This window comes from Lepisma saccharinum, chromosome 10 (genome assembly GCF_977018435.1).
Source record: "Lepisma saccharinum chromosome 10, izLepSacc3.1, whole genome shotgun sequence".
Lineage (NCBI taxonomy): Eukaryota > Metazoa > Arthropoda > Insecta > Zygentoma > Lepismatidae > Lepisma > Lepisma saccharinum.
The window spans coordinates 67,599,337-67,671,425 of NC_139238.1; the positions used below are offsets into that span (position 1 = coordinate 67,599,337).

The 72,089-nt window shown below is 38.4% G+C and overlaps 1 protein-coding gene across 1 annotated transcript; it reads right to left on the bottom strand.

The window, feature by feature from the left end:
- Nucleotides 1-10,413: 10,413 nt before the first annotated feature.
- kune (claudin) lies at nt 10,414-34,175 on the bottom strand. The gene is made up of 4 exons (XM_083129878.1): nt 33,925-34,175; nt 22,829-22,951; nt 16,594-16,746; nt 10,414-11,785 (listed from the first exon to the last, which is right to left on the bottom strand). The coding sequence occupies exons 1-4, from the start codon at nt 34,058-34,060 to the stop codon at nt 11,550-11,552; spliced, it is 648 nt and encodes a 215-aa protein (XP_082986004.1). The 5' UTR covers nt 34,061-34,175; the 3' UTR covers nt 10,414-11,549.
- Nucleotides 34,176-72,089: the final 37,914 nt, after the last annotated feature.

Below are 72,089 nucleotides of genomic sequence, written 5' to 3' on the forward strand. Positions count from 1 at the left end.
ATCTATCACTGTGGTAACTTCTAGGTCATTTTGATATGTCCAAAGTAGTTATTGATGAGTATTGCTAATATTATCAGTTTCCATGGTTGAATGAACAATTCTATAGTGCTTGCCATTGTTTAAGGTTTTTATATTGATATTAACAGATGATATGGAAACATATCATAGTAACTCTGGCAGCTTTACGTTATTATTGGATGAAATGAATACTATTCGTGCATATTAATTATTCTTAAACACCCTTGATGTGAAGCCTGGTACACTTTTCAATGTATTTACCATCACTACTGAATTGTAAATAATACACTGAATCTGAAATCTGGATCTCGAAGAGCCACTGCACAAATTAAGGTTTTTGCTTTAGGGGTCGCCTACTGAATAGTATATTTGTGATTTCATTCTGGGAAGTAGATATTTTGGGACGCTTATATTTCTCGGTTTTCATCTTTTCTTTCATAGACAGATTATTTTCCGTTCAACCTCTTTTCTTCTGCTTCATACGATTCGAAGTTGACAAAACTGCTACATTGTTAGAAGTTAAAAAACTGTAAGTCACATTATTTAGTTTCAGTTACTTTAATTTTCAAGTTTAATGGTCGGCTGGCCGACACTAGCAAAGCCGTTTACGAAATTTCCTCTCCTTTCGAAAAATCGCTATAATATTCCAAATTCTGAAAAATAACATCTGTTTAGAATTACTTCTTGACTACAGCATTCAAATGAATCCTTGTGTGGTTTGCTTTCATTGTTGCCTAGATATCCATAATAGTTTTGTGACTACGTAAGCCTATTGAACATGTATTATTTTCTTAGAGGTTTGGCAATGCGCTGACTTTTTCTTACAATCTTCTATCATGTTCAAGTATAAGCTTCAATCTTGCAATGCCCGACACAAAAGCAGTTAAAAAATGTAGCACCATTACTTTGGGAAAAAAAGAAGTTGTTTCTACAATAAATAAATAATAAAAAAGAAATTACAGTGGAACCCCGATTTTACGTTTTCAGATTTAATTTACATTTTCCCGCAACATACATTCAACCTTGATGGTCCCAACATATCATATAGTTAAGAAATTTTCCTCGGTTTTCCATTTCCTTGCATTTTAAGTTTTTTCAGCTTAGTACCCTGAAAAACTTAAAATCGAGGTTCCACGGTATTTGGAATTGTTGCAGTACATCTACAAGAGATATCCAATATGTCCAGATCAGATAAATGGATATTGTAGATATCTGTCAGACACCTACGGAAATTCTAGTTCTGGATATCAATTAGACATCCATGGTATACAAGGTGCGGCAGAATGGAGTCCCACATTTCACAAGGTCACTGACCATGCCGAGGCGTAGGTAGAGGGTGGCGGAAGGTCTCATTCGTTCCGGCGGGCAATAAGGTTTGCCAGTAGACACCATGCCTTGGTCAGATGAACAAGGTGGATACGTAATCGAAGCATATTTTAAAAATGCCGAATCCGTAACCGCGACACAAAGAGTACACGCTTCCGTCTAAATCCAAACGTGGCTGTTCCAGCTTGGAAAACGATACTGAAATGGATCGCAAATTTAAGGGCAACTGGATCTGCATTACTGAGATAACCCGTTTGGCCGTCCAAGGAGCATTAGAACGCCTGAAAATGTAGCTGCCGTCAGAGCGTCTATAGAACAGTCTCCAAGGCGTTTGGCTCGAAAACATGCTGATGATCTCTGGATTTCTGATCGTTCTGTGAGGCGAATTTTGCACTCGGACCTGCATTTCCACCCGTACAAAATGATGCTTGTACAGGAAATAAGTCAGCAGGACTGGGAAAGGCGGAGAACCTTGTATCGGGCAATTCTTGCAGCTGTGCCTCCCGACACTATTGTGTGGATAAACGACGAAGCCCATTTCCATCTTTCTGGAACAGTCAACAAGCAGAATTTTCGTTACTGGGCTCCACAAAACCCCCGAGAGCGCCACCAAAGACCTCTTCACAACCCGAAAGTGACCGTGTGGTGTGCGGTTTCCAGTTTGGGTATTGTGGGGCCCTATTTTTTGGAGAGGGTGACGTCACCGTAACTGTGACTTCCGACCGCTATTGTGGCATGTTGCAGAACTTTTTCCAGTCCCAATTGGCAGAATTTCAAGAACATGCTCCAGAGCACTTCTGGTTTCAGCAGGATGGGGCTACGTCCCAGACCACTCGTTGCTCCAGTGTTTCCTGAACATCTGATTTTGTTACGGTGCAAAATTGAGTGGCCGCCTCGCTCCCCTGATCTGAACCCCTGCGATTTCCTTTTGTGGGGCTACCTCAAAGCTCAGGTCTACAAACATCGGCCTCATACTCTCGAACAACTTAAGGAGGCGATAAGAGAAGAAACCACCGCTATTCCTCGAGATATGCTGGAGAAGGTGATGCAGAACTACAAGGAACGACTTCGGATGTGTATAGCCCACAGCGGCCGCCATTTGGACGACATAATTTTTAAAACCTAAGGAAATGTAACCTTATTACATGTACTAGCTATTCATAAATAAAAGTGTGCTTTTGTAACCTTTACCCTTTCTTTTTTATTCACCTTTCAAATGTGGGACTCCATTCTGCTGCACCCGGTATCTCCAATACTGAATATCCATGGAAAATCCGGTGTATATATCCGTACATAATTCAAAAATTGACATGTTTTGATATCTGTGAAAAAGATTCATTCAGTATCATTAGGCCACCCGCCTAATTTCATAGCCGTGCGTTTAGTTGGTTAGTTATATTTAATAGGATTTAGTTTACTACGAATAGATCAGGGTGGCTACAAAGAAGCAGAAATGAAATTCTCTGACTTTTCCAGGTTTTCCAGGACAATATTTACATTTCCCCCCGACAATTACAAACTAAACTAAATCGATGTTTTTGCAAATGGAAATAATAAACTCATACAGATCCAGGTATGGATTTGTTAAGTACCAATATTATTTTCTATGAAATTGATTTCATTTCTCTATTCTCTATGGTTTGAATTCAAACTGCAAAATAGTGAATTTGGAAAATTATTACAATCCACAAGCTAGGGAAGGATTATGGAATTTTATCATACGCAGTAAGTCTAAAATAAAAAAACTTGATTATTTTTAAAGTTATGATTAAATTAGATTAGAGTGAAGAGTGATTGACTAAGAAATACATTTTGTAACTTATCAGTCTCCTTATCCATTCTCGGTATTATATGTTGATATTTCCACTGAGGTTTGGAACCCTCTGCTTGCAAGAACCATGAGTGCAGACTCATTTTTCGATGCATAAAGCTACTTCTCTCTTCTCTGTAAAGCAAACAACTTAAGGCGAGGAGGGACAATTTCCCCTAGGTCTTTCTCGCTGGGGCAGCAACCGATCATTGTTGCCAACTTCGCTCTTTTGGAGCCAGATTTGGTTCTTTTGTGCACTCGTTTGACTGTGAACTGTGGCACCCGCCCTCTACCCCACCATGATACCACCACTGTCTCCTGCCCATTAAGACCAACCTTTGCCATGAGTGTACATTTTGCACGTGACGTGATATTCATATATAGGCTGCGTCACCCACCCCCTCTTTCTTCCCCAGGTATTTTTATATACAGGGTGTCGCAAAACTCTTTCAACAACACTTGGGTGCTGGTAGATATCATAAGAACAAGTAACTTTTCCCTATAAAGTTTACCTCGAAAGCGCTTAGTTTCTGCGCTATAAGTGCTTAAAATATATCCTGTACGTATGCAACCCAACACAGCAAATGCTTGCTCTGACATAACTACCAAGGGCGCGTGGCAGGGTTGCCACTAGAGACGACTTGAAAACAACAACTTGGGAGTCTTGCCTGAGCAAAATGCAAAACATTAATGGTACTTGCGATGTTGTAAGAAGCATTAACAGTATTTATAAACTGACCAAGACAAATAATGGACAGACTGAAATTCAAGATTACTCATTCTAAAATATCTCCATAACTGATTGATTGATTTGGTTTATTTTAATTCGCTTTTCTGCCACTTTTGGCTAATCGCGAAGATGAGGATGATATGATGAAATAACAAATGACACCAATGTCTAGGCCAGGATTTAAACCCGAGATACCTGGCGCCGTAGCGAGCTGTGCTAACCACATCACTACGGAGTATTTCGTGTATCATGCGATATCAACAATTGCAAGGGAGACATGAGATATGGGGAATCCACGAACGAACAAATGTAAACATGATGTGTTTGCTGCCTCGTTTCGAACACGCAGAGCCGCCTCCCGTGCCGGAGTGGTTAGCACATCCCGCTACGACGCCAAGGGTTCCGGGTTCGAATCCTGGCCTGGGCATGGATGTTTGTGAGTGTCCATTCATCAAATTTCATCATATCACAACTCAGCCCCATCTTTGCAAATTAGCCAAAAGTGGCACAAAAAGCGAAGTAAAATAAAGCAAATCAATCAATGAATCAATCATTAAAAGAGCATTGCAATTATTTCCTTATGAGACGAACACGATTAGCAATAACGCTAGCACAGATAAGAATAATTTTCTAATAAATAAATTGTAATAACATTACAGTCTGCGTGTTCGAGACGAGGCAGCAAACACATCATTAGTGTTGGCCACGGGACGAGACGGAACAGGCTTTTAAAAATTCGAGACGAGACGAGATTGATCATGTGTCCCGAGACAAACGAATATTTTCGAGACGAGACAGCATTTCACAGCATTTCCACGAGACGAGACAGGCCAAAGTCTCGTCTCGTGGGCAACACTATACATCATGTTTACATTTGTTCGTTCGTGGATTTCCCATATCTCACGTCTCTCTTGCAATTGTTGATATAGCATGATACACGAAACACTCCGTGGTGATGTGGTTAGCACAGCTCGCTACGGCACCAGGTATCTCGGGTTTAAATCCTGGCCTAGACATTGGTGTCATTTGTTATTTCATCATATCATCCTCATCTTCACGATTAGCTAAAGGTTGCAGAAAAGTGAATTAAAATAAACCAAATCAATCAATTATGGAGATATTTTAGAATGAGTAATCTTGAATTTCAGTCTGCCCATTATTTGTCTTGTCAATTTATAAATACTGTCAATGCTTCTTACAACATCGCAAGTATCATTAATGTTTTGGATTTTGCTCAGGCAAGACTCCCAAGTTGTTGTTTTCAAGTCGTCTCTCTTAACGAGGAACGCTAGTGGCAACCCTGCCACGCGCCCCTGGTAGTTATGTCAGAGAAAGCGTTTTCTGTGTTGGGTTGCATACGTACAGGATATATTTTAAGCGCTTATAGCGCAAAAACTAAGCGCTTTCGAGGTAAACTTTATAGGGAAAAGTTACTTGTTTTTATGATATCTACCAGCACCCAAGCGTTGTTGAAAAAGTTTTGCGACACCCTGTATAGCGGTGTGGCTAAGGTGAAGATGACAATATCATTATCTGGGAATCCTTTATTTTAGATTTCATATGAACATCATTGGATTATTGAGATGGGTAATGCCACCAAATCTAGGCAGTGAAAACTAAGAATAAATTGCCATCACTTTAAAGCTAACGGTAATAGCAGCGCCCCCATCCCTCTGACACCTAAAATTACCCTAGGAGGCACTTTATGCAGCCTTCGTTAATCTAGCTACTTGAAAGTCATCTTTAGCTCTATTAATGGTGAAATGTAGCTCTTTTATGCACATCAGATTTGGCAACACTGCCAGGATGGCCGTAAGAGGCAAGAAGAAATGCATTAGGTTTATGGGACCATTATTTTATTCCTTCTCTCGGGAATATCAAACATCCAATGACTTAGAAAAGTACATGGACTGAAAAAGAACACATTGAACTATGTCTGAAAAATCGAAACTCCTATTTGATTAGCCGTAACTTGAAGTTGAAGTCAATTTCCCATAAGGAATACAGGAGATTCTGTACATACTTATTAATCATATTTTTCAAAAATCGTGTCTAGCTTACTAATCAAATTGAAAAGCAGTTTTCACTTGCAACATGGAGAGAAATTCATGCTCTCTTGCATATTAAACCCTTTTTTTAAATAGCAGTGCCCAAACCGATGATATTGAAATAAATGCACAACTAGTGGATAATTGTCCCTCCTTGCCTTAACTCTTACATATAAGTGAAACAATTGAATTGTACCAAAGAAAGTGTCATATTTCCTTACATTATCAATGGGATTTCTGCTTCAGCACAGTATATCCAACTGAAGTACTGTGAAACTGACAACATGCAGTTATACCATTATTGCTGATGAAAAGGGTATGTAGGTATTAGAAATTCAACGCAAGCAATTTATAGAATTGCATTGTATAGGTACCTCATTTAGCTAACCAAACACTAAAACAGGAACACACTGTTAATAACAGTTTCTGAAAGTTTATATATGAGGGGCATCCTGAAAATGCTCCAATGGTGCCTGTATGCAGCACTAGTGGCTGGAGAGTGACACACACATGCAGGCAGGAAGAAGTGGCATGTAGCTGTAATCTGGTACAGTTGCAATGCAGCCATTTTAGGACAGTTCTAGGTTAAAGATTGCACCTCTCATACAGTCTCCCACCGACTACGATGTAGCCTACGTGTAGTAATCAGAGTTTTGCATGCTCAGAATTTAGCACAGAGCCACCAGCAATCGTGTGAGGTGTGCAGACCGGACGTCGAGAGTGATAGTATGGTCAGATGATGGTGCAGACAATTCACAGAAGGCCAATCGAATGTGCACAACCCCATACAGCTGAGTATACATAGGCCCTTTGCATCACTTCAGGTCATGGGCGTCCGGAAGGGGGGGCAAGGGAGGGGGGCCGTGGCCCCCCCCTGGAAAACGAAAGTCAACCAAAAATTACATATTTCACACATATAATTTAATTTCAGGCACAATAATGTGTGTTACTTATTGCACGAACATGATAAATTCAAATTTAAGCAATGTTTTTTGAAGGATGAACACTATTATTGGGGAAAATATGCCATGTTGGCCCCCCCTGGAAAAAATACCTTCCTTACCCCTCCCTGGAAAAAATCCTGTGGACGCCCATGCTTCAGGTGAGAGATCTTGGGACCATTCCCTGTACAGCCCTGGCCTTGCATGTACAGACTTTCATCTCTTTGTTCAACTGAAGAGGTTTCTGGCAGGACAAGGATTTGACAGCTACACTGCGGTAGAGATAGTTCCAGTCTTTGCTGTAAGACACACATGCCATGAGCATACAAAATTTAGTGCTATGCTGCGACAAATGCAAGAACAATGGTGGTGATTATGCCGAAAATTAGGTTAGGACTCACTGTTACTAATGCAATAAATTACTTCTGATATTCTTGTTTTATTTATGGCTAATTGGTAGGGACCTTGATTTTTTTCTTCAAAATGCTGTATTTTTTTTATTTTTTACAATTGGTGTTATTTTTCCCAAAATTCACATTTTCATTTTAGTGCATTTTCTGGCAAATACCTGAAATTATACCTTCATGGTGTTTTTAAACTACTGTTTCAAATTGTAAGTCACATGGTTTACGCCTCATCATGAGAGTTTCATATCTTGGAAGTTATTTTGGGAAAGTTATTTTCCATACCCCCTTTTTGATTTTAAGGTAAGGGTTTTAGATAATGGAATTTTCCTCGTATATACTGAAGGGTGCATAATGATTGATTGATTGATTTAGTTTATTTTACTTCGCATTTTGTACCTCTGGGTTAATTTGCGAAGATGGGGATGAGTGATGAAATTGATGAATGAACATAACAACCAAGCCCGAGCGGGATTCGAACCGGGGACCCTTGGCGTCGCAGCTCGATGTGCTAACCACTTGGCCATAGGGTCCAGCTGGGTGCATAATGACCATAAGTGGCAACACAATCAAAAATTTTAAATCAATCAATCTCAAGTGACAGATACCTATATATTATTGCACCAATAATTGGCATTATCTTTTCTTGACTTGTTAGTGTTACGTTTCCCAAAATTCGCGTTTTTGTTTTAGAACTTTTTTCTGCCAAATATACCAAAACTTAATAACTTCCATTGTGCTTTTAAACTATTATTTTAAATTGTAGGTCACATGGTCTACGTGGCCGCGGTGGCTCAGTCGGTAACGCGTCTGACTACCATACTCAAGGTCCTGGGTTCGATCCCCGGCCGGTTCAAATCCGGGAACTTTTCTAACGATGGAAGCGGCCCCGGCGCCCACCCAGCGTCGAATAACATTGGGTACCTGGGGGAAACCCTGGGGGGTAAAGGCGGTCAGGGGCATGATGCTGATCACATCACCCCCACTCACGACCGGATCAAGAAAGTGTGGGGCGTTACTCCCACACCCCCTATACGCCTTCATGGCGTGGTGCTAAGCACAGGGGAGCACTTTACCTTTTTTATGGTCTACGTATTTCGTGACAGTTTGATATGTTGGAACAGATTTTTGAGGAAGAAAAAGTAAAATGCTCCCCTTTGCTTAGCACCAAGCCATGAAGGCATCTAGGAGGTGTGGAGTTAGTGCACCACACTTCCTTGATCAAGGCCGAAGGTGGGGGTGATGTGATCAGCACCATGCTCCTGGCTACCTTTATCCTCCAATGTCTCCTCCAGGTAGCCACTTGATACGATGCTGGGTGAGCACCCAAGCAGTTTGAACAGGTGGAATAGATCCCAGTACTCCCCCGCAGGGGATTGGCCCCAGGTCTCTCGCATGGCAGTCGGATGCCCTAACGACTGAGCTCCATTATCTCTCTGTAGGTCCAGTCCCGATTAGCCTTAATGTGCATAAAGTGGACTTAAAACAACAAATCAATCCAATAATTGAAAGTCTATACTCCCTCACGTAAGTAAGACTATTTTAAACAAATTTTGTATAGATTATATTAAACAGTGAGTAACTCGCACAATACGTAAATATGTTAATTTAATGATTGGGAGAAAACTGACATATAATTCCTGCTGCAAATAATTCCATCATAATTTGTGTACTTTCTAAGTAAACTCCCTGGTTAGTTTTTCAGTGTGTGATTTATGTTACAATCAAATATTTTTGGGTGTGTAATACTAAAATAACACGTAAATGTGCATGCAAATTTAAACATTGTTACTAGTTGCACAGTATTTTTCTGAATTTTCAAATGATTATAAGTTGCAAAGTACAGTATAAATGCATTTGAAAATATGCATCTTTTTCAATAAATATACGAATCAATTATTATGATCAATATCAGTGTGAAAAATAACAGTGAACACAGTAAATTATAGGCTATAATATGACATACAACAAAAAGAGGCATGCTATTAGTTATTTTTTTAATAAAATAGTAAAATTTGGCAAAATTCTCTAGGATAGGGAGCTGCAGTGAGCCAGTTGGTAGAGCATTGGACAGCCATGTGAGAGACCAAGTTTCAACTCCCAGCGTGGGCGATGTAAGGTTAGATTTTTTTACATTGTCACTTGCATAAAGCAGCTCTGGAGTTCACTCAACCTCTAAAAAGTATGTATCTGGAGGCAACTAGAGCATGGTGCTGATCACATCACCTCCAAAAATTTGCTGAGATCAAGAAATGTGCTAGTCCATTCCTGCCTTCATGGATAAAAAAATTAGCCACGTTACCAATACTTTAGGTTTCAATTACAGGTGAACCGACACTACTTTGCACCAGCATCAATACTTTTACTGATTACCACCAATACCAATGCTTTAAAAATGTAAGAATTAAAAGTTGTTCAAAATATTCATTAATGTTGATAGGTGATTCTTCCACTCCAATTATAAGCACTAATTTACCACAGTTTTGTTTCAAAATATTCAAGAATTAATTCAGAATATTAAAATGCCTGTTATGTAATCACGAAATAGTTTTTCACATGGTGCAAAATAATTTGAAACTTCAAGTTTTGCACATTTCCCGGCTAATTAGACTCTGTGGACCCTGTGAAAGAGCAAAATGCTAGAAAAATATCAGTACAGTAAAACCTCGTTAATCCGGACCCCGATAAGCCGGACTTCGCTTAATCTGGACAGGCCAAAAAAACAACAAAAAAAACAGAATGCAAGGTTTTAAATGTGGCAAGAAATCAACAAGAGAACTTCCCAAAGAAAAGGCAGTCAACCACTGATGAAATTCTGTTTCCCACAGACTTTGTACTGTACTGTATAGTGTATTTAGGCCTATGCCCTTTAAATACATCATACTAAACGTGTTTTGGTGCTATAAACTGAGTTTTAATGCACTTTCAACTGTTCTTTTAGGTTATTTCAGTTAAACCAGTCAACTTATCCCCCCATTAGTTCGGATTAACGAGGTTTTACTGTAAATAAAATCCTAATTATGCTTTCCGATACAGAGACATAAGCATAGGCTCAGCAATAGTTTCACTTGTCCACTTTTCAATATGCTGCTTAGAAAAGAACATCACTATGTAGAAGAAGAAGAATAGCTCATCATTCAATATTTTTACATTTATTTGGTAACATGTATAATCGTACAGTTTGCAAAGGAATATATGAATATCAACAATATTAACATGTTAATCCAAGTATAAAAATATCACTACTTGCTCATGTTAATTGCAAAAAGCATACAGAATTTATAATTCATATTTAAACACTGTTGTGCTATTAATTTTCTTCAGTATCTGAATTATAAAGGCATAATTCTTTTTTAAACAAAGCCTCATTTCTTTGTCTATTTTGATTTTGTTAAAATGTTCTACTTTTCATCTACATTACTGCCAAAGAGCATAAATTCTAATAAAGTACACATTAGTAAATGACAATGCTAAAATAACAGACCTTTCATCAAAATGTCTTCCTTAGAAAATAAAATGCTTCCATAAGAAAAACTACAAAAGGTAATTTATGAAGATCAATGAGTAGTTTCATAACTCAACCTTTTATTAGCATACTATTCATATTTATAAACTTTTGTTATGTAATTTCCATCATCAATTTGCAAGTAAGGAATATTTATAACATTCGTCATATTAGCTTTGGGGTGAAATATAAAAATATGAATATCTTAGTAACATGTTATCTGAAAGTACATTCTCTCTCTGATCAGTGCTGTACACATACATACATGTACACATATATGTTCATTCATGTATTAGAAAAAAATACTTTTCCAGCAGAGTAAAACTTCATAAAAAAGAGTATATTAAAACAATATTTCTATAAAATTAAGTATAAAAAACTGCAGTTTGCAAACTAAAATTATGAAAAAAATACAATTTTCCTTTCATGTGAGATTCCTACATAAAAGCAGAAATAAAATAATTATCGTTAATTTATCAGATCTTACCATATGAATGAGAATATTATCAACAACAATATATGTCTGTGCATATAAATATATACATGCATCTCAATACAAAAATACTGAAATATAATGCAATTTCATAATTCTTCTCGCATTTATACCAATATTCACTCATCTAGTACTAAAATATGTACATTGCATCTGACATTAAAATATCAACATGAGCTTGTGCAGGCAAATTGCAAATTATCCCATACAAGTGTTCTAAAAATATAACCCTGAAACTGGATGGAATGATTTATGAAATTGAAGTCAACATAAATTATGTTCGCACTTGTTCCATGTGATAAGCTGCCTGAGCTGCTTCGAAATGCTTTCGCTTCTTGTAGCGAACTTTCCCTTCCACTATGAAGAGCACTCCTGAGAAATAGAGGAACAATGCCCCAAACACAGCCAAAGCGTAGGACCAGGATGGGTTGTTGTGTTCCCAGTTTGGCATCCAATCTCGCCCGTCACCTCTGGCACCAAATATGATGACCGCAATGGTTCCACAAAAGCCTGTAATGAAAGAGATAAGAGCCATCATACCTGTACATAATGCTGTTGAGGCAGTAATGTGTTAAGACACTTTCAGTACCAGGTTAAAAAAGCAAGTCAGCTAAAGTTAAAAACAAGATGGCAGTTGCTCTAACAATTTTTAAGCTTCAAAACTAGGGGTTATCATAAAGTTTTAATTATTATCCGGAAGTTATTGAGCTATGTAAATGAAATTTCGCCAGTGTAATCACTAGTCCTTGTGTACGTGATGGTGTAAAAATGTTTGTAGTATGTCATTTACTTTTTTGACAGGTGGCGGTAGATGTCAGTAACCTGCAAGATGGAGAAGAGTGAGGCTTGCAGTATGATTCATTTCCTGGATTTGAAGGGTTACAGTGCCTGGAAAATTTATGACGAAATGAAGGCTGTCTGTGGTGATGATTGTCCATCATATGACACTGCTCTGAGGTGGAAGAGGAATTTCCAAAGTGGTCACATGTCCCTCACAGATGAAGCCAAGAAGTGTGGACGATGTGGCTACAGTGAACAAAGATCTCAGACTGGAAGACCAACGAGTACTCTCCACATGATCATGCATGTAACTGGCCTTAGTTACCACAGTGTGTGGGAAATTATTCACGATAAACTCCATGTGTCTAAGGCGTCTGCATGCTGGGTTCCACCATCTGTCCTCCTTGCCGACAATGCACCCACACAATCATCTCAAGCTGCTGCTGTGGGCAAGGCAATGAAACTATGAACTCTTGCCACATCCACCCTATTCTCTCGATCTCGCCCCAAGTTACTTTCCCTTGTTCCCTGAAATGAAAAATCCACTGTGGTGTCGGTGATTTGACACAAATGATGACATGCAAGAGGTGTATAATCAGTTTTCGACGCAATTTGAGGACTTCTACAATGACATCCTGTGGAAGGTCAAGAAACATTTCATTTACTTCATGGTGATAATTAAAAACTTTACGATGCCCTTTCATATTTGGGTGGTAACAGTGATCTTTAGCTACATAATTTCATAAAGAACCTGTATTTCTCAGATCCTGAGACATGAGTAAATAGCCATTAATGCTGACATACAAATGTTCATTTTATCACATGCAATGGTTTCTTCCACTGCATCGGCAAACAGTGATGAATGTCGGAGCTGCGCGGATATTTGGGTGCTGCAACTTTTGGGATTAAGAGGTTATCCTTCAGTAGTAGCAGTAGTTAGCTCCAGGTTGTTTAGCGCAAAGATGAATAGAAGAGAGTGCTGTAGATAGTTGCCAGATTTAAGGTATACTGAAGAAATAGGGATATCTGAAGTAAAGAGAGCTGCGACACCAAGGCCTCCCCGATGGCACAATGGTAGCGTTGTCGCCTTTAAATCAAGGGGAAGTTTCAATCCCTGCTGAACTTCCGAGGTTCAAGTACCAGCCTGGACACAGGTGTTTCTTGTGAGTGTACCCTCAACAATTTCATCCATCACTTATCCTCACTGTCACAATTGGTCAAGACTGACAGAAATGTGACACTAAATAACAAAAATACAAGTAAGATGGCTGTGTTAAGTAAATTTCTGAATGAGTAGTGTCTTTCTTTTTTGAAGTCAAAAGTTTTGCAGCCAGCTGGTTAAGGGTAGGGGCTTACAGTTTCACCTACCTTGCACATTTATTTCAACAGGCACTCAGTTTTGAACAGAGCCTCAGATGTATTTTAGATTATGTGCATCTCCTCACGTGGCAATTGCAAGCAGTTCTTTGATGATTATTAAGCTAGGTAAATAGTATTACAGGTATAAATAACATAAAAAAATATATTCTTTGATGATTATTAAGCTAGGTAAATAGTATTACAGGTATAAATAACATAAAATATATATATATATAGTCTTCTGTGTATATCAGAACCTCAATTTTATATTTCTCGTGGTCCAAAATGAAAAAAACAACTTAAAAGGCAGAAAAACGTAAAATCTGGGAAATATTTATGGCACTTCCACTTGCTCTCAGTCACTGAGCCAGGAAAAACATATTACATTATTTATACTATTACAATAATCCATGGCACAACATCTCTTAAGAGCCAGGGTCAACCTTCCAGCTGCCGGATTCACTCCCACATGCATCACTTACGGGGCAAACGTGTGGTCAGCACGACGGACCCCAGTCAATGTAGTAGGTTTTCCATGACTACTCATTCATAGCTCCCCAATTTCTGAACTCTCAGGAGAAACGTTGTTACGCCCCCCCCCCCCCCCCTTGCACCCAGAGACTCAAACCAGCATGCATCCATAGCAAGAGCCCAAAGCCTTATGCGTCAGACCGCATGGCCATAGTACGAGACTATTTATACTTTTACAAAATTATAATAATGACATTGAGCACTAAAAAATATCAGATTGGTATTATATCATTAGATTATTAAGTAAACATAATAATATTGTCCCGAATGGAATTGATTTGGATTTTGCTTTTAATATTAAAAACTATCTATATAGTTTAAACAACACATTAGATATAATATACAAATAAAACAGATCTAATTCTAGAGTGATTTATTTATAGTCTCAAATACAAGTTATAGCTTTCTAAATTTTGTATACATATAAACGAATTCAAATTTGAACTTTTGCTTTGTATTGATTATTCCTGTTTCCTATTTAAATAGTGCTATTCGTATAATTTCTTTATTCTTCTCAAGCTTTTATACAGGGTGATTTTTTTAAAACTCATGGTTTTCTTTGTTGTGTAAAATTTGTAAATGAAGTATTATTTCCATGCGGTTTGTGGCAAATGAATAAGGAAGGATGGGAGATTTATTGGAGTATGTTTACCGGTTTATATGCATCCCGGGTAATATCGCCCACGCCTCAACAAAAACAGCAAATATTCACCAGTGTACCCAACAATAACATTGAAGTATTGGATTTTTGCTAAAATGAATTAATGAAAATGAGTTCTTTTTTTTTGTATTCACTCAAACATAAATAAAACATAAAAATTATAGCACAGACATATGACATAACATCTCACCTTTAAAGAAGGTGCTGAAAGTGTCGACCTCCTTCCTGTAAACAAAGTCGAACACGCCGCTCCATGTTAAGGGCTGTCTGACAGTGTTTCTGCGCTAATGTTCGCAATTTCAGTGATAATGTTCTGCTTCAACATTTCCAGGGATGTAGGGTTGTTTGTGTACACATGTCCCTTTAGGAAGCTCCACAGAAAGAAGTCAAGTGAAGTTAAGTCTGGAGACCTCGGAGGCCACAATCCCTTTGAAATAACCCTATTCGCAAAGAAACTTTCAATCAGTGCCATACTGTCATGCGATGTATGGCATGTAGCACCATCCTGTTGAAAATAACCCTTTGTGAGTTCAATGTCGTCCAAACTTTCAACAAATTCCATGAATATTGCCCTGTACCGCTCTGTGTTCACTGTTTCATTGATGGAGATTGGACCCACTATACGTGATGCTGAGTCAGCGCACCATACCCCAACTTTCTGTGAGTAGAACGGAATTTCGATTACACTATGTGGATTTTCAGCTGCCCATATCCGTGTATTCTGAGAATAAACATACCCAGAGAGATGAAACCAGGCTTCATCAGTAAGCCACGTTATTTTCAGGATATCAGGATTACGCACAATAAACATTAAAAACCAATTACAGTAATCTACACGTTTAACTTAATCTGGATCCTTCAATTCTTGAACAGCTGTAATTTTGTACGCCCTTAGTTTCGCAGTTTTCGCTGCCTTTTGACTTGTTGAATAGCTATAGCCGATTTCTTGTGACAAACGACGGAGAGATTTCTTGGGCGACCTCAAGAGTCGAGCACTGACATCTTCCACAACACCTGCCCGCGGGGTCCGATGCTTCCCTGTCTCACTCAGAAGCGATCCTGTTTTTTCCAATTTCTTCACTAGCGACAATATTGTGTTCCTGTCTGGGGCAGAACGTGAGGCAAATTTGTTTCTAAATGCCCTTTGCGTAGCAACAACAGAATCAGTTTTCCAAAAACTTTTCACGATAAACACACGTTCCTGCAAGTACACCATTCTTACTGTGTGTCCTGATCACAATAACGCAACTTTTCAGCACAACAATTACGCAAAAGCACACAACTTTCCAGCACAACAATATAACAGCTCAGTTTCCTGGTTATTGTTGAGAATGACAACGGTGCTATCTACAGGAGGAAACCTAAACCTCTGCACTGCATCCAAACCCCCAGACCATATAGATGCGAAAGGTACACTGGTGAATATTTGCTGTTTTTGTTGAGGCGTGGGCGATATTACCCGGGATGCATATAAACCGGTATACATACTCCAATAAATCTCCCATTCTTCCTTATTCATTTGCCACAAACCGCATGGAAATAATACTTCATTTACAAATTTTACACAACAAAGAAAACCATGAGTTTTAAAAAAATCACCCTGTAGTTTGTTACTTGTTTATGTTTTGTTTCTTCTGTCCTTTAGTTTTCTCCTCTGTTCAAAATTTGTAATATGTATATGTATGTAATTTTTTGTATTTGTGTAACTTTTGTATTTGTATAACTTTTTGTATTCATATTTATCTAATGTTTTGTGTAATAATTACTATGTGTTTGTATCATGTATTATATATTTATGTAAATTATATTGTATATAGCAAATTGTAATGCCTATTGTAATTGGAGCATTCGCTCTGTTATAGGCGATTGGTTAATAAATTACTGGTAATTTTACCAATAGACCAATGTGTCTTAAATGGCTAATACTGAAAGATTACCGATAAATCTGTCTGCAAGATATTATATATTATTTAACATGTAAACATACCTGCCAGAATATGGTCGATGCCAGTTATGATTAGCAACTTGACAAACCAAGGACTCTCGCTACTTGTGCACCAGTAGATGGCTACCATAAAACTACCAATCAGCAGCAGAGTAAAGCAGAGGGTGAAGAAAAACTGTACAGCAACGAAAAAACCTGAATAGGGGAAAAATATATATTAGCAAACAGTGCTATACTTCTCCATACTATACAGAAGTTCAGAAACTAATTAGCAGTAGGGCTAGAATTTTTATTAACAGATGACAGAAGTTTCTGAATTATATATCAATTCACCTTATGGGAAAACTAATTCAAGATCTTTTGTTAGGACGTATGTTTGTATATTACACTATTTTCTGCCTTTCACAGCACATTCCAAGAGGTTTTTGTCATATTCAGCATAATACAGTATTGTTTTTCTCAGGTACAAAAACATTCATTTACACTCGGCTATTTTGAAAGTGTATTAAATTTCCTCCTCTTGCGTCCCTGAAAGAAGCTTTCCTAGGAACAAGGCTCTATTCGCTGCCATCTACATTTCAAAATTTGCATAAGGAATCACTGTATCCTGCAACTCTGACTTCACTAAGTGAACTAGCAAGTAGTATGTGAGGTGCCTCCTTAATCAAATAGAGGTAACGTAACGTCTTCGACTTGTAATCAAGAGACACTTCACGAGAAAAAGCACAATTTACAATAGGGTCATTCCACGACAAATCAACAAAAAAAAAAGTGTCATTTATAACCCCACCATCTCGGATTTTTCTGAAACTCTACTATTTGGTAGTCTTCATGAAGATATGAAATCCTGAGAAATTGTAGCTTTCTGTGTGGCGTAGTTATGGAGTTTTGGGGGCTTGAAAATACAAAAAATTGTCAATTTTTAGTCTGCGCTCGAGACTTTCATGGAGAATTGCTCTTACCCTAATTGACGAAGAAAGCTGGTTGTAGTCTTGTTTGAAAGGACATGAAACAAGCTTTCCAACGGTGTATCACATCACTGTATTTAGAATAAAATCTTTTCAAGGTCATCCGCTTTGACTTTTGGACCTTGAACTTTTGAAGATGCATATCTGCGATTTCCTTGGAACTGAAATATATTGTTAACACAAGTTTACACTATAACATAACCAAATTTGAAGTTGGGACGATTATGGGATAATTAAAGAAAAACAATTTAATTAATATAAGTGTATTTTTTCAGCCGGTCATTTCTAGTGGGAGTTTGCAACACTGCACTCTTGCATCGCAGACTTGCTAATGTGCAATACTTCTGCAACTAGAAAGTGAAGAATGTGTGCAGCAGTGTTGTTTGAAACAAGTGTGGTAGAATGTTGAATAGATAGTGTGTTTAGTGTGACAGTTCTAATTTGAGCTGACTTTTTTTAAGTAAGATACCTTGATCACCAGCATCATGGCATCATCCAGATTAGAAAACCTTGAAGATTTTGAGATCCGTGGAAACCTTGAAACATTTTGAAATTAATAAGTATTACCTGGAAATGAACACCAAAGCAGGAACAAACAGTGGATATCCACAGACAAATCAACACTTGAAACATCAATGAAGTCTGCAGAATTCATAGAAATTCTAGTCGAAAAAATGGGCACCTGACCGGAAATTCTTTCATGCCAACAAGTTTAGTTTCTCGAGCATTTAAAAGAAACAGTTCTTGATAGGCACAACATTGTACTTTGTGATTTTGCAGAAAATTACTCCTGTTTGTTGCAAGATGCCTTGCAAGGTTTTCACTGGAACAATGGTCAAGCAACAACAATACATCCATTCACTATTTATTACGGAAATCCCAATACTTCGACGATCATAAATGAAAATCAGATAGCATGATACAGCATTAGTTCACTTACTCCAGAAAGTACTTATTACATTTTTGAAGGATAAATTTGGTTCTGACAACCTGGTCAAGATATTTTACTTTTCTGATGGAGCAGCAGCACACTACAAAAATCGCGAACACTTCATCAATGTTGCCTACCATGAGGATGATTTATCTATGTTGTGTGACCGATTTGCTACAGTTAATTCCATTCCAGGAATCAAAAAGATTCATGTAGTACTTCCTTTTACAAAAGATGTCATACATATGAAACGTTATTCTGCATGTGATGAATTTATAGAACATCATTTCATAATATTTTAAAATGACTTAGAATTCACAGATATTACTGGATATTTTACTTGTGTATATAATAACAACTGGTGGCTAGGGTGTGTTCATAAAGTGTCTAAAGACACCGGTGATTTACAAACTAACTTTCTTCAACCTCACGGACCATCAGGATCATTTTTATGTCGCCATTTGGTTCAAATGGACATTTGTTGGGTCCCAACGTGCAATATTCTAACAAAAGTGGATCCTTCCACTGCTACAAGAAGAATGTACACTTTAACAAGGGACGAAAGCCAGCTTACCATGCAAAGACTGAATGAATGAATGAATACTGAATAACAGCCTGTGAACTATGGGGCATGTAAGTTATTTCTCAGGAAACAAACATTCTTGTCTATTTTTCACTACTGTAGATAATCATATTATTCTTAAAAGTAAATAACAACAGTGTTGCAAACTCCCACTAGAAATGACCGGCTGAAAAAATACACTTATACTAATTAAATTGTTTTTCTTTAATTATCCCATAATCGTCAAATTTGGTTATGTTATAGTGTAACCTTGTGTTAACAATATATTTCAGTTCCAAGGAAATTGCAGATATGCATCTTCAAAAGTTCAAGGTCCAAAGGTCAAAGTGGATGACCTTGAAAAGATTTTATTCTAAATATAGTGATGTGATACACCGTTGGAAAGCTTATTTCATGTACTTTCAAACAAGACTACAACCAGTTTTCTACGTCAATTAGGGTAAGAGCAATTCTCCATGAAAGTCTCAAGCACAGACTAAAAATTGACAATTTTTTGTATTTTCAAGCACTCAAAACTCCATAACTACGCCACACAGGAAGCTACAATTTCTCAGGATTTCATATCTTCATGAAGACTACCAAATAGTAGAGTTTCAGAAAATTCCGAGATGGTCGGGTTGTGAACTTTGTTGATTTGGCATGGAATGACCCAATAGCAAAATTTTAGGTCATAAGTGCATGTTGCATTTTGGTTATTTTAGGTAATAAAAATCCTAGCCTTAATTTTTATATAACACAGACTTAAAAACATGTATCTAAAGACATAAGACAACAAAATATCGTGAAATACATAGTTAAATAATGTGCATATATGTGCAGAAAGCATATTTATTGCTCTTTTCCAATCACATTCTAAATGTTTGATAAAACTAGAAGTATTTAACAAATACTGAATAAATACAAGGTAGTAGAGATCAAATACGCAACGTAAATAACGTTATAACATCTCATTGGCCATTTTTATGGAAGAGAGGCATTTTAGGCAGCTATCATGGTGAAGTGGTTGTCTAACTGGTAGGGGTCCTAGGTTTGAATTGTGTGTAAGGCATGAACATTTATTCCAAACTCTGTTCGCACTGCATTAATCTCTATGCCACTATGCCAAGAAATTAAGAACAAAATAGTAACAGAAAAAAATATGTATTTTTCGAAAAATGATGATGTACAGGGTTCTTCTTTCCTCTTTATGAAGCTGATGGCAGCACGCTTCACAGCTGCCCAGATGCCAACTCCCGTCAAATTGCGTGTGATATCTCCACTATGGAAACCACTAGCTTCAAAATGATTTCAAGTTCTCAGAATTATGGTTACAATTACATTTAAAATGAACACGTGAACTGTCACGGGGGATGTTGGAAATGCTGAGTCAGAAAGTGTAGAATCAAACGGCTCTAATCTGTGTGCCAACAAACACACCTTCCTTAACCTTTGCCTCACTTAAGTGTGGGCCACTCGTCCAGAGGTACCTGAAAGCTTGGCCTTCTCGGCCTAGTGCTTTGACGAAGATTATTTTGTGTTGTTGGCTAAATTACACGTGATACACGGAAACAAATTGCAGATTCGTTTTTGTCATGCACAAATACATTAGAATCACACATTTCCATCTAAAGGACAAATTTCGTGTTGTGCAGTGTTATAATTGTAATTGACACTTTAATGATTGTAACTGTATTTGTTGCAGGAATGAATTTGCAATAATTATCATAACATAGTAGATCATTACAGTAAAAATTGGCATCTCTGAGAGTTCGATCTGCCACCTTCCAAAATATTTTTTCTCGTCCCTACGCTTGCGATGCCAGTATTGTCATGAAGCCAGAAGTACACCCAGCATAAAGAAATGATTGTGGTTTAGTGAAACAAAAACAGAGGACAGTGGCAGTAGCGCCAACTTAAATGAGCCTGTGGGGCTAGAACCCACACAATAATTTGCCTGTTATATTTTTTTTTTAGAAATAAAGTCTCTGCAACTAAGAAAAGTTTTCATCATTATAGACTGAAAGAATTCTCACAGGTTTAATTACTAACTGTTTTCAAAATGTTACATAATTTTTATATGAGACTTTTCAGTGTCCTATATAATTTACACCATCCACGGTCATCACTATTAGAAATCTAAGGGAGGTTAAATAAGGGTTTATAAACAGGATGAGGATTGGGATTGATAGGCATTAAAGACTCACAAAATAAGCAGACAAATAAGAAGAAAATACAAAATAGGTACTAATAGTTCTGCACATCGCCCTACAATGTCAGGGGTCCCAGGTTCGATTCCTGGCCAGGGCATGGATGTTTGTGAGTGTTCATTCATCAATTTCATCATATCACTCATATCCATCTTCGCAAATTAGCCAAAAGTGGCACAAAAAGCGAAGTAAAATAAATGAAATCAAATCAAACTAAATGGGCTGAACTTTTTTCATGACTTTTAATGGATTAGGCACTGAAAAAGCTGTTATCTTCGAAAGAAGCATTTGTGACTAAAACAGTCAGAAAAGAACACTATACCTGTGAAACATGAATACCACTCAGTCAGGCACTATTGCAAGTGAAGTGAGCAAGAAAATTTTTGGATCAAATTTTTTTGCAGGCTGTAATCAATATTGATTTAATAAGGTGAAAATAATTTCACGAGATGCCAATACATTCTCTCCTTTACAACTTTTGTGCCTCTTCAATGGTGTAGTGGTTACATCGTCACCTTGTGATCAAGGGGTTCCATACCCGATGGAGGCACAGAGGTTCGGATCACACTTTAAACTGTAGGTCCAGTTCCGATTAGCCTTACTGTGCATAAAGTGGACTTAAAACACCAATTCAATCAATCAATCAATGAATACGACTCAGAAATGTCACGAGACTGTTTTAAACATAAATGCCTACATTATCTGGCCAAGGAACAAGAAAAGGCATTTTATGGCAAATCGTTAGCCTATTATTGCATAAAATTTAAAACAAATCTCTGGGATCAGCACACAAATTTCCTAAAACCGTGCCAAAAATGAGTGGATGCACGAGGACAACATATCCAACATCCTCTGTGACAATTAACAAGCTTATTTTGAATGTAATTGTAACTATAATTCTGAGAACTTGAAGTCATTTCGAAGCTAGCAGAGATATCGCACACGATTTGACGAGAGTTGGTGTCCGGGCGGCTGCCAAGAGTGCCGCCATCAGGTGCACAAAGGGTTAGGGAAAAGAATGATCTTGTATAAGACTGTTGGATAAACTGTATTTTTTTTTATAATTATGTATGACCAATTTTGGCATAGTGATGTACCTGGTTGTCAAATCGTGCCCATCACTTAAATAAATATTATTATTAATAATAATTTATTGAAATATGTAAAATAAAAAGCTAATATGAGTTCATAAAAAGTTACAAATGAGTTACTGATATTTTAGGTTTTAATGGAACTAATGTGCTGCACTAAGATATATAATTATATAAAAATCCATGCTAATTATTACTGTACATACTGTTGAGATTTTTAATTACACTTGCAATAATAAGTTACATGCAGTGAGAAGTAAAGAAAAAGTAGAATGTACTGCAGTGGAGTACAAATTACGATATGTAACATTACACATTAAAACACACATGGAATAAAAAATGGGACTCTTAACTTAAAATATTAATAATTTATCTTAAATCTATCTTGAAGCAGTGTGTGTATTTTCTTTTCAGTTGAGGAAAGTCAATTCTGACAAACTTGGTAAATTTGTCTTCACCAAAGTACAAAGCATGCATTTAAAATACATAGTTTCAAAACGGAAGTTATTAACGCATACCTGGAAGCAAAAGGTCATGAATGATCATATATTCTTCTTCAAAAACCCACATACATCCTGTAAAGAGTGTGTCATACCACAGTTTGGGATCTCTGAATTCATTTAGACATACTTCCCATAAACCTGGAATTAGAAAATATGTTTCAGTAAACATTTTGTAATTTTTCTTATATGTATGTATTGCTTGCATTGTAGGATTGTTTCTCTTGTATTTTATGGCTGTTACAAGCATAAAATATGCATAAGTATGATCATTAATTGAACTGAAAATGAATGATAAAGGGAGTGTGTGTTCTCCTGAAATGCTACAAAAAAAATTGTGTTTTTATGCTTGCAACAGCTGTAAAATACAAGAAAAATAGCATTTTGTAAGGAATTTATTTATATAAATTTACATTTCTCTTATGAATATGGATATCCTATATTAACCCTGCGTTAGGCATGTTATTTTCTGTAGCATGCATAGGCATGTGGTGTACATTGTTCCCAAGCCTTTAACTACAGTAATCCCTCAGTAATCCGGCAGATATCAGACCGGAGGACTGCCGGATTAGTGGAGGTTCATGTAAAAAAAATCATTTTAATAGCAAAACCTATGTTTATTGCACAAAATATTACAAAATATGTACGTATAAATTAAAATGGACATTAGTGTTGTAAAAAAAATTACGAAACAAGATACATATTGCATTTTCCTGTAGTTTATAAAACCTTAACTAGGCCTGCCTTAGGTTTACATGATAACAAAAATGAAAGAAAAACTTACATTTCTACACTGTAGTACAGTGTATTTGTATTATTCCTTTCAGGGAACAGGTCTAAAAAAGTGTCAATTTTCTTTTGTTTCTTTGTTTGAAATGACACTTTTAACACTTTTTCTTGAAGTAGTTTTAACACCAAGATATAGTTTTATAAAGTGATAAAGAAAAAAATTTATGTTTTTGTTTGCTCTGTAGGGACATTTTTCACTCACAGCAATACACGTAATTAACACTGAGACAAAAAACAGTGCACATGGGATTTTGTGTGCAACAATGACTCGTACAGATCGCTATACTGAGCCTAGTGTTTACCTCGTGCCAAGGTCTCTGACACCGACATGCAGTAACTTGTTTTCCCTTTCTCGCTCAACGCTGGACTACTGAGGGGCCAAATTGATGAAGTGCCGGATTATAGAGGGACCCACTGTATCTTTAAGGTATGAAATACATTGTGAATTATACTGAGCAAGCATTGGCCTTGACTGCCCCCACCCCCTTTCCAGAAAGCAGCTCTAGGGCTCACCCAGCCTAAACTTAATGGGTACCTGAGGAGGTGGCAAGAACATGGGGCTGATCACATCACCTCCAACATAGCCAAGATTGGTAGAATGTGTGGGACCCTACCTTCACATCCCCCCTATATATGCCTGATGGCATGGTGCAAAGTGCACCGGAAACTTTACCTTTTTCGTTTTACTTGTAACAATGACTCACTGTAATCTAAGGGGCAGGCCAAAAACAACCTGAAGTGTCTTGCAGAAAGTGAAACTACTTTTGATGTTTATGGTTTTGAAAATTCAATCTTATTGTCCCAAATGTTCAAAGAAGTTTCAGGATAGCACCGCCACTTGTACAACCTGCTTTGACCCGGGAAGACAACAAGCAGTGGCGATGCGTGACATTTTTACCTAGCCATCGCAAGACTTGCCAAACATTAGGGTCAATCTTTCAACCAGGAAGGGAGGGGGGATATTTCTTCACGGTAAATGCCAAGGTCATGCTTTGTGTTATGTGAATTCATATTCTAGTATTTGAGTGATAATATCTCACAGTACTGTAAACGCATTTAAAATCTGAATTATCAGGTATTACGCCGAAGAACAGACTGAAGACACGTGCCATTCCTACATTGATAATGATGTTAACAGTGTTCGTAATGACATGTGAAGTAAATATAAATAACCGTGGCTCTGCAGCTTGTAAGGGTGTTAGCCTATCTCCCAACTGCCAGTCTCCGTCCCACAGTGCTACCTCGAGGTGTGGAGTTCTTCAACTGGTAATGGGGTGACGTGGGGTCAGCACATCAAACCCCCAGCCATTATAGGAAATTTCTATGACCGGGTTACGCTACTCACTCATAGCTTTCCAATTTCTCTCGATGGTGGGTTGCCACCAGTCCTTTACACAGGCCGAAAACTCAAACTCTTTTTTCCTAGGAGTATAAAGAAATACAATGGATCTGGAACAGTTCTTTTTCTGTGGGAAAATTTATGCTTTTGCTTACTTATCTTTTTCTATGCACCATTACTTTCCTGTATTCTGTGTAATTTGTGTTGCAATGTTCTTCAATATGTGTTTTTCTCTTTAAAAACAAGAGCAGTGCACGTTTTACAGTGCTGGAAATAGCAGACACTGAAAAGTTTCATCTTGATGACGTCACAGAAACCCTGCTGTGGTTGTAAACATGGGGCCTGAAAAAAAGAAGGGTCTTTTATGTCCAGACTTTCAAGAGCAGCGGAAATGAAGAACCTCGGATTTGCACAATCCCTGCGATGACCTGGATGCCTGACACGACTGCATTCAACAGGAAACGTAGCAGGATGGTTGATCACGGGGGGTAGGACTGGGCTCTCCTTTCGATGCACTAAAGTTAGCGAATCTCTTGCTGTTTTATGGTGTCACTTGACGAATTTCTACATATTGCTATATCAAACTGTTACCCCTCTTTTTTTATGAGACTATTTATGATGTTATTTTCATCCTTGAGAAATGTTATAACTTTGAATGATTTAAGGACAGTATACTTTGGACAGATTCAACCTGTACTTACATATGGTATCTCTTTCTGGGGCAGTTCACCCAAAATGCAGAAAAATTTTATTTGGCAAAAATGCATATTAAAAATGATGAAGAATGTATTCTTCTCAAACCAAACAAAACAAATTTTCAATGAATTTCAAATATTACCTCTTCCATCTTTGTACATATTAGAAACGTTGTACTTTATTCATAAAAATTTCAAAATCTTCTCAAAAAATCTGGTCATACACAAGTACAGCACTCGTATGCATAACTCCCTCCACCTTTCTACTGTCTGCACATCCAAAACACATAGTGGTCTAGGATTTCAAGGTGTAAAACTCTATAACAAGCTGACAGAGGAATTCAAGAATCATAATCCAACCAAATTTAAAGAAACCAGTAAAAAGCTTGCTTATGAAGTTGTAGCGACAGCCACCGAAAGCCGCTGACTTTTGCTGCCACCTAACGGGGGGAGAAGGAACCGCCTTACCAGACGCGAGGTGATTTGACCCCTGGAAGCAGGGGTGAAAGACTGGGGACGAAAAACAGAGAGAGGGATATAGACAGGCATCGCGAGGACAACGACTGGAGCGGTCTCCTTCGTTATTACTCAGTGTTTTCCTTCGGTATTACTCAGTGTTTGTAGTGTAGCTGTAGTGTTCGTCTAGAATAAACAAGAAGGTAAGCCAACATCCTTTGATTTGGTGATTATTTCCCAAACTGGTGACCCCGACGTGATCGTTTTTTTTGGGGGCCGTGAATTGTGATTACCCCCTTTGTGTACCATACCAGCCGGATCGAATAAGTTCACGCTAGACGACGCGCCCAATTCCCCTTTGTTCTGGACGCACCAACTACACCGCGATGACAGAGGAACTTCAAGCGCAGCTCGACCAACTCAGGCGGGAAAACGAGCAACTCAGACAGCAAGCACTTCAACCGAGGACTCCAGCACCGCACGCAGTACAATCGCAACAGGACTCCGTACATCGAGTGAGTGTGAAGCTCCCCCCATTCTGGCCCGAGGACATGGAATTGTGGTTCTCCCAAGTGGAGGCCCAGTTCACCATCGCCCACATCACCCGGGAGGAGACGAAGTTCGCATACGTCGTGGGACAGTTAGAAGGTCGGTACGCGTTTGAAGTGAGAGACATTATACGTACACCACCGGCAACCGACCCTTACACCCGGCTGCGGACAGAACTCACGCGAAGATTTTCCCTGTCTGAAAATCAACGATTGCGGCAGATCCTGATGGAAGAAGAAATGGGCAGTCGCAAACCGTCCCAGTTCCTACGTCACCTCCAGTCACTCGCAGGCACCACTCCCATGCGTGACGACTTGCTGCGCACGTTGTGGCTCCAACGCCTGCCCGCTCAAGTTCAAGCGATTCTGCAGGTGCAGTCTTCGGAACTTCCGCTGGACCAACTTGCCACGCTCGCGGACCGCATCGTGGAGGTGAGCCCCCCCATGCTCACCCCCGCGACAAGCAACATCGCCGCACAGTTCGTCTCGCCCAACCCGCCGGCTATCTGCGCGACCGCGACCGCGACGCCACTCGCGCCCGCCTCCGACACGGTTCGGCTTCTCCAACGCGTCGAGGAGCTAACTCGTCAAGTCGCGTCCCTGCAAAGCGACTTTCGCGCCTTCCGCGGCCGCTCGCAATCGCGTGACCGTACCAGCCCGCGCCGCTACGGCCGCAGATCGCCGTCAAGAGGAAGAGATGAGGGAATATGCTGGTATCACCACCGCTTCGGCGACCAGGCTCAGAGGTGCAACGACCCATGCACGTACGCGCCCGCGACAACAAACACCAACGGCAGCCGCTAGTCGCGGCAAACGGCTGCCGTCCTGGTGGAAGCCGCCTGTACGTGACCGACCGCTATAGCCGCCACCGCTTCCTCGTCGACACAGGGTCGGATATTTGTTGTTTCCCGAGACGTTTGCTCCCGGACCGACGCCATCCGACCGACTACGTGCTCAGTGCCGCAAACGACTCGACGATCAAGACGTACGGAATTCTGCCCCTCTGCCTCAAACTCGGCCTGCGTCGCGAGTTTTCATGGCGTTTCGTCGTCGCGGACGTTTCCATGCCCATCATCGGATCGGACTTCCTGGACCACTTTGAGCTGCTGCCGGATTGTCGCAACAAGCGCCTGCTCGATGGACGAACGGGACTCTCGGCTCCCTGCCAGCCAACGAACACTATGCAACCCAGCATCAAGGCCTTGTCGAACGATTCTTCATACAGCGACGTCCTAGCCGATTTCCCGACGCTCACGCGTCCCGCCGGCACGCCGCGACAAGTTCGTCACTCCACGGTTCACTACATCCGGATGACCCCGGGCCCCCCCGTGTCCAGCCGACCTCGCTGCCTCGCTCCAGATCGCCTACAAATAGCCAAGGCCGAATTCGACTCCATGTTGCGCGAAGGCACCGCACGTCGCTCCGACAGCCCCTGGTCTTCGCCGCTGCACATGGTACCCAAGAAAACGGAGGGCTGGAGACCGTGCGGGGACTACCGTGGCCTCAATGCCCGGACGATTCCGGACAGCTATCCAGTGAGGCACATCCACGATTTCAGCAACCACCTCCACGGATGCACCGTCTTCTCGGTCATCGACTTGGTCAAGGCATACACACAAATTCCTGTCAACCCAGACGACATCCCGAAGACAGCGATCACCACGCCATTCGGGTTGTTCGAGTTCCCATACATGACCTCCGGGCAGACGTTCCAGCGTTTCATCGACGAAGTGCTCTCAGGACTGGATTTCTGCTTTCCATTCATCGACGATATACTCGTCTCATCACGCAACCACGAGGAACACCGCGAACACCTACGCGCCCTCTTCGGACGTCTCTCGGACCACGGCATCCTGATTAACACCCAGAAGTGTGTGATTGGGACCCCCTCCGTCACGTTCCTTGGGTACGAAGTCTCCGCTGCCGGCACACGACCGCTTCCCGACCGCATCGCAGACCTACAGGACTTCAAACGACCAGCCACGGCTCGCGGCGTGCGTCGCTTCCTCGGCATGATCAACTTCTACCGTCGTTTCCTACCATCCTCTGCCAAACACCAAGCTCCTCTGCATGCTGCCGTCACCACCCTCCGAGGATCCCAGCCATTCCCATGGACGCCGGACCTAGAACAAGCTTTCGAGGCCTGCAAGACCAGCCTTGCCAACGCCACGCTCCTGGCCCATCCGCATCCCGAGGCCCCGCTGGGACTTTTCACCGATGCCTCCGCCACCTCCGTCGGTGCATGCCTGCAACAGTTCGCCAACGGCTCGTGGCAACCCCTCGCCTTTTTCTCCCGGAAACTCACCACCAAGCAGTCCGAGTGGCCACCGTACTACCGCGAACTTCTCGCAGTCTACGCAGCCGTTCAGCACTTTCGTCACATCCTGGAAGCGCAACACTGCACCATATACGTGGATCACAAGCCCATCACCTACGCCTTCCAGCAGCGGCGTGACAAACTACCTCCAGTGCAACTCAACCAACTTTCCTTCATCGCTCAGTTCACCACGGACATCCGCTACATTGAAGGCACCTCTAACGTGGTGGCGGACGCGCTATCGCGGGTGGATGCAGTTCGCGGGAACACCCCCTCCCCCGATCTGCGCTCCCTCGCCTCCGCCCAAGAAGAGGACGATGAGCTCCGTGAGCTCCTGAACGGCGATTGCGACCTCCACCTCCAGCTCATGGACATACCTGGCACCGAAGTCAAGCTCTACTGCGACACATCCACCGCGAAACCCCGGCCGTATGTACCCGCCGCGCACCGCCGACGCATATTTGATGCCTTGCACGGCCTCAGTCATCCCGGTACCCGAGCATCCGCGCGCCTAATCGCGTCGCGTTTTGTCTGGCCCAGAGTCCAGCAAGACTGTCGCGCTTGGGCCCGATCGTGCCAAGACTGCCAGCGCACCAAAGTTTCCCGACACGTGCACGCTCCATTGGGCAATTTCGTTCCTCCGTCTGCAAGGTTTCAGCACGTGCACATCGATCTGATCGGGCCTCTCCCATCAGCGGGACCCTATAAGTACTGCCTGACAGCCGTGGACCGTTTCACCCGTTGGCCCGAAGCCTTCCCCTTGGAACGCATCACCGCGGCGGACGTCGCGACGGCCTTCACATCGTGTTGGATCTCGCAATTCGGTTCCCCCGCCCGCATCACAACAGATCAAGGGCGGCAATTTGAATCAGAACTCTTCCGCGAACTAGGACGGACCATCGGCTCCGAGCGCCATCGCACCACCAGCTACCACCCGTGCGCCAACGGCATGGTCGAGCGCTTTCACCGCCACCTCAAGGCAGCACTCATGTGCCACCCTGGCTCCACCTGGATAGAAGCCCTGCCCCTCGTGCTCCTTGGGATTCGCGCAGCCATCAAAGATGACCTCGCAGCATCGCCTGCCGAACTGGTGTACGGCGAACCGCTCCGACTCCCAGGAGAGCTCATCGTGCCACCAACAGCCACCCGGATGGAAGACCCTTCCGACCTGATTTCCAGACTTCGGCAACACATGGCTCGCTTGCGACCACAATCCGGTTCCCGTCACAATCAACCCAGCACCTTCATATTCAAGGACCTGTCAACCTGCACCCACGTCTTTCTCCGTGACGACTCCGTACGAGGCAGCCTCCAACCACCGTATTCCGGACCACATCAAGTTATAAGCAAAGACGGCAAGACCTTCACCCTGCGTCTCAACGGTCGTGAGACCCGCGTCAGCATTGACCGGGTCAAACCTGCCTACACCTGGATGGAGGACGTCCCACACACCAAGGATTCCTCAGACACACCAACGCACCCCCCCACCAACCAACCACCATCGGTGCAACGTCAAGAGAGTCCGTCACCAAGAGGTGACTACGTCACCCGTTCTGGTCGACGCGTAACATTTCGCCTCCCACACAAGGTGTAACCCTTTTTCTCCGTGGGGGGGCTGGTGTAGCGACAGCCACCGAAAGCCGCTGACTTTTGCTGCCACCTAACGGGGGGAGAAGGAACCGCCTTACCAGACGCGAGGTGATTTGACCCCTGGAAGCAGGGGTGAAAGACTGGGGACGAAAAACAGAGAGAGGGATATAGACAGGCATCGCGAGGACAACGACTGGAGCGGTCTCCTTCGTTATTACTCAGTGTTTTCCTTCGGTATTACTCAGTGTTTGTAGTGTAGCTGTAGTGTTCGTCTAGAATAAACAAGAAGGTAAGCCAACATCCTTTGATTTGGTGATTATTTCCCAAAAAGTATTTGTTTTATAGCACAGAGGAGTACTTTTTCATTAATAGACATAACCTTTGATTTTTCTTCCATTTTTTATGTTATTCTATACTCTTTTATACTTTTTAATATGCATAAGTATGTGTTAATTCCTTTGTACTCAAAATTATACATGTAATTGACCTATCCCATATCATAGTGCTATTTGTACTAGTATGATCAAGTGGATGGAAATAAATCGTATCATATCAGACTGTCTCGTGGCTGTTAAACTAATGTAGTAGCAGTGTGATATTGTTTAATTGATTAAAATGATAATTTTGGGTGGCTCAGCACTTTTACTTTTTGTACTCAAATTTATACATGTAATTTTATTTTATACTTTTCATACTTTTTAATATGTTTAAGTATGTGTTAATTCCTTTGTACTCAAAATTATACATCTAATTGACCTATCTCATATCATAGTGCTATTTATACTCATATGATAAAGTAGATGGAAATCAATCTTATCTTAACTTATCTTATGAAGTGTTTGGTATGGGGATTATTACATTATGGAACATATTCGAATTCAAATAGAAGTAGAAAAGTGTTTCTGGACTGCAAACAAGTTTTTGATATATCCTCCAAAAACTACAAATCTTCACAGAAACGTAAATTTCGCTATAAATTTGGGTAAAAATCTGATATTCCCCGGACATCTGTAACTTCTTCGTTTTGTCAATTTTTGACATTTGTACTTACCTATCTGCTTCTCTGAACATTACTTAACGTGTACTCACGTGTTTTTTTTATCAAAGTAATTGCAATTTTTTTTAAAAAAAAAAGTGTTCTTGTAACTGAAAAACGTACGTTTCCGCAAATGGTTTGTGGGGCTATGTGTCAATGGTTCGTGGGGCTATGTGAGAATGGTGTGTGAGGCTATGCATAATTTTTTTCCAAACCAATTTTTAACTATTGTAACCTATACGTGACCCTACCTAACCTAAACTTACTGGAAATGGTTCGAGGGACTATGCGTCAATGGTTGAATTTCCACTATGAAACATTCCCACATCACACAAAACACCTTCCAGATGTTAGACAATGCTACAGGAACTTATTACCGTAAGTAGTTTCTTTTGTAAAAATGAAGAAATCTGTCCGGGCAATATCAGATTAGTAAATATGTTACAAACAGCCAACATAGTAAACTTGACATCACTTATTTATAGTGCTTCATCAAATTGCCTGAATACAGGTTTAGATTCAGTTTAGTTTATTTGCGTCAAGGACTACCGGTGTGTACAAATTACAGTACATGGAAATATAGGGTCAATGTCTGTTATATCGGATACACATTTCTATCGGATATTTTCAGTTTTAAATGGTTCGTACTTATCAATTGTGTATTGAGTAACATAGTTGATGGTGCCATTATGCTTTTTACACGAAAATAACTTCGATTTTTCACATTACGAGTAATTCTTTTGGGTCCTTTCTTCCGTTGCGGAACATACAATATGGCACGCACAGCTGTGGATCATTGCACGTCGTGCTTGTGTTTTGTCGATTTGGAGTGGGGTATGAAGTGTTTCAACCTTCTTAACCGAAAAATACCTACTTTCGTGTTCATTATGTCATCACAAACCATTGACGTATAGCCCCAAAAACCATTCACGATAGCCCGAAAAACCATTGATGGATAGCCCCAAAAACCATTCACGATAGCCCAAAAACCATCCACGATAGCCCCATGAACCATTTCTGGCAAGGTTAGGTTACGTTAGGTAAGCATAGTTAAAAAAATAAAAATAATAAAATTCTGGTAAAAAAAAACGGCATGAGTTTACAATACCGGACCACTCTCCAATTTCTATAAACTTTCGCCTACTTACTAATTTCGATGTCCTGATGATGTATCTGTAGTTCATATTTGGCGGTCACATGTTAAAATTGTACATTTACGTGTAGAACTTGTAAAAAACCTTTCGATTTACCACGTTGATTGTCCATACACAGCAATTCGGAAACCATCTTTCTTTCGCAATTCGTTAATGCTCTTCCTTTACGCACAACAATCTTGCAACCTTGAGTATTGACGTCAGACGAGGAATGCCTACGAGGTTAGGTTAGGCCTGTTAGGTTAGGTTCCATTAGCATAAATACAAAGAAAAAATAATATTTTCGCTAAGAGACACGTTACCTTGTCTTGCCTAACATGAAAAAGCTCTCTCCCGTGTTGTCAGAACACAATGTTGCTACAATGTTGTGCGATAAGTGACACCCATTCGGGGAAAATGGCATGTTCCGTTGAGCTGCTGTTCATATGGTAGGGTAGGGTTACGTTACGTTAAGAAAACATACTTTATTTCGTTTTTTTCTCTATTTCCATAGTTGACCGCCAATTATTACATGCAGATTCGTGATTAGGAGGTCTCGATTAGTGAGTAGGCGAAATTTCATAGCAATTGGAGAGTGGTCCGGTATTGTAAACTCGTTCCAAAAAAGCGTTTGGAAACACTGGCGAGACCGCGTGACTTTCGACGCTCTTGCCATCTGCAGGTACATATTTGAAACAACGGCATAATGTTGTTGCTTTGCACAAAATGCAAGTTTATTATATCAAAATTGCTTATTTCTTGTTGTGCAGCATTCTACGGTGAGAAAATACCTCCACGGACTTTCAAAATACTACAGAAACTCATTTCCGTAAGTAGAAATGTGTCTCCGATATAACAGACATTTACCGCCAAAAATTGTAAAAATTTGTCTTACTCTGCTAAAGATAATTATTTCCGTAAGTACTTTCTCCTGTAAATTTGAAGTAATCCGTTTCCCTCATACGATAATGTTACCCAAAATTACAAATATATAACATGAGAAGATATAGAACATTACAGCCTACTCCTAGGTGATACTAATTATCCACTTTCATTTGGCATTTAATTTTACAAAAATAATATGTGATTATACTACATTTTAACAGAAGATATCGTTTTGAATAAACACAAATTTTGTTATACACTCAACATATTCTTGATAGACTATAGATGTTACAAATATTTGTACTAGCCACACCTTTCAACCATACCTAATCTAATGAATTTTGGTCTTTCCAGCTTGCCATCAGTTTCTAACCAGTACGGTGTAGTGAACGCTATAAGCACAAAAATGAAGGCCAACACCGTAAAAACTGTGGCTGCCCAGCCATTCTTCGACTTAGACATAACGAAATTTTATCAATTTGAATAACGATTTCAAAATTAAACACAAAATGTTGTGTCGTTGAGTTGATTACGGTTGTTTACGATATTATTTCACAAAACAACCACCAGATAGAAGCACAAACGGTCATGCAAATTGATCGTTGTCTAATAAATTGGCCAGGTCGGAAATCCTTAATGATAATTTCTGTTCATCGAAGTATAATATATTTTTTTAACCATAGAAGCTTATTGTAAACCTGATCACAAATTGATATAATGTAGCCAAAAAATATTCACATAAAATATCCAAGATTTGATTTGTTTGTTACTGCGGTACGGGATTAATCGTGATATTGGATAGGAGTTACCCAAGGAGGATCTGCCCGTTCACACTTCATTTCTGCAACCTTATGTTCTTGACGTCAGACGAGGAATGCCTACGCTACGAGGTTAGGTTAGGTTCCATTAGCATAAATACAATTAAAAATTATTATTTAGGGTAAGAGAACTAACCTCAGCTAGATTAGCCTAACAATGATGTCAGTACACAAATTTGGTAAAGTGTTGTGCGATAAGTGAGACCCCAACCCACAAAGGGAAGTGAAAGGGGGAAGGATCCACCTGTGGGATCCACTAACATTTTTAGGTTACGTTTCGACAGCAATTTATATTTTGAGTTGAGTTGCATAAAATTCTAAACCTTAACGAAATAACTTGCAGTCAACAATAAATAAAAAAGAAAAACTGAGGGAGAGCATAGACGTCGCCGCTGATGCTTTCCCACTTAACCGGTGACCACTCATTTTGTGTCGTATTCGTATAGTGGAACCACGAGCAAAACAACCTGCGCAGACCCGCGACTCCTGTGCACCATACTCCCGCGTGAAGGGGAGGGGGAGAGTGGACCATGCTTCCTTATGGCCCGAGGTGGAGAGAAGAAGGGAAAGCTGCGCGGGGACTTTTCGTCCCAAGGTTTTTTTCCTTGTGGTCGATCTATAGTCTCACAGACTCCTGTATAATAGCATAGAAAAGATAATAGTTTGACACCTGTCAAGCCTGGTACTTATTCATGAATATGTTCTGCGCTAATTTGTTTTTAAAAAATAGTAACAGGTGCATTTGTGACATAGTATACTGTAAGGAGAGGTCACTGAAGAAGAAACAAAATTTAGGTCAATATTTTTTTATATATCAAATAATCAAGAAGGAGAAGAAAAGTCCTGTCAGAGATCCTGTTAGACTAAACAAAGAACAACTTATTTTTAGATAGAAACGAAACTATAATGTCAAGCATAACAAAAACCACAATACATAAAAATTAACAAGAAAAGTTATTCTTTTTTTTTTTTTTTGCATCACGCACTTCGCAAATTTTGTAACTGAAGTCAAACAAATTGGCTTTTTGCACTCAAAGTAATTTTACTTCGCGTTTTGTGCCTCTTGGCTAATTTGCGAAGATGGAAATGAGGGATGAAATTGATGAATTGACATTTACAAACAACCATGCCCGAGGGGGGTTCGAACTCGGGAAGCATGACAAAAACTTTCTATTTCACAGTCGGAATCACCACCTGCATCACTGTCTTCAGGGGCGCGATTCACGAACTGTTAGTAGTCCGATATGTGGTCTAATATGTAGCCGCGTCAGGCTTGTGGTCAAATTTGTAGTCATTTCCTGAATTTGCGATTCTTGAAACTGTCTACAGCGGTCTACAGGCTACAGTCGACTACATACCGGGCCAGAGTTGGGTTGGCAAAATTTGTGTTTTTTTGTTTTTTTTTAAAAAAAAAAAAAAGATGTTACCCTGCCCCGTGTCAGGGCAACAGTGTTTCTTTTCCTTATTGAAATATTTATTAATATGTTAATTAATTGGGTAATCAAGTGTATAAACATATATATGCGTGATTAGTGTAAATCAATTTATTACGCATTCTTAGGTTCGTATTATTCCATGTATAAATACCATTTTTGGTTTTGAGTTGGTGTTTTAAGTCCACTTTATGCACAGTAAGGCTAATCGGGGCTGGACCTACAGTTTAAAGTGGAATCCGAACCACTATGTGCCTCCACCGGGTATCGATCCCGGGACCCCTTGATTACAAGGCGACGATGCTACCACTGCGCCATCGGGGAGGCCCTATGTATAAATACCATGTAGCTCTCTGTTATTTCTTCGTGTTTCGAACGTTCAAAAGAAAGGCGGGCAGTTTAGCCGTAAAGGATTAAAAATTTTGAAGAAGGGCCGTTGGCAACAGACGCCAACAAAACGTATATAAACTCCCAGATGAGAGTGGGGGAGGTCGGCTGTTGGAAATGAGACTTGGAAGGGAGAGGCTGTTTTTGCTTCGGTCAGCTAGGACCGGTGCTGTAAGAGATTGGATTGCCGGGCAAGCTAGTGCCTTGGTGTCCAGTTTACAGGTAAAAAGCTAGTTTGTACTGGATGTTATTTTGAAGTAATGGACATTTCCACTTTGACATGAAAAACGTTTTAAATCCATTCATTTTACAGATAATGACACAAACATGAGACGTGCAAAATTTCTCGGCGATATTTGTTTCGGTTCTCGAGAAACACGCCTTCAAACACCGCTGAAATTCACCTACTACGTCACGGATTTGAAAACGTCCTCTCCACAGACAGGAGGTCCTCTGACGTCATCACTTAGAAATGCGTGTAGGCGGGGCTTCTGCTCGTCCCGTCAACTTAGCATGAGTCGCGGAATCGACAGCAAATGCACGTGTTACTGTGTAAAACAAGTATCTTACAACTTCCAGTGCAAAAATCTGTGCTCCATTTCTTGGAGATGAATTATGCCCTAGCAATATAGTAGTATTTACCATAATTCAGCCACTCGGTAGAGAGTTTTCCCATTAGGGTGACAAAGCAAACCTTGTAACAGTCAATGGCTGAACACGTGAACAGCCTTGTTCATTGCGAATACATAGGTTAGTTCTGACTGGCAAGAACTTAATGTTATAGGAATGCCTTTTCTGGAATTACAATTATTTTCGTCATAATATTTTCTTCACAAATTTTAAGATAATACTTTTAGAACACACTGGTTTACACGCCAATTTCTGCAATATAAGAGGTGATACGGTATAAAAAGGTACGGTGAGTTTTTAAATTCCCTGCAGTAAATGACAGTTTTCTTCATTTAATATATATATATTGCAAATTTTTGTATTTAGCCTACTTTTACGTCGCTTTTTCGTTCACTTCGTTTAACCGCAACGATGAGAACGCATGGTTAATTTATTATGTATCATCTCTAACATCACATTTCTTCCCACTTTTGGCTAATCGCTACAATGAAGATGAATAACTACAAGCAGTATTCGAAGTCGGGGTGCAGGAGTACAACCCCCCCCCCCCACACACACACTACCACCAACTGCACAATCTAAGTATCACCCAACCTGCCATGATAAGAGACGAACTTTTTCTTCTGTCCCATCTCATTTCGAAAACATTCACTTGTCCCATCTCCTTTTATGAGACGAGACGGAACATGCCTCGTCTCGTGAGCAACACTAACATTAACAATAGAAGCATCCCCCTAGCTGTCCCCAAAGTCTCGAGCAAACATCTTCCCATGTAACAATTTCCAGTTCAATGAAATGTCACTCACAAGGAAACAGTCATGCCCAGGTCGAGAGTCAAACCTGGAACATGCGACTTCCTCAGATACATCATGAATTTTGTGTATAATAATTACAACGCCAGTTCATTCCTGGTAATTCTGAATCTGCAGTTTGGTTTGCATATATAAGCAGGATAATATATAGTTTTCGAGGGCTGTACCGTCGAAACGAGGAGTCAAAATAAAAAGAATAAAAAGAATATTAAGAAAGTTTTTTTTTGTATTTATAATGATAAGCCTTTGTATACGTTGTTAATTCTATATTTTTCTAGACTTGAGACGAGAACGAGAATTGCCCTCCCAAACCGAGACGGATGTTTATAAATCGAGACGAGACTGTCAATGAGACATTTACAAATAAACACGAGACAGACATTTTCAACTCTCAACGAGAACGAGACCAAGGCTGCCATGTCTCGTCTCGATAAGATCCTTAGTGGTGAAGTTGTGAACCAACCAATTAATGAGTTCGGGGTAACGAGATGAGGCGGCTTTTCTCGCAGTACAAAATTCAAAATAATTATATCGTACCATTTCAGTATGGGATATTGTTATACACATGGACGTATATATAGTTCACGGGGGGGGGGAGGGATGGATCAACTTTTCGTATGATTAGGGTTGCTTTATTTCGTAAGTGAAAATCCAGGACACTGCTGGCCGGAAGCTTGTTGGGGAGCATGGGGGGAGGGGATGTTGGACCCGACAATGTTGTGTGTTTGTAGTCAGGAAGTCACGCCACTTAGTATTGATACTTTTCTGTTCATCTTGTGTCACTACGTTTTTAAGAACCAAATTTCTTTAATATGATTCGAGGGGGAAAAATAACTGATTTGACAGTCTCAATGCAGTTTCTTATCGCAGAAGTTCCGAAACTATCAGGAAATTGCAGATATTGGTCTGCAGTCCCATCTGATGTGTGGAATTACGAAATTTCCTTCCCATCCGTATCCCATCCTATACGTCTCTAATTTAAGAGAATGAAATAAGTCCGAAGGATTTTTTTATGAACAAGCGGATAGAACAAGGAAACTGGTAATTTTAGTTAACCAAAAAAAGAGGGGGGTGGACCCGTTGAATCCCCCTTAAATACGCCCATGGTTATACACATTATTTCCTTGTAATGATTATACATAAACTAAGTATAGATATATACTGTGCAACTAATGTAATCTTCTCAGTGTATTTTCTCTTATCTGCACAAAAATATTTGATCATAATTTGCGCAACAGAAATGGAACACAAACTGACATTGCTTTTTGGAAAAGAAAGTTAAATAGGCTTTATAAATAAAGTGAAGAATGTGAAAATTCCTATTTTGCACTACATAGGTTACGGTAAATATCGATAAATATAAGTTTAGAAAATATTTTTGAGTGTCTGGTCAGCAACCAATTTTATAAGCAATATTTTTCGCATGGCCTGAGAACACACACGCAGCTGAACCCTTTCATTTATCTTGCACGTGAGCAGCACGGATATTTCATAGAAGAATGATCATTACAAAGCATAGCTTTCCTTTCTCCTATCGCTCCTTCTTCCATTATTTAAATCGGTACAAATTTGTAAAACTGCTGCACGTGTTCGCTCACCGTGGGCTACCCATCCGGCTGGACGCTCGAAGCAGACGACAAACGAGCTCTCCCTAAGGAGTGACGTAGTAACATGGCGGCGGCGTGTTTTCAGCGCAACGCTAGCCTAGCAACTTTGGAAGTCTCGTTTCTGCCTTAAACTGGACGCAGAGAAACGCGAGAACTTGCAAGGGTCATTTTTCCAAGGTGTAGTTTTTAAAATTGTTGTAAAAAAAATTGAGTGGAAATGTCCATTACGGTGCGCCGGGCAGCCTAGTGCCTTGTCACCGTGAAGGTTGAGAAATGTACACGTCAGGCGACCTCGCGCCTGTTAAGAAGTTTCGTGGGGTAACGCGAGTCTACCTTGTGACAAGCGTACTTCCGATGTAATTCATGAAATGTAAAGTATCCAGGTACAAACAATAGAGATTTCCAACATCAAAATTAGAGTTTTGGCCCGATAAATAATTAGAGAAATGAACGTTCGGATACGACTTGTATATACTTCAAATTTTAAGTTAATTAAACTATAGAAAATATCCAAAATTTCAGTTTTTAATTTCACAGATGCTGGACAAGGTAATTTATCCCCCTATAGCAATAAGGTTTCGCAAAGGTTATCCGTTGCCTCTTGTAGTTAATTATATAATTAGGTTGACTTGTAGCAACCCACGTGCATTGTCGTACAAAGAAAGATACCCCTAGACAAATCTCAGCCGAGTACGAAGTGCATCGAACCTCGAGTGCGGACGTAAAGTGTTGGGGGCGAGGCGAGTAACAAAGAACAAAACAAACTTTTTTGTTGTTTAAAACATGTTGTTTTTTTGTTTTAAACGTGAGTTAAAAAAACATATTTTAAACAAAAGAAAGTCAACCTTTCCCATTAAATTATAGTTAAAGTCGTTAAAGAAAAATACTCATTTTTATGAGTACAGTGGCGGCAAGGACAGTTTACTTCCCTTTGGAGATAAGGTTTACCATATTGCAGGGTAGGGGTTTGCGGGACAGAATTTTTTGGGTCGGGACGAGAAATTCTTTAAATCCCAACATTCGGGATGAGAAAAACTCTCAATTTCCCGACTTCGTCGGGAAATTTTCGGGATGGGATATTTTCGAAATTTTCCAAAGCTCTTGAAATCTCGAATTATACTACACGTAGTTTCCATTTTAAGTGCTTGTTTTTGCACTTCTGGTACAAAAACTAACAGTTTACGATAAGTTCCAGACATTTACAGTGCAGGAAACGTCGAGAATTAACGACTTTATAAAATGACCATTCGGAATTTCCAGACTGTTTGGGATCCCGAAAAGTCGGGATCGGGACGGGAATTTTTTTCCCGATCCCGGTCCCGACATTTCGGGACCCTGCACACTGCAAGGACAAAAGTTTGGGGTAATAGCCCCCCTTTTTCCGCCACTGCTGAAGTAGGTTAGGATTCATGTTCATCTAAATTTCAAGAAACTAAATATTATAGAATTACTATCCTCGTCCTGGAAAAATCAGGGTGAAATATTTCCTGCTGCCTGAACAGTTTATATAGCAGAAAACAACCTGCACTGTCATAATAGATTCTCCAGATAAATTTATCTTTCAAAATACAAAATTATGTTACCAAAAGTAAGCATCTACGCTTTTTACAGTTATACAAACCAATGTATCGTATCTCAAGATAAAAAAATTCACGTCATGATCAAAATCACGCATTGTTTATTCAGATATTAGTTTCCAGCTTCCACCAGTCCCAGTCTCAAATTTACAGGACGGTACGGAACAAATAACTGAGAAGTTTCGATTTCTACAGTAAAGCACGGTTCTCTCTTGTCGCACAACAGTTTTGCTACGTTGTGCATACATAGCTAGCCTGCCTCCGTTCCGAAAGTCGCGCGAGTTTAACGCGTTAAACGAGTTATGGGAACTGGCCGTTCCATAAGTGCATCCGTGCGTTTCGTGAGGTTCATTATGCTGTACCAAAAGTCGCATTCCGTGTGTCTGGAGCAAGAACGAGATTCACCAACCGCACGGGCCAGGAGGCTGGTTTATTCTGTGGAATCGTCTGCTCCTTGCAGACAAAGCGCGTGCTGATGCATTCAAACTGCACTAGTTCGAAAAATGTATTATAATTTTATGAGAGACCGATATGAAGCAACATGTACAAGATGAGTATGCCTTGACCGTTCTTAGAATGCAGGGTTGGCAAAATTTGTGTTTTTTAAAAAGAACAAAACAAACTGTTTTTTTTTGTTTAATACATGTTTTTTTTTGTTTTAAACATAGTTTTAAACATGAGTTAAAAAAACATGAGTTAAAAAAACATGTTTTAATAAACATAACAAAGTAAATTATAGTTAAAGTCGTTAAAGAAAAAAAAATACTCATTTTTATGAGTACAGTGGCGACAGGTACTTCCCTTTGGAGATAAGGTTTACCATACTGCAGGGTAGGGGTGTGCGGGAGAGACTTTTTTGGGTCGGGACGGGAAATTCTTTAAGTCCCGAAAAAGTCGGAAAAGTTTCGGGACGGGATGTGTTCGAATTTTCCCAAACCTCTTGAAATCTCGAATTCTACACGTAATTTCCATCTTAAGTGCTTGTTTTTGCACTTCTGGTACAAAAACTAACAATTTCCGATAAGTTCCAGACATTTACAATGCAGAGAACGTCTAGAATTAACGACGTTTTAAAATGACCATTCGGAATTTCCAGACTGTTTGGGATCCCGAACAGTCGGAAAGTCATTTCCGGAAGTCGGGATCCGGACGGAAATTTTTTTCCCGATCCCGGTCCCGACTTTTCGGTATCCCGCACACCTCTACTGCAGGGACAAAAGTTGTAGGTAATAGCCCCCCTTTTTCCGCCACTGCTGAAGTAAGTTAGGATTTATATTCATCTAAATTTCAAGAAACTGAATATTATAGAATTACTATCCTCGTCCTGGAAAAGTCAGGGTGAAATATTTCATGCTGCCTGAACAGTTTATATAGCAGAAAACAACCTGCAGTGTCATAATAGATTCTCCAGATCAATTTATCTTTCAAAGTACAAAATTATGTTACCAAAAGTAAGCATCTTCGCTTCATTCAGTTATACAAACCAATGAATCGTATCGCAAAAGAAAATTTACGTCATGATCAAAATTACGCATTATGTATTCAGATATTAAGCCCCTATCACACGGAACTGGATTTCTATTTGGAATGCTCTAGTTGACGCTGGACTGGCTACCCATTTGCTAGTTTTCGCCTCACACGGTACTTGTTATACCGTACTTGTCGATAGTCTTTCGGCCGCGCGAGATGTAAACAACGTATCACTTCACACTTTTAAAATACGATAACTATCCAACCGAGAGGAATATCGCATCGCATTAAATTGTTTTAGGTAGAGAAGAACGGCGCTGATAAAATACGTACTTTACAACGTTTACTATACACGCATGAAAGAATATTTTAGCTTTTTCAAATGTAAACATGCCTTTCGTGTTGTATGCACTCGGAAGACACAGACAAAAAAGGGCTACTTTACAAACTCACAGAATATCTTCACATGGCCAAACTTTGCTCTGATTGGCTGTTCCACGGAATCTAGTCGAAGAAGTTAGTAGCAATTAGAACATGTCCTATTCCTCAAAACCAGTCAAGCAGTCAGCCAGGCGGCCATGATTACTACCCAGAAAGTCAGTTCATCGCCAACTAGGGCATTCCAACTAGAAATCCAGTTCCGTGTGATAGGGGCTTTAGTTTCCATTTCCAGCTTCCACCAGTCTCAAACTTACAGGACGATACGAAACAAGGAACTGAGAAGTTTCGATTTCTACAGTAAAGCACGGGTCTTCCTTGTAGCACAACAATTTTGCTACCTTGTGCATACATAGCTAGCCTGCCTAACCTAACAACATAGGTATTTAGCCCAGTGATGTGCCGTAGACTATAAGTTTACGTCTACAGGCATTGTCTACACGTAATCTACTCGTAGATTACACTGGGTTGTAGTTTACATAGACTACGTAGACAATCTAATTTGCATTAAAATTAATTTTCAAGGCTTTCATGAAAGTGACATAAAGAACGCCGGATTTGAAAAGGACGCCATATTTTTTTTGTTTGGTTGGCAGCATTGTTGGTGCGATTGTTGTTATCAGTTATCATTGAGGTTTTGTGTTGAGAAGCATTTTAGTTGTTCTACTGTTTGTGTGTATTATTAACGTCATGGAAAGGTACAGTAAGGAACAGCGAGTTTTGATTGTCAAGACGCACTACAAGAATGGTGAAAGTTTCGCGGTGACTGTTCGGAAACTCCATACAATACTTGGTCATCTTCATGCACCGAACGAATCAACTGTTCGGAGGTTTGATCAAGAAATTGGAAGAAACTGGATCAACACAAGACATCAAAAGCCCTGGACGCCCTCGAAGTCGCCGGAGTGAAGCAAACGTTGCTGTTGTGCGTGATTCTGTTGCTGTGAGTCCTGCAAAATCGTATCGCCGTCGTGCTCAAGAACTGCATATGGCGCCAACAACAATGCAAAGAATCTTGACGAAAGATCTGCACTTGCACGCATACAAAGGGCAGATAACGAGGGTTTCGCAAAGCGCGTCATTTGCAGCGATGAAGCTCATTTTCATTTAAACGGGTTCGTAAACAAGCACAATTGCCGAATATGGGGATCTGAGAACCCAAGAGTGATTCAGGAAAAGGAAATGCATCCTCAGAGAGTTACCGTTTGGTGTGGGATTTGGAGTGGGGGGTTTGGTCGGTCCTTACTTTTTTGAAGACGAAGAAGGAAATGCTCGGACAGTGAATGGAATTCGTTACCGTGCAATGCTAAATGATTTTCTTTGGCCTCGTTTCGATCAAGTGAACATCGAAAATGTATGGTTCCAACAAGACGCCGCAACTTGCCACACTTCAGAAGAAACAATCAATCTGCTGCGTGAGAAGTTCCCGGACAGAATAATCTCGTTGCGAGGAGACCAAATCTTCCCACCTCGATTTTGTAACTTGACACCATGTGACTTTTTCTTGTGGGGGTACACCAAGTCACAAGTTTACCAGAACGAACCCCGAAATTTGTTGGAACTTAAGCAAGAAATTCGACGTGTCCTCAACACACTTGATGGGGAAATGTGTGATCGGCTCACGATGAATTTCATGGACCGAGTGATTGCGTGTAGGGCTAGTAAGGGGGTCATATGCCCGATATTGTTTTCCATGTTTAAACCTTAATATCTCCTGAAGAGAATGGTATGTGTTTTGTGCTTTTTTTCCAAATATAAATTTAATTTATAGCAACTTCAAATCCGGCGTTCTTTATGGATCACCCTATATATTGGTTCCTAGCGAACTGAAAAGAATCCTATTTACAACAAAATCCCTCTTCTCTTCCACCATCAACTATGGAAGAAGATAAATAGTATGCAAAAAAACAACAGATGGCAGTCGTGAGCCAAGGGTGGTCTTTTTCCCATAAAACACTAGAATATTTCCTAAATTAGGTTTCTTCCTAGGCGAGATATTGTTGGAATTTGGAAGAAAGAGTATGAAAAGTTATCCTTACACACCAGCAACTGATACGCAGTATAATTTTCTTTTAACTCCACGGCGCCCCTTGCTAAGTTATCACCTTTCGCCATGTTGTTTACATAGATTACGTAATCTACGTGTATAAAATAGTCTACGTGTAGAATGTAGACTATCGTTGTTTACGCGTAGACGCACATCACTGATTTAGCCTAAAGATTAAAAAGCGTCAGAACATAAGGTTGCTCAAGTGTTGTGTGATAAGTGAGACCTGTAAAGCACGGATTAATTGACAGCGATTCAATGAAAAAACAGGGTTGCCAAACAAAAAAGTTATCACAGACTAGTGGAGAAGGCTGGGCCCATACCTGATCACTTGGTCCTTGACGTCAGGCGTGACGTCACGAGCGGACAGATCGCTCTACGCTCCTGTTTCGCAGCCGAATCAAAGCAGTAATTATGATCAAAAAAGAGTCGCAATTATGCCCAGAAACTAATTTGGAGTGAATACACAGACTTACTTAGGATCCGACATAACGTATGTCCTTACAGTTGGATTACACAGCCATTTACGCACACATTTTATCGGTAGTTTATATGTCGTCACATTTCTCTGTGAAACATTAGGTTTCATGTAAAATTGGGTTAATAAACCTAGTAATGCGTTTTGTTAGGGCAGAAAGAAAAATATATGTTGAATGCGTAAAATAATTTTGTTAAATAAAGAAAGGCAGAAAGCCAAAATTATGGATAAGTTGAATATGTAAAAGAAAAACAACCTCATCGATTGTTCTCTTTTAGGAGTGAGAGAGGAGCTGTTTTCACTTAACTTCTTCAAATTTGGTAACTTTGCTTCGACTATTGATATTTATTTCTTCATTAATTTTCCTTATTCAGATTACAGTTCTGAGGCTTATGAATCTTTGAACTACACTGGGAGGAATGTGAGGAAGTTCCGTGTGTATTATATCACAAACACTTTAAACAACTTTCGACTGAACGAAAACTTGAGACATAGAACTGAAGAAAGTCGAGGCTCACTTTATATACGTATATATATAATCAGTGGGATGTCGAACAGGGGTGCCCACAGGCGGGTATGTGAAAGCTGGTTCCGTCCACTTAACTTTGGGGTGCGTGGGGGCGATTGTGATGAAAATTTAACTGAATAAATAATAGAACAATGGAGGACGGAAGTTGAACAACGTTGTCATTTAAGCATCACTCGTATATAAATAGCAAGTTCTGTATTTCCAAGGGAATTATAACAGTTACTATGTATTATTCGTGTTGTTAACGAGACTAGACACGAGAAGAGATGGAATTTTCACGCGACGAGACATACCAGTGTCGTCTCTCGGCAAGACGGTATCTACTATTTGAGGTGCACAATATCCAGCCAGCTACTACATATTAAACCTTAAATTTTTATCGTGAATTCTGATGTGGAATTACCCTTGGTTGGGGAAGTTTCCAACTCTATAGTAAGGAAATTAAGCACTAGGATGGGAGATAGCCAAGTCTTGAGTAGGTGTTAATTACTGTTGCGCTTAGACTGTTGTGAGAATTTTGGTATGGCGATTGAGAATTAAATTATTTGGAGGAGGTCGAGATTCAACTCTTCAATACCAACATTGAATCTAAAATTGACATAGGAATTTTGGTGGGGGACTGGATATTAAATTGGGAGGGGTATGCTTGCAGTTTTTATCTTACTATACTCGTGAGAGCCTTTATTAAAAAATTACAATATTATTATTTTTTTATTCTAATAATTGTAACCCAATTGAAGTGTATGGTAGCCTGATGTTGTGTAATGAGACTACTGGTATCGCAATCCACTAACAAGTCTCGTTAGATGCGATGTGTTCAGTTATATGTTGTCACCCGCTGTTTTTATTTTTTCATCGGAGATCACGACACGCCGCAACACCTCACTGAAGGCATTGGGAACTGCAACACCTCACAACCCATCAGGGTGCGAAATCATTGAAAACTGGTGAGGGGAAGAAAGTTCTTAACCTACAACCCCCTCCCCACAAACATATGTGTGAATTATACGATGTACATATTTGTAATGTTATTAAAAGTAAAAATAAATTACTCAATTAAAATAATTATTAAGATTATTAATTAAAAATTAATTTGTTACTTTCATACATATCAGATAGTGTAAAGCAGCTAAATAATTCCATTACTAACCGGTTAGAGATGTTAATAAATTATGACATAGTTGAAGTGATTATATTATGTGTAAGTTTTTGTTTAGTTTGTGCACTATGTTAATATAAATCAATTAGATTTCATAGTTATTATTGTTTTGCATTCTTGTTTTACTTTTACTGTGCGTATTGATGTAGATTTGTTAATGATCTCTTGAGACAGAAAGCATTCAACACTCACAACCACACTAATTTGTGTGTGTTTTCGATATTATTCTTAGTAAAGTATAATTAAAATTAAAAGTAATTTCTTATCTTTTCATTGTTATAAGAAAAACTCTTTCCCCCGGGAAATTTTTTTGAGGCCAATATTGTTGGTGGGGGGAAATCCCCCTCGTCCCCTCCAGGATTTCGTACCCTGAAGCCAACAATCCAGAAATACAAGAAAAAAGGAGCGAAAAGAACAAAACAGATCAGCCTTTCCACGTTTCTTTCCGTATGGGGTAAAGACTCAGATGGGTTTTTTCAAGACCATCTTAGAGAGGCTCAGGCCGCAGCGCTCAGTCCTGACGTCATCATCTGGAGGCGATCATCTTAACACTGTACAGTGTCTCTCAAAAGTTTTAGGACAACGACATTTTAAACTAGGCAACCCAATTTACACAAGGCACTGGTGGGTTGCGTGTAGAGTTAGGCTCAATTTCAGGGTTGCCACATGCACAATAGATATTTATAAAATACGCGAAAGAAATAAAAACAAGTAATATTGTACAAAATTATTAAAAATATCATTTTTATATCGCAAGTGACAAAATACTTTCTGAAAGAAAAAAAATAGGTTTTCTAGTATTTCATCGCTGATGAATCTACAGAAAGGAAAAGAGGTAAGAGAAAACGAAAGGTGACAAAGGAGAGGAGAAAGAGAAAGCGAAAGGAGAAGAGGAAAAGTAGAGGAGAGAAGAAAGAGAGGATAGACGAGGAGAGGAGATGTAGTGAGGAGAATGGAAAAAGATTCTAGGAGCAAAGAAGATAGACGAGGAGACGAAAAGAGGGGAGTGGAGAGTAAAGTAAAGGAGAGAAAAAGAGAAGAACGAAAAGAAGAGGAGAAGAGTGCAGTGGAGTCGGAAATCTAAGGCAGGAGAGGAGATACGAGTAGTGGAGATGAGTGGGATGGAGATAAGATGCGAGAAAAGTAGGGAAGGCGATATGAGATAAAAGCAGAGCGAGCAGAAGGAGGGGAGAGAAGAAGGAGAAGGAGAAGAGAAGAACAGAAGGGACTGAAGAGAAGAGGTAGTTGCAGAAAATATCGTCTCGGCGTCAAGAATTGATGCATTGGTCAAAATTATCGACATGCAACATTCAATAACATTTTGAAATGTATTGGAGAATGTATTAGATCGGTTCGAAATGTCTTTTGGCTTAGTTCAGAGCAAGGTAAAAACCTTCCATGTAAGATCTTTGATTTTACCTGCGATTATACCACTAAAAACATGAATGTAATTTGAATATTTATAAGAATTATCCAATTTTTGGCCACTTCTCGGTTCGTTGAAATGGAGATTTGGCAATTTAATGTTTCCCCTCCCCCCATCGTTAATTCCAAACTGAATCATTCCGTTTCACACGGCGTGGACAATGAACACAATGGGATAGGTCTAAAACTTACGAAAATTTTCTGCCACCGGAAGGGTTTGAACCTACGACCATCAGGTTGACAGTCCTGAAAGGTAAACGCTACCCTACAAGCTTTCGCTCCTGAAAGTAAGTAGAAGGAGCTGACCAATGTGAAATGTAGATGCAACTCTCCTCCTACATATAACGTGCAAAGAATACTTGTTTGTAACAAAGAAAACGAAGGTAGTACGACTCGGCGAAAACATTTAATGGAGAATTGCACATGATGAAAACTTCTCATTCAATATTTGCGGAGGTATCCTTGCATTGAACTCGAGTGGGAAAAGGGGTAAAATTGGTATGTCCTGAATTTCCACAAATATAAATAGTTATTTCATTAATATTTGTCAATGTCTTTGAAGCAGTACACAATTATCGTTAGAGTATCATAATTCATGATCTTATACATGAAAATATCCCTTTGAATGTGTGTCAATTCATTTATTTGTTTATTTTTTTCATAAATTCCATATGCAGAACAATGTAGCCACTATACACTGCTATTATAAATAATGTTACCATGCTCTCCACACCTAGTATGGAGGATCGAACCTGGGACCGCTAGCAGCCCAATCGAGAACTCTTACCACTACACCACGCCCTTACCTTCGATTGAAACAACAATTTTTAAGTATTCTGTCCCTCCAATATTGTAAATGTCGTTGGGTATACATGTAGTTGAACTTTTACTTTAATTTTGAATTGCTTTCTTGTAGCAGATATCTTCGAGAAATCATTTTTGAAGTGATGAAGATAAAGGAGAATATTGGTAGTTGCGAAAATGCGAGTTATTTCTTCTAACTTATTATTGTGATTAGACATTATTAATGGAAAATATCTAGAGGCTTGAACATTGCAGGCCGATATTTCCTGCGATACTGCAACAGACGAAATGCTTGTTTACTGACTCAAGTGTCGTGTTCAGAACAGTCTTATGAAATATAGTTGCTGTTGCGTAAGGTAACACGAAATAATTACACCGTTTGCGAACTACCAAACGTTAGACGTAAACAGGCGGAAAATTTTATTCATAAAATCACTTCACATTTAACAGTATTAGTCAAGAGAGACTCGTGGGACACTGTGTTAAGGTGCTGGAGTAAATACTTCTTATTTTTCTTCCTCGAAGATCAACAATTTTTAAAGTAGAGTAACAGTCGTTCTGCTCTTTCTTATTTCTTTTAAATTCTTCCACATTCCTTTAATTGGGTTAAAAATAAATACAAATATTGCTTGCATTTCTGTCATTGACGTACACCAGGCCCATACGCAAGATTTCTTTGAGGGAGGGGCCAGACCCAAATATATATATTATATATATTTAAGAGAGAGGGACTGTTGCGCAAAGGATTATTATTATTATATAAGAGAGAGAGAGAGACAGATATTACAAAATAGTTCAAATAGTGCGAGCCGAGAAGTGGCCAAAAATTGGATAATTCTTATAAATATTCAAATTACATTCATGTTTTTAGTGGTATAATCGCAGGTAAAATCAAAGATCTTACATGGAAGATTTTTACCTTGCTCTGAACTAAGCCAAAAGGCATTTCGAACCGATCTAATACATTCTCCAATACATTTCAAAATGTTATTGAATGTTGCATGTCGATAATTTTGACCAATGCATCAATTCTTGACGCCGAGACGATATTTTCTGCAACTACCTCTTCTCTTCAGTCCCTTCTGTTCTTCTCTTCTCCTTCTCCTTCTTCTCTCCCCTCCTTCTGCTCGCTCTGCTTTTATCTCATATCGCCTTCCCTACTTTTCTCGCATCTTATCTCCATCCCACTCATCTCCACTCCTCGTATCTCCTCTCCTGCCTTAGATTTCCGACTCCACTGCACTCTTCTCCTCTTCTTTTCGTTCTTCTCTTTTTCTCTCCTTTACTTTACTCTCCACTCCCCTCTTTTCGTCTCCTCGTCTCTCTTCTTTGCTCCTAGAATCTTTTTCCATTCTCCTCACTACATCTCCTCTCCTCGTCTATCCTCTCTTTCTTCTCTCCTCTACTTTTCCTCTTCTCCTTTCGCTTTCTCTTTCTCCTCTCCTTTGTCACCGTTCGTTTTCTCTCATCTCTTTTCCTTTCTGTAGATTCATCAGCGATGAAATACTAGAAAACCTATTTTTTTTCTTTCAGAAAGTATTTTGTCACTTGCGATATAAAAATGATATTTTTAATAATTTTGTACAATATTACTTGTTTTTATTTCTTTCGCGTATTTTATAAATATCTATTGTGCATGTGGCAACCTTGAAATTCAGCCTAACTCTACACGCAACCCACCAATGCCTTGTGTAAATTGGGTTGCCTAGTTTAAAATGTCGTTGTCCTAAAACGTTTGAGAGACACTGTACAAGGAAGACAATATTTTATGGTAGAGAATTTAAGTTCATTTGTTTCTCTTTTGGAAGGAAGCGGCCCCGGCGCCCACGCAGCGTCGAATAACATGGGTACCTGGGGGAAACCCTGGGGGGTAAAGGCGGTCAGGGGCGTGATGCTGATCACATCACCCCCACTCACGACCGGATCAAGAAAGTGTGGGGCGTTACCCCCACACCCCCTATACGCCTTCATGGTGTGGTGCTAAGCACAGGGGAGCACTTTACCTTTTTTACCTCTTTTGGTAAACATTTATCCTTACCGTAAATATAGTTAGAAGAGATAGAAGAAATATTAAATATTTACACCAACATTATTCGTTCAAGCAGCAACTTTGGCCATCACAAAAAAATCCCTAATGTCACACAAATTCATGTTCAAAATTGTTCAAACTTCGTGGTGGAATTTTTTTAAAAAATGCGTGTATTTGTGATATATTGTCGGTAATATTTTTAAGTTTTACATAAAACTCGTTACAGTTTTTATATATATAAAAAAAGTAAAAACAAATAGAATAAGTTAAACCCCGCATGTTACGTTCAGAGAAAATTCGCCGAGTTGCCTAATCAATTAATAAACTCACAGAAGCATCGCTAGCACTTTCATTATTATTATTATTATTTCATTGTCTTTCCGTTCATGAAAAGACGACGACAGATAGCACTTTATTACAAACATCAATTATTTTTTCAACAATTAATAAGGCAAACAGCAAAGAAGTTTAGAGTGTGGAGAGTTTCCTTCTTTTGTGTCGGCCTTCAACAAAGTTATTTACTTTTTTACAATAATTATTTAACAAAGCATTTGTTGAGGACCACAAAATTATTCTCAAAACCTTTTCGCATTCGTGTCCATTATTGCAGCTCACCCACCACTTATCTTCATCTTCTCTCAACTTCACAAGACTGAGATTGAATGCCACTTCCCGCTGGTTTACTGCTTTCAAGAATTCCACTTCATATTCACGGCTTATCAGTTTTTTGACAACAACATAATTGATCAGCACAATATCAACAACCAGCTCTGAAAGACACAACAATCCACCTCTATCCAAACTTTTTATAAAATCTAATGAATCGTTTGGAAGATATTGCATAGTCTTGTCCAAAACTAGAATGTTGCTGCAGTCATCACACGTCAATTTTTTCTTGCAATGTAAGAGCAATAGCCTGCTAGGTACATCAAAATAGGAAGGTCTCTCTTCGCTTCCATAATATCCGCAGCACAAATTTTCAATCTCTGAAACATAGCCAAGTCTGTAACTGCCAGGGTCAATTCAGATGTACCATGCTCGTCAATTTGATTTACAAAGATGTCACCATATTTTAGTGACTTCAGTTTCAACTTCATTCTGCTGGCAAGACGCAGTTTGTGTTCCGTCTCAAAAATCTGACGGAGAGATACATTGTACTGCGCACCTGCCAACTGTCGGTATTGGCCAAATCTCGCTTCAAGTGTGTCTGATTGAAATTTTCCTGGCAAAAGGTATTGCATTCCTAACTCTTCTGTACAATATCTGGTTATTTCAATTAGCCCATGTGTGGTTATTTTCAGGGCACTGGAAGTTTCTCTAGTGAGTTTTCCTGACGAGATGTTCAAACTTTCCCACTTTTCCAACCAATCAAGGAATTTATGTAGGTACAAGAGTCTCTCATCTGAGGCTTCGTTTGTCATAGGATACTGTAAAATGTTTCTTAACCTCGCACCTTTCCATGGAGACTTGACATTAACTACTTCCCACCAGTTTAAAACAATCTTAATGAACTCTGCAGTGTCTTCATAGTTCGGCAAATTGTGTTTTGGCCCTTGTTGCTTTAAACCTTCAATTATCATATGGTTGAAAACTTGAGCAACTAGTTTCACGTTTTGTCTTTCTAGGGAATTTGGCCACAGAGATTTTAATGATAAATTATGAGCATATTTTAGGATATTATCACTTTCCATACTAAAGAGTGTTCTTAAAGTTGCGAATGATGCAACATGAATATCACACAGGTTTTCAAAATCTGGGTAAACAACACTCACATTTTCATTTTTCTGATTGATCCAGTTGTTTCTAATACACTTAAATAAGTGCACAGGGTCCACAAGATAAAACAAAGGCCTCTTCTTATCACATGGGTGAATATACACAAAGTTCTGTTTATGTCCAACATTAAACATGGACATAGATTTCCTATTTATCATGTTGTTATCTGAAACAACACATATAATCTAAATACCTAAATTTTCAAGTCCCAATATGACATTCTTAATTACGCAATGCAATGAATCAGCAGTTAAAGTTTTCACGGGTAATATATGTACAACTTCCTTGTACTTAGAGAGCACACTGCTAATCATAAATACGTGAGCACTTTTTGCAGCTTCAGAACTATCATATTCAGTGCCAACAATTGTACCTCCCTTATAATCGATGTAGAATTTGATATGAATTTCATCCAATATCAATGAGCAGTACAACTCATGGTCTTTAAGGTGAGCCACTTTCTCTTGCATATGCATTAGAAAATTGCCTTAACTTTGCTCTGCGATTGGACTTGCGTGGATATCTGAACATAATTTCTTCAAAGTATTTGGATGGGGTAAAATAAAATATCCTGAATCACGGATGAACCTATATGCACATGGAGACATAAAATTCAACAACGATGAGAAAACAATAATCTCAGAATCATGTCTCAGCCGTTCTTTACGAACATTTAACAGCCGTATCTGTGATTTTATAAAATGAAGCACTGACACTCTACTATCATGTACAGTCTCTTTTACATTGTCCAGAAGGATTTCAATGGCTTTCAAAACATCACTAATATTACATGCTGATTCTACACTGTCGAACATTACCAGAAAATGTATTGCATCTTCAATAGCATGTGTAGTTGATACCTTACGTGAAAATCTCTTCTCATTAATTTCAACTCCACGATAAAACATTGACAAAGAAAGTGAGTCATTTACAACAACATACTTAACTGCATGGGGCTTTTCAGAGAGGTTGAGGGATAAGAAAATAATACAGCTTTCCTTTTGCAAAATATCCCACTGCAAAGAACGATGGATTTTGTTAATCTGATCCTTCAGTTCATTTAAAGTCGAAAATGTGTGAGTTGCGTCATACTCTTTTTTTGTCCCTATACTGTCTGCAATTGCTCTTCTTAAAGCTTCTGCCTCCCTCTTTTCTTTCTTCTTTTCTGGACATTCTCGCGCCTCTTCATATTGCGTTCCAGAAGACAGGTACGATGGAGATCCAGGGAAAATTGATGGGATTGCACCTGGACGGATCCGAGGTCTTGCCAAAGCAACCCTGAAGATTTTTCCTGTACGGTTATCCACATGCACAGTCTCCCATTCAATGTCCTCAGTCTTGAAATGTGCCTGGCACACCTAGAAATAGCATAATGAAAAATGGCATTATAACTGCGAACATAAAGCTAAAGTGGGAGCTTTAGAATGAAGTGAACTATTAGGTACTTGCTTTATACAAGCAGAACTTAAGATATAAGGGAATGCAAATCTTGCAGAAATTCTGACCGTTTTTGAAATATAGAAATACAAGTGTGTGGTTACCATGAACATTTTCTGCAAATCATGACGTGAAGTTAAGAATGCCAGGAATTGGCAGTAAAAAGACCATAGGCTGGTATGACATTCATTTTCACCAGCATAGAATGAACAAACTGGTAAAGCTCTTACAATTTATTAACAATACACATGTACAGTATTTAGTTACTTAATCTGTCCTCAAGTAGACATGTAATCCTTTTGTTGAAAGGAAAATAATATTCTCTGATTGAGGTCACCTGACATCAGAATCGACTCGGTGGCTGAGAGGTTAGCACAACTCGTCACAACGCCAGGGGTTCGAATCCGACCGGGGCACGGTTGTTCTGTGTGAGTGCTACATCAATTTCATCATATCGTCATTCGTCCTCATCGTCGCCATTAACCAAAAATTGTAGAAAAGCGACGCTAAATAACAACAATGAAACATGACATCAGCAAGTCTCAGTACTAGTAGTTATACATTTTTTTTAAAATTTGAACCAATATTTTTTACAAGACTCTTTAAGGATTCAAGTTACGGTTGGTACAGAGAAAAAAAGATTTGCTTAGACTAACGAAAAAGGTTAGGTTGACAGTTTGGCGATTTATTTGTTTGCAATAACAAACATCAGTAAAAATTTCTAAATCATTTTGTTTAGGAATACCAAAAATAACTGTCACATAAAAGTTTGTAGAACCAAAATGATTTATACACATGCAAGTAAAGAATATGATTAAATATATTCAAGAAAAAGAAAGTTAAACGAAATGGCTATGTTTGCTTATTCACATAGCTCGATAAAAAGTATGTTTTTTTGTGTGAAAACGTTTATTTGAAACATAAACAATATATTCTTGTATAATTATACAAGAAAATGTTCCAACAAATTGCTTGTTGTTAGAAATGTACTTTGTATTTCAATGCATAACCTAAATATCAACTTGCCTTCTATTATCTCCGATTAACCTAAAGAGGAAGATCAACGGGCTAAAAATAAGATTATAAATGTGCATATATTTCAATTTTGCTCAGTTCTATAGTTTTCTTTCCTTAAGCATACTTTGAAACTAAAAATTTGTATAGAATTCTCGATGACGAACATGTTATCGAAAAATACTGCTTTGGTAGATGTAACAATATTTTATAACGTTGAACATTTCATTTTGCATCGATAAACAACTACGTAACGTTAACCAAATAGAGTAATTGAAGTTAAATTTGGCATTTCTAAAGAAATTAGCTTGGTTAGATTTACCAATTCTCTATCCAAACTTTTTATAAAATCTAATGAATCGTTTGGAAGATATTGCATAGTCTTGTCCAAAACTAGAATGTTGCTGCAGTCATCACACGTCAATTTTTTCTTGCAATGTAAGAGCAATAGCCTGCTAGGTACATCAAAATAGGAAGGTCTCTCTTCGCTTCCATAATATCCGCAGCACAAATTTTCAATCTCTGAAACATAGCCAAGTCTGTAACTGCCAGGGTCAATTCAGATGTACCATGCTCGTCAATTTGATTTACAAAGATGTCACCATATTTTAGTGACTTCAGTTTCAACTTCATTCTGCTGGCAAGACGCAGTTTGTGTTCCGTCTCAAAAATCTGACGGAGAGATACATTGTACTGCGCACCTGCCAACTGTCGGTATTGGCCAAATCTCGCTTCAAGTGTGTCTGATTGAAATTTTCCTGGCAAAAGGTATTGCATTCCTAACTCTTCTGTACAATATCTGGTTATTTCAATTAGCCCATGTGTGGTTATTTTCAGGGCACTGGAAGTTTCTCTAGTGAGTTTTCCTGACGAGATGTTCAAACTTTCCCACTTTTCCAACCAATCAAGGAATTTATGTAGGTACAAGAGTCTCTCATCTGAGGCTTCGTTTGTCATAGGATACTGTAAAATGTTTCTTAACCTCGCACCTTTCCATGGAGACTTGACATTAACTACTTCCCACCAGTTTAAAACAATCTTAATGAACTCTGCAGTGTCTTCATAGTTCGGCAAATTGTGTTTTGGCCCTTGTTGCTTTAAACCTTCAATTATCATATGGTTGAAAACTTGAGCAACTAGTTTCACGTTTTGTCTTTCTAGGGAATTTGGCCACAGAGATTTTAATGATAAATTATGAGCATATTTTAGGATATTATCACTTTCCATACTAAAGAGTGTTCTTAAAGTTGCGAATGATGCAACATGAATATCACACAGGTTTTCAAAATCTGGGTAAACAACACTCACATTTTCATTTTTCTGATTGATCCAGTTGTTTCTAATACACTTAAATAAGTGCACAGGGTCCACAAGATAAAACAAAGGCCTCTTCTTATCACATGGGTGAATATACACAAAGTTCTGTTTATGTCCAACATTAAACATGGACATAGATTTCCTATTTATCATGTTGTTATCTGAAACAACACATATAATCTAAATACCTAAATTTTCAAGTCCCAATATGACATTCTTAATTACGCAATGCAATGAATCAGCAGTTAAAGTTTTCACGGGTAATATATGTACAACTTCCTTGTACTTAGAGAGCACACTGCTAATCATAAATACGTGAGCACTTTTTGCAGCTTCAGAACTATCATATTCAGTGCCAACAATTGTACCTCCCTTATAATCGATGTAGAATTTGATATGAATTTCATCCAATATCAATGAGCAGTACAACTCATGGTCTTTAAGGTGAGCCACTTTCTCTTGCATATGCATTAGAAAATTGCCTTAACTTTGCTCTGCGATTGGACTTGCGTGGATATCTGAACATAATTTCTTCAAAGTATTTGGATGGGGTAAAATAAAATATCCTGAATCACGGATGAACCTATATGCACATGGAGACATAAAATTCAACAACGATGAGAAAACAATAATCTCAGAATCATGTCTCAGCCGTTCTTTACGAACATTTAACAGCCGTATCTGTGATTTTATAAAATGAAGCACTGACACTCTACTATCATGTACAGTCTCTTTTACATTGTCCAGAAGGATTTCAATGGCTTTCAAAACATCACTAATATTACATGCTGATTCTACACTGTCGAACATTACCAGAAAATGTATTGCATCTTCAATAGCATGTGTAGTTGATACCTTACGTGAAAATCTCTTCTCATTAATTTCAACTCCACGATAAAACATTGACAAAGAAAGTGAGTCATTTACAACAACATACTTAACTGCATGGGGCTTTTCAGAGAGGTTGAGGGATAAGAAAATAATACAGCTTTCCTTTTGCAAAATATCCCACTGCAAAGAACGATGGATTTTGTTAATCTGATCCTTCAGTTCATTTAAAGTCGAAAATGTGTGAGTTGCGTCATACTCTTTTTTTGTCCCTATACTGTCTGCAATTGCTCTTCTTAAAGCTTCTGCCTCCCTCTTTTCTTTCTTCTTTTCTGGACATTCTCGCGCCTCTTCATATTGCGTTCCAGAAGACAGGTACGATGGAGATCCAGGGAAAATTGATGGGATTGCACCTGGACGGATCCGAGGTCTTGCCAAAGCAACCCTGAAGATTTTTCCTGTACGGTTATCCACATGCACAGTCTCCCATTCAATGTCCTCAGTCTTGAAATGTGCCTGGCACACCTAGAAATAGCATAATGAAAAATGGCATTATAACTGCGAACATAAAGCTAAAGTGGGAGCTTTAGAATGAAGTGAACTATTAGGTACTTGCTTTATACAAGCAGAACTTAAGATATAAGGGAATGCAAATCTTGCAGAAATTCTGACCGTTTTTGAAATATAGAAATACAAGTGTGTGGTTACCATGAACATTTTCTGCAAATCATGACGTGAAGTTAAGAATGCCAGGAATTGGCAGTAAAAAGACCATAGGCTGGTATGACATTCATTTTCACCAGCATAGAATGAACAAACTGGTAAAGCTCTTACAATTTATTAACAATACACATGTACAGTATTTAGTTACTTAATCTGTCCTCAAGTAGACATGTAATCCTTTTGTTGAAAGGAAAATAATATTCTCTGATTGAGGTCACCTGACATCAGAATCGACTCGGTGGCTGAGAGGTTAGCACAACTCGTCACAACGCCAGGGGTTCGAATCCGACCGGGGCACGGTTGTTCTGTGTGAGTGCTACATCAATTTCATCATATCGTCATTCGTCCTCATCGTCGCCATTAACCAAAAATTGTAGAAAAGCGACGCTAAATAACAACAATGAAACATGACATCAGCAAGTCTCAGTACTAGTAGTTATACATTTTTTTTAAAATTTGAACCAATATTTTTTACAAGACTCTTTAAGGATTCAAGTTACGGTTGGTACAGAGAAAAAAAGATTTGCTTAGACTAACGAAAAAGGTTAGGTTGACAGTTTGGCGATTTATTTGTTTGCAATAACAAACATCAGTAAAAATTTCTAAATCATTTTGTTTAGGAATACCAAAAATAACTGTCACATAAAAGTTTGTAGAACCAAAATGATTTATACACATGCAAGTAAAGAATATGATTAAATATATTCAAGAAAAAGAAAGTTAAACGAAATGGCTATGTTTGCTTATTCACATAGCTCGATAAAAAGTATGTTTTTTTGTGTGAAAACGTTTATTTGAAACATAAACAATATATTCTTGTATAATTATACAAGAAAATGTTCCAACAAATTGCTTGTTGTTAGAAATGTACTTTGTATTTCAATGCATAACCTAAATATCAACTTGCCTTCTATTATCTCCGATTAACCTAAAGAGGAAGATCAACGGGCTAAAAATAAGATTATAAATGTGCATATATTTCAATTTTGCTCAGTTCTATAGTTTTCTTTCCTTAAGCATACTTTGAAACTAAAAATTTGTATAGAATTCTCGATGACGAACATGTTATCGAAAAATACTGCTTTGGTAGATGTAACAATATTTTATAACGTTGAACATTTCATTTTGCATCGATAAACAACTACGTAACGTTAACCAAATAGAGTAATTGAAGTTAAATTTGGCATTTCTAAAGAAATTAGCTTGGTTAGATTTACCAATTCTCTATCCAAACTTTTTATAAAATCTAATGAATCGTTTGGAAGATATTGCATAGTCTTGTCCAAAACTAGAATGTTGCTGCAGTCATCACACGTCAATTTTTTCTTGCAATGTAAGAGCAATAGCCTGCTAGGTACATCAAAATAGGAAGGTCTCTCTTCGCTTCCATAATATCCGCAGCACAAATTTTCAATCTCTGAAACATAGCCAAGTCTGTAACTGCCAGGGTCAATTCAGATGTACCATGCTCGTCAATTTGATTTACAAAGATGTCACCATATTTTAGTGACTTCAGTTTCAACTTCATTCTGCTGGCAAGACGCAGTTTGTGTTCCGTCTCAAAAATCTGACGGAGAGATACATTGTACTGCGCACCTGCCAACTGTCGGTATTGGCCAAATCTCGCTTCAAGTGTGTCTGATTGAAATTTTCCTGGCAAAAGGTATTGCATTCCTAACTCTTCTGTACAATATCTGGTTATTTCAATTAGCCCATGTGTGGTTATTTTCAGGGCACTGGAAGTTTCTCTAGTGAGTTTTCCTGACGAGATGTTCAAACTTTCCCACTTTTCCAACCAATCAAGGAATTTATGTAGGTACAAGAGTCTCTCATCTGAGGCTTCGTTTGTCATAGGATACTGTAAAATGTTTCTTAACCTCGCACCTTTCCATGGAGACTTGACATTAACTACTTCCCACCAGTTTAAAACAATCTTAATGAACTCTGCAGTGTCTTCATAGTTCGGCAAATTGTGTTTTGGCCCTTGTTGCTTTAAACCTTCAATTATCATATGGTTGAAAACTTGAGCAACTAGTTTCACGTTTTGTCTTTCTAGGGAATTTGGCCACAGAGATTTTAATGATAAATTATGAGCATATTTTAGGATATTATCACTTTCCATACTAAAGAGTGTTCTTAAAGTTGCGAATGATGCAACATGAATATCACACAGGTTTTCAAAATCTGGGTAAACAACACTCACATTTTCATTTTTCTGATTGATCCAGTTGTTTCTAATACACTTAAATAAGTGCACAGGGTCCACAAGATAAAACAAAGGCCTCTTCTTATCACATGGGTGAATATACACAAAGTTCTGTTTATGTCCAACATTAAACATGGACATAGATTTCCTATTTATCATGTTGTTATCTGAAACAACACATATAATCTAAATACCTAAATTTTCAAGTCCCAATATGACATTCTTAATTACGCAATGCAATGAATCAGCAGTTAAAGTTTTCACGGGTAATATATGTACAACTTCCTTGTACTTAGAGAGCACACTGCTAATCATAAATACGTGAGCACTTTTTGCAGCTTCAGAACTATCATATTCAGTGCCAACAATTGTACCTCCCTTATAATCGATGTAGAATTTGATATGAATTTCATCCAATATCAATGAGCAGTACAACTCATGGTCTTTAAGGTGAGCCACTTTCTCTTGCATATGCATTAGAAAATTGCCTTAACTTTGCTCTGCGATTGGACTTGCGTGGATATCTGAACATAATTTCTTCAAAGTATTTGGATGGGGTAAAATAAAATATCCTGAATCACGGATGAACCTATATGCACATGGAGACATAAAATTCAACAACGATGAGAAAACAATAATCTCAGAATCATGTCTCAGCCGTTCTTTACGAACATTTAACAGCCGTATCTGTGATTTTATAAAATGAAGCACTGACACTCTACTATCATGTACAGTCTCTTTTACATTGTCCAGAAGGATTTCAATGGCTTTCAAAACATCACTAATATTACATGCTGATTCTACACTGTCGAACATTACCAGAAAATGTATTGCATCTTCAATAGCATGTGTAGTTGATACCTTACGTGAAAATCTCTTCTCATTAATTTCAACTCCACGATAAAACATTGACAAAGAAAGTGAGTCATTTACAACAACATACTTAACTGCATGGGGCTTTTCAGAGAGGTTGAGGGATAAGAAAATAATACAGCTTTCCTTTTGCAAAATATCCCACTGCAAAGAACGATGGATTTTGTTAATCTGATCCTTCAGTTCATTTAAAGTCGAAAATGTGTGAGTTGCGTCATACTCTTTTTTTGTCCCTATACTGTCTGCAATTGCTCTTCTTAAAGCTTCTGCCTCCCTCTTTTCTTTCTTCTTTTCTGGACATTCTCGCGCCTCTTCATATTGCGTTCCAGAAGACAGGTACGATGGAGATCCAGGGAAAATTGATGGGATTGCACCTGGACGGATCCGAGGTCTTGCCAAAGCAACCCTGAAGATTTTTCCTGTACGGTTATCCACATGCACAGTCTCCCATTCAATGTCCTCAGTCTTGAAATGTGCCTGGCACACCTAGAAATAGCATAATGAAAAATGGCATTATAACTGCGAACATAAAGCTAAAGTGGGAGCTTTAGAATGAAGTGAACTATTAGGTACTTGCTTTATACAAGCAGAACTTAAGATATAAGGGAATGCAAATCTTGCAGAAATTCTGACCGTTTTTGAAATATAGAAATACAAGTGTGTGGTTACCATGAACATTTTCTGCAAATCATGACGTGAAGTTAAGAATGCCAGGAATTGGCAGTAAAAAGACCATAGGCTGGTATGACATTCATTTTCACCAGCATAGAATGAACAAACTGGTAAAGCTCTTACAATTTATTAACAATACACATGTACAGTATTTAGTTACTTAATCTGTCCTCAAGTAGACATGTAATCCTTTTGTTGAAAGGAAAATAATATTCTCTGATTGAGGTCACCTGACATCAGAATCGACTCGGTGGCTGAGAGGTTAGCACAACTCGTCACAACGCCAGGGGTTCGAATCCGACCGGGGCACGGTTGTTCTGTGTGAGTGCTACATCAATTTCATCATATCGTCATTCGTCCTCATCGTCGCCATTAACCAAAAATTGTAGAAAAGCGACGCTAAATAACAACAATGAAACATGACATCAGCAAGTCTCAGTACTAGTAGTTATACATTTTTTTTAAAATTTGAACCAATATTTTTTACAAGACTCTTTAAGGATTCAAGTTACGGTTGGTACAGAGAAAAAAAGATTTGCTTAGACTAACGAAAAAGGTTAGGTTGACAGTTTGGCGATTTATTTGTTTGCAATAACAAACATCAGTAAAAATTTCTAAATCATTTTGTTTAGGAATACCAAAAATAACTGTCACATAAAAGTTTGTAGAACCAAAATGATTTATACACATGCAAGTAAAGAATATGATTAAATATATTCAAGAAAAAGAAAGTTAAACGAAATGGCTATGTTTGCTTATTCACATAGCTCGATAAAAAGTATGTTTTTTTGTGTGAAAACGTTTATTTGAAACATAAACAATATATTCTTGTATAATTATACAAGAAAATGTTCCAACAAATTGCTTGTTGTTAGAAATGTACTTTGTATTTCAATGCATAACCTAAATATCAACTTGCCTTCTATTATCTCCGATTAACCTAAAGAGGAAGATCAACGGGCTAAAAATAAGATTATAAATGTGCATATATTTCAATTTTGCTCAGTTCTATAGTTTTCTTTCCTTAAGCATACTTTGAAACTAAAAATTTGTATAGAATTCTCGATGACGAACATGTTATCGAAAAATACTGCTTTGGTAGATGTAACAATATTTTATAACGTTGAACATTTCATTTTGCATCGATAAACAACTACGTAACGTTAACCAAATATAGTAATTGAAGTTAAATTTGGCATTTCTAAAGAAATTAGCTTGGTTAGATTTACCAATTCGATACTGGTGATCAAGAATGATTTGCAAGAAACAAGTAAAACTTGACCAAATCTGAAATTATGTTAGATGCCTATTTCGTGAACATTAAATCTTTACATTATGAACTAAACTATCTCTCGTTTATTTATAAGTATAAAGTCTGTGTTACTTACCCTGGAGTTCATCGTAGGGTCAAAATTACGTGGAATTGCCCTAATCCATTTCTGTCTTTCAGTAACATCTTGAGGAAACCTAAATACATTAGTCTTACTGTTCTCATCATAATTTCCTCTACAATTGAGAACACAACATTTATAGACCATATTCCTTGTACGCTCCCACTTCACTTATACTTCGTTGCAGTTCTTAAAATTGCATTGCAATTCCACATACGCTAAACACGATCCAACATTGCTTCCAACAAATAAATCAAACATGGCGGCTGTCTCGCCTACAGATGATGACGTCGCTCACGTGACTAGAACAAGCCATTCGGCTTTCTCCAGTTTGAGAAGGTGATGGTAAAGCACGGATTAATTGACACAGATTTAATGAAAAAACAGGGTCGCCAAACAAAAAAGGTATCACAGACTATAACATATCTACCACCAAAATGTGTTTTAAAAAAAAACAAAGTGTTTGAAACACTTTTATTTTATACATGCCAATCCTGTTAGAATGTGATTAAAATGAGTAACAGTGTCCACAGTAGAGTTTATTCTTGCCATAAGGACACTCCTTCCGCTGACGCCATGCGGAAACTTTCTCTAAACAAAACCCTGCTTCCTGCGCTTTCGTTTAGAGTGTCCCATAAGTCTGTAAAATAACTGGTTTCACAAGATTCACGAGCCCAGTTATTTTCGTTGAATGCGTTCGTTTTGTTAAGACTTTCGGAACGCACCCAACAGTAATCATTTAGCATAAATTTAAATAGCTTTCACCCGTGACGTCAGTACATAAGGTTGCTCAAATGTTGTGCGATAAGTGAGACCCGTAAAGAACAGATTAATTTCACGGTTGGAATTAGTACCACAACACTTTTTCCTTGTCTTCTTCTAATACGTAGCGTAAAAGGTAGGCATGCGCATGTGCTAGTGCAACGTCATAACAATGACGTCAGACTTGAACTTAAATGTGGATCTTGAATCTTAAGGACCAAACAACACGATTCTGGAGCTTTTGTTTTAAAAGGCGGCGTAGCAACATCATTACTTAAAAACTTGAAAGAAGAAAGAAGTCATTTATTGTGAAAGACTGCCCTCAAAAATAGGCTCAATGAAATTGGAAATAATTAATTTAAAACAAAAGATTGCCTCACATTCGGTACATTTTAAAATTGTATCAGAATTCTAAGGTGACAGATTAATCAACACACTTGAGCAACAAACTGTTGTGGCAGCAATACATTCAAACCTATCCTGCAACGAAGTGTTGTGGCAGCAATACATTCAAACCTCTCCTGCAACGAAGTGTTGTGCCAGCTAAACTTTATTTCTACATATTTTCAAGGAGTTCTGCCATTATTTTGTGAAATAATGGTTAATTTTTAAAGAGCGTCTCCCTTCAACCCAGAGTGTTGTGGCAGCAATGCATACTCGTTTCTTATATTTTCCACGACATACATGCCATATGTTTTGAAATATCTGGTCTAAATTTCATATCTACACTCTTTAATGATTTCCGTCATTTCCTTTTTTTCTTTTTTGTCAGATAAAATTTAATTTTTAAAACGTCTCCCTTCAACCCGCTCCTACAATGAAGTGTTGTGGCAGCATTAGCCTATACGTTTCGTATTTTTCAAAACTAAATGCATGCCACATGAAGAATATATTTTATTTAAACGTAATTTCTGCTTTTAAATGTATTTTCTCAAGGAATTATGCCATCAATTTGTGGAATTAAAGAATATTTACAAACAGCGGCTTCCTTCATACCACTTCAGCAACAAACTGTTGTGGCAGCAATACATTCAAACCTCTCCTGCAACGAAGTGTTGTGGCAGCAATACATTCAAACCTCTCCTGCAACAAAGTGTTGTGGCAGCAATACATTCAAACCTCTCCTGCAACGAAGTGTTGTGGCAGCAATACATATCCGTTTCGTATCATTCCCACTAAATGCCTGCCACATGTGGAGAAATATATCATTTTAAACTTTATTTCTACATATTTTCAAGGAGTTCTGCCATTATTTTGTGAAATAATGGATAATTTTTAAAGAGCGTCACCCTTCAACCCAGAGTGTTGTGGCAGCAATTCATACTCGTTTCTTATATTTTCCACAACATACATGCCATATGTTTTGAAATATCTTTTTTAAATTTCATATCTACACTCTTTAATGATTTCCGTCATTTTTTTTTTGTCAGATAAAATTTAATTTATAAAACGTCTCCCTTCAACCCGCTCCTACAATGAAGTGTTGTGGCAGCATTACCCTATCCGTTTCGTATCTTTCAAAACTAAATGCATGCCACATGAAGAATATATTTTATTTAAACGTAATTTCTGCTTTTAAATATATTTTCTCAAGGAATTATGCAATCAATTTGTGGAATTAACGAATATTTACATAGAGCGGCTTCCTTCAGACCACTTCAGCAAAAAAAAACTGTTGTGGCAGCAATACATTCAAACCTCTCCTGCAACAAAGTGTTGTGGCAGCAATACATTCAAACCTCTCCTGCAACGAAGTGTTGTGCCAGCAATACACATCCGTTTCGTATCATTCCCACTAAATGCTTGCCACGTGTGGAAAAATATTCATTTTAAACTTTATTTCTACATATTTTCAAGGAGTTCTGCCATTATTTTGTGAAATAATGGTTAATTTTTAAAGAGCGTCTCCCTTCAACCCAGAGTGTTGTGACAGCAATGCATACTCGTTTCTTATATTTTCCACGACATACATGCCATATGTTTTGAAATATCTGGTCTAAATTTCATATCTACACTCTTTAATGATTTCCGTCATTTCCTTTTTTTCTTTTTTGTCAGATAAAATTTAATTTTTAAAACGTCTCCCTTCAACCCGCTCCTACAATGAAGTGTTGTGGCAGCATTAGCCTATACGTTTCGTATTTTTCAAAACTAAATGCATGCCACATGAAGAATATATTTTATTTAAACGTAATTTCTGCTTTTAAATGTATTTTCTCAAGGAATTATGCCATCAATTTGTGGAATTAAAGAATATTTACAAACAGCGGCTTCCTTCAGACCACTTCAGCAACAAACTGTTGTGGCAGCAATACATTCAAACCTCTCCTGCAACGAAGTGTTGTGGCAGCAATACATTCAAACCTCTCCTGCAACAAAGTGTTGTGGCAGCAATACATTCAAACCTCTCCTGCAACGAAGTGTTGTGGCAGCAATACATATCCGTTTCGTATCATTCCCACTAAATGCCTGCCACATGTGGAGAAATATATCATTTTAAACTTTATTTCTACATATTTTCAAGGAGTTCTGCCATTATTTTGTGAAATAATGGTTAATTTTTAAAGAGCGTCACCCTTCAACCCAGAGTGTTGTGGCAGCAATTCATACTCGTTTCTTATATTTTCCACGACATACATGCCATATGTTTTGAAATGTCCGGTTTAAATTTCATATCTACACTCTTTAATGATTTCCGTCATTTCTTTTTTTCTTTTTTGTCAGATAATATTTAATTTATAAAACGTCTCCCTTCAACCCGCTCCTACAATGAAGTGTTGTGGCAGCATTACCCTATCGGTTTTGTATCTTTCAAAACTAAATGCATGCCACATGAAGAATATATTTTATTTAAACGTAATTTCTGCTTTTAAATGTATTTTCTCAAGGAATTATGCCATCAATTTGTGGAATTAATGAATATTTACAAAGAGCGGCTTCCTTCAGACAACTTCAGCAACAAACTGTTGTGGCAGCAATACATTCAAACCTCTCCTGCAACAAAGTGCTGTGGCAGCAATACATATCAGTTTCATATCTTTCCCACTAAATGTATGCCATGTGTGGACAAATAATTTATTTGAACTTTATTTCTACATTTTTTAAGGAGTTCTGATATTATTTTGTGAAATAATGGTTAATTTTTAAAGAGCGTCTCCCTTCAACGCAGAGTGTTGTGGCAGCAATGCATACTCGTTTCTTATATTTTCCACGACATACATGCCATATGTTTTGAAATATCTGGTTTAAATTTCATATCTACACCCTTTAATGATTTCCGTCATTTCCTTTTTTTTTTTTTGTCAGATAAAATTTAATTTTTAAAAAGTCTCCCTTCAACCTGCTCCTACAATGAAGTGTTGTGGCAGCATTACCCTATACGTTTCGTATTTTTCAAAACTAAATGCATGGCACATGAAGAATATATTTTATTTAAACGTAATTTCTGTGTTTAAATGTATTTTCTCAAGGAATTATGCCATCGATTTGTGGAATTAACGAATATTTACAAAGAGTGGTTTCCTTCAGACCACTTCAGCAACAAACTGTTGTGGCAGCAATACATTCAAACCTCTCCTGCAACGAAGTGCTGTGGCAGCAATACATATCCGTTTCATATCTTTCCCACTAAATGTATGCCATGTGTGGACAAATAATTTATTTAAACTTTATTTCTACATTTTTTAAGGAATTCTGATATTATTTTGTGAAAGAATCGTATAAATTCTTATAAAGCATCTGCCTTCAACCGGAGTGTTGTGGCAGCAAAATATATTTGTTTCTTGTCTTTCCCACAACAAATGCCATATGGTCTGAAATATCTCGTCTAAACATAATTTCTATTCCTCTTAAGCATTTTCTCAAGTAATTAATCCATCTTGTTGTGGAAAATTACAGTGGCGTCTCGTGGCCTCAAATTTGGCCAGGGCATATTTTTTTGAAGAATTTAAAATATAATGACAATTCACATGATTACAAAAGAAACAGGGGTATTGTTGTGAAACATACCTTTCTATGAACGTTGACTTCTGTTCTTCTGCTCAGCAAATTTTGTTATTACTTTTTCGTTGAAGCCTTCTTTTTTTGAAATGTATTCTATCTCTATTGTAAGCAAGTGCCAAGGCATTTGTCTGTCTTGTCCCATTGCATTTTATTAAGCAGGTTTTAATACGCTTCAATGTGCTGAAACATCGTTCAGATGCAGCTGTTGCCACTGGAGTTATTAAAACTATGTTTGTCATTTTTACTGTTTCTGAAAAGGTACCCTCTAAATAATTTTAAATAAAAAAGGAATGCAATCTACTGATAAGAGTTTATGTTTTTCAACTCTTCACTACAATAAAGAACACGAAGTTCCCTCTTTAGTTTTCCCTCTTCTATGAAGGGATAATAAATCTGGGAAGATGCCTCTGTTTAAAGATTGTTCTCTTTCATTATGTCCTCGTAGAGCAAGTTCATGTCGACCACAGAATTTTAAGCAATCCATAATTCTATTTAATATATGCCTATTTTTCCGGACAAATTCATTGTGTCTTGTAATTGACAGCCTATGTCCTTCATCAATTTGTGTTCGAACATCAACCCTGCCAAACTCACTCAAACATAGCGAATGAAAGCCACCAAAACACTACAGAACAACACGCAAGATCGAACGCAACGCAACAGAGCTAGCCCTGAATCAGCACTCAAATCCATTGCACTCTTCCCTCCTCTCTGCTAGCATGTGACCTTCACTGTAGCATAGGTGGGTGTAGGCCACACCTTTCTTTGCGACGTGCCCCGGAAAACGATAATTGACATCAATGCCGCTAGGAGCGCTGTCGTATCCATTGCAACAGACGATGACTTTTTTGGGGTAAAAATCACCTTTTAAAAGACTGTGTGATAGTTATGCGTTATGGTGATTGATAATTACGTAAATACGTCCGTTTTTCTTTAGGGGCCAAGCCCCGGAAAATTAGATAATTTTTAAAGAGCATATTTTTTCAAACCACTCCAGCAACAAACTGTTGTGGCAGCAATACATATCCGTTTCTTAGCTTTTCTACTAAATGCATGTCACATGGGCAGAAATATTTTATTTAAACTTCATTTCTACATCTCCTAAGGGATTCCTCAAGGAATTCCATAACTATTTTGTGTAATAATGGTAAATTTTATAAAGCTTCCTTCAACCCGAAGTGTTGTGGCAGCAGGTGCATATTTGTCACTTATCTTTCCCACTGCATGCTTGCCGTATGTGAAGAAACCTCTAATTTAATTGTCATTTCTATGCTTTCTAAGCATTTTCACAAAGAATTCTGTCATTATTCTCATGGAATAATGAATAGATGTTAAGAAGCACCTTTCTTGAAACCACTCCAGCAACAAAGTGTTGTGTCAGCAGTTTATAACTATGTCTTACCATTCCCATTGCTGAAATTCTACAAAGCCTCATCGAAATGTAATTTCTATCATTACAAAAGATTCTGTCATTATTTTATTGAGTAATTAATGTTTTTAAAGAGTGTCTTCTTTCAAATATGAGCAACAACTATTTTAATAGATATTAGAATGAGCAGCCTAAAAAAAAAATCTAGCATATTTTGTATTGCTTCTTGACACTGTTAGCTAGTCGTGAAACTAAAGTCTATACTCAGGGCAAGATTTGAAGCAAAAAACTGTAACAACCGCCATAGATTTGAAGCAAAAAACTGTAACAACCGGCATATTAGCCAATTTCATTCATGAAGTTAATGTAGTGCGCATATTCAGTCATGAAATATTTTACTTATCACTGTCAATTCTTAATCCGTGTGAACAGGTACTAAAATTTTGGACATGTTAATTTAATTTGGACTGATGTGTGCAAGTACTGTCGGATTAAAAATTATAGATACTCAAGTTTCGACTCCAATTAAAAATTATCCAGTAGACCTACATATAAATGAGTTACATCAAAATTTAGCTTATTCAATTCTGTTAATATATGGTAACCACATTTTTTTTTCAAGTATGCCTTACATTCTTAATCGTCGTGAGAACAAATAAAGTGAATTTTTTTGTTTTGCAAACCATTCATTCAATCGTGATGAAATTTTTGTACGGTGTAGGCAGAAAGGTTTTAAACAAATTCTTAATTATCAGATTTCCAAAGTTTGTAAAAATAATGTTCTTATCAGTTTTGCGAAACAACTTTTTCTTAGTATTGGGTGGTTGTACAAATACAATATTGATCTTGTTTGAAGTTGTTAACATCTGTTTTTAAAATCCATTATCATTGTCAATTGACACTGCGAAACTGATTTTATACAGTTTTTATTCATTAAATTAGGCACACACAGGAGATGTACTACATAGATTTTTGAGCAAAAGATGCATGCTTGACCAGGACTCAAACCTGGGTCTCTGGCATACTGTGCCATTGCTCTACAACTGAGCTACCAAGCCAGCCTGGCATCGCCTGAGTTATCGCTGTTGCTGTTTTGCCTGTGTACAGTGTTTCAAAGGCAACAGATCCCATTGCAGTAGCTCTTTCAAACACGAATACACACAGGTAAAACAGCAAAAAATCAGGTGATGCCAGGCCGGTAGAGCAATTGCATGGTATGCCGGAGACAGGGTTCTTTGAGTCCTGCCTTTTTCACTGAAAAATCTACGTAATTTTAATTCAAGATGTAGTCACGGACACTGCCGGCTTGTAACGATTCCATTGAAAGTCTATGTATTCATTACAAGCCAGCAGTATCCGTGACTGTACATGTAACATTGTAATACCGCTCACAGTGACCCCCGCAGTTTTAACAACCCAATCTATAATGGCACCAAGGCAGCCAAACACAAACATAGAACTTCTTGTGGACATACCTAGGTAGCACATGAAATGTAAACTCCGTTAAATTATCCAGTTACACCCCCTCTCACTTAATCTTGATGAATGTACAGAACCACTAAGGTTTCTTGGCAATTATATTCTTATATGACAGAAAATTTAATGATGTTTATAATTGAACTTTTGTAAGAGGTGCGCATCATTCTTTTCCCTTTAACATAAATTATAATCTACTGTGCTGTCATTCATTGTTAATAATGTGCAGTAAACTTGTGCATGAAACAGTATGTAATTGAGATATTTGTTGAAAATATGTGCATTTGTCACTATTTAAAAAAATATTAATTAAGTACTTACATACATGACTGAAGTGTGCCACTTGTCAAGTTACACAAACAAGCTCCTGTGACCAAGTATTTCCCTGCAGAGACCTTCACAAAGATTAGCCTTTGTCAGAAAAGTAACAGGAGTGATTTTTTTTTTCAAACTATGATACTGAAAGATGCACAATGGATGTTATTTAGTCACCTTATAGGTGTTGTGAATATAAATGAGCTTGGAAGTGGCTCTGCATTTACAATGCCTTTGATGAGTTTGGCTTTAATGACTTCAAATTCCATATTTGTATATAAGAATTGGTGTTGCTTGTATAAAAATATCAACACAATGTCTCTGTAAAATTCATGATATTACATTTTGATTTGATCAAGTTAAGAGAGTTTCTCTGCTCACAAGTATAACTTTTTAAAAATAAAAGCTGATTAGTATTCATCAAGATATTCCATCAATCCAAAAGATGGCTGTGTCATCATACATGCTGAGAAGCACGTATTGCTTCTGAAACCTCCAGAAATGCTCGTAGTTGAGTATAGATATCAGAAGGGATTACTTTGACAGGACCAAAGGATCATTAATTGGAGAGTTCATTATATGTATAATTACTTTATAAAATCAGTCCTGGAACTTTTATGGAAAAGGGTATATGTTCCATAAGAAATCACTGCTTGTCAAATGAATGGAATTATTGCACACCTTACT

Excerpts from the sequence above, each read along its gene's own strand:
- kune (XM_083129878.1), bottom strand. The coding sequence starts at position 34,060 with ATGTCTAAGTCGAAGAATGGCTGGGCAGCCACAGTTTTTACGGTGTTG. Across the intron at positions 22,952-33,924 it reads ACCAAAATTCATTAGATTAG|GTTTATGGGAAGTATGTCTA; the intron begins GTATGGTTGAAA and ends TTCTAATTCCAG. Across the intron at positions 16,747-22,828 it reads TCATGACCTTTTGCTTCCAG|GTTTTTTCGTTGCTGTACAG; the intron begins GTATGCGTTAAT and ends TCCCCTATTCAG.